Below are 72,089 nucleotides of genomic sequence, written 5' to 3' on the forward strand. Positions count from 1 at the left end.
AGAGACATTTAATCAATTGCATTTGCCTGTATAATGACTTACAATTCAGCAGCTTATTAAACAAGTCTATTCCAGATGGGTCTTGCCAACAAAATTCATGTTAAAGTATCCTTATAAACAGTGATGAAATGAATGTGAGTGTAAGGTTGTGAGCCTATATAAGTTCTAATATACCAGGTCCTGGCCCACTTAGCCCAGGGAATGTTTACATTGACTGACAACAGTTCTTAGTGGTTTCAGACCGGTGTCTTTCCTGTGTACACCTACTTGGGTGTAATTCCCACTGAACACAGTGGGGCCCATTTTTGCATAAGCAGGCACAGGATTATGCTGTACAGGATTCACTCCTGTACCTAATCCACATGTCTAAAGCCTGCATTCCAGAGGCCTCAGTGAACTGGGGGGGATTTAATGAACCAGCAGCATTCCATTGCACCACATTGCCCTATTCCACTTAACATACTCTTATTCAGGTGGGAATAGTCTCTCTGTGGGTGAGGTTATTCCTTGATAGGATGATCCCAGCATGCATATGCAACTCTGAGTACAAATTAACTATGCCTATAGGACTGATGGAGATTAGAGAAGCTTTGGAAACAATTTTTTTAATGTCCTCAGATCCAGAGTTTGGAAAAGTCATTTTGTGGACAAAAATAACAGTCGATGGCTTTATTGTTAGTGAAAAAATAAATGAAATCTATGAGAATATACATAATAAATATCACAATCTGTGCAAGTAAACAAACAAGCATGTTATATATTTCATTTATCTTTTGCCATATATCTTGGAGAGCCAGCATGGCATAGCGGTTTGAGAGTTGGACTATGACTCTGGAGACCAGGGTTCAGTTTCTCACTCAGCCATGAAACCCACCAGCTGTGCAAGTCATATGGTCTCAGCCTTGGCGACAGCCAATGGCAAACCTCCTCTGAACAAATCTTGGCAAGAAAACCCCATGACAGGGTCACATTAGAGTTGCCATAAGTTGGAGATGACTTGAAAGCACACAACAAAAACAATAGCTTTTGGCTTTGTTACGTGGCTAGGCTGTGTGCCATTTTTCACACTGTATGTTTAGTGTGATATTCTATTTAATTCTTTATATATTTTAATTTCTCTATTTTTCACATTTGCTATAAATATATTTTTGGTTTGTCAGTATTTGCTATTTATTAGCTATATATTAGCATCGTTTTGTGTTTCTTTGTTCATTTTGGGCCCTTTGTTGTTGGTTGTTTTCCTGTTAGTGGAACAGTGAATCAATTCTAAATGTCTAGAATGATGTTTTAGAGTACAAAGACCAGCATTCCTGACCACTGACCATGTTGGTTGGGGCAGATGGTGAATGGAGTACAAAGTATCTGGAGCACATTGGATTGAAGAAGGCTGCCCAAAAAGATGCCAGCAGAAATCTGTGAAAGACAATATCTGTGAAAGACAATATTTTGGACCTTCAGAGGGGATTCATTCTTCATACTGATGAAAATGGAGAGCAAGTAAGCATTCTCCAAAATACGTTTCATATTGCAAAAATCAATTTGTTGTTTAGCTTCCATTTGAGCTCTGTGTTTAATGCACTGACCAGCTATTTAGATTGTGCTGGAGAGGCAGGACAGACCATAATGAGGCTGAAGCTGAATTCATTATTCTCTATACTAAGCTAGAGATAATTAAGGTGAGCTAAAGTTTGTTTAGAAAATGCTGAGGTGTTAGCCAGAGTACAAATTGACACTGTCTCTTAGCTGTGTTGACTCTACATTGCTAGTAGAAAGCACTTACTGTGGAACTAATGTAAACAGATGAGTTAAGTATACACTAGAAGTTGATATACAGTACATGGTGAAAAGAGCCATTTAACCACAATTTAGAGGCCAGCATGCTTATTTTTAAAAAGGCTGAATAAATTCACCTAATGGAAATGACTCCCAAAGTAGGATGTATCCATACAGTAAGACCATCTGTCTGTCCGTCTATCTATCGCTATCTATCTATCTATCTATCTATCTTTCTATCTGAAACCCCATGATAGTATCATCTTAGGGTTGCCATAAGTTGGAAATGACTTGAAGGCACATAGCAACAACATGACTCTCCAGACTGTGTTGCACTACAACTCCCATCTTTAGCATCCTTTCTGAGGCAGATGAGAGCTGGGCTCAACAACATAGGGGTGTTGTACCCACCCCAACTGCTCCCAACTAGAGGAGACCCAAAGAATCAATGTAATTTATGTTGGTGTTGACTTTCCTCTGAACAATTGATTAAATAGGTCTATCCTAGTTGGAATGAAAAATTGCATTTTTTGGACAATGTTTGGATTTAAGTTGCATGTCCACTACTCTGTTAAACTCTATGACAGTGAAACTAAGAATCCAGAATGGAAATGAAATTTTTCCTTTTGATATCTGGGTTCATGTTTTGCATCCAGGCAAATGTGCCCCTAAGTGTGTTTCTTTTCTGTCTTTTACTAGGAGGAATGCCAGCTATGAGCTTGTATGGCAGAAAATTAAGTCTTGCGGTTGGAGATCAGCTTATGAGAACAAAGCCCACCTCTTTAAAGCTGATACCAGCAACTTTGCAATGTATGAAATGAAAATCTTCCCCCAAACCTTTAAGCAAGATTTAAATATCCTATGGTTCTAATATTTTACATGTGATTTATTGCATAATTTTTATAGTTTATGTTTATAATTTGTACTTTTTAAAAAAATAAACCGTTTTGTGGAAAAGGTGGTATAAAAATAGTGTAAGATATAAATAGTCCTGGATCACGAACATTGATCTGTCAAGCTCAATACTATCTACTCTGCATGTGAGGGACTTTCCAAGGTCTTCAGCTGAGGCTCTTTTCTGGTCCAGTGAACCTAATATTTTTTTTCATCCGAACACACCAGGGATTAAACCTAGCTGTAAAGAACCCAGGAATTACTGAATGCCTTGCCACAGATTTAAATCCTTCTCCTCCGTTACACACTTTATACGCCCTTTAATCTTTATCTTACCCATCATAATGGGAAGCACTGTGTTAATCAGCTAATATGTAGGACTGTTGTAATTAAAAATTAACCCATATGTATCAAGAGTTTAAAAAGAAGCAAACTTGCATTGAATGGTATTCTGACTCTAATTAAAACACCAATGTTTTTAGATTCAAGATAGCTTTATGGTCACAGTAGTATTAAGATTAAGAAATATTCACTTTTTAATTTTCTGACCCCAATGAAAATACCCTTCCCCCAAATGAGGCCAATCTACTGAAAACTATATTGTGCTACTTGTGCTTTTCAGATTCACTGAAAAACAATGTGGGACCTTTTCTTTTTTTGGTCCTGGTATGAATGGGTTAGGACAACAACAACAAAAAGACTCCAATGGCAAAAAGAAACAGATTTCTTAGGGCAATCTTTGTCCCAGAAGAAGTTAACTGTACAAGGCATGTAGCTGAAATTTGGGAGTATTGTTTACAACAATATCACAGAATGCCTATATTGCAAGTCACTCTAGATCTGTGTGCATTCAGCCACAATAAGTGACTATGGCCCACTAAAATATCTTGTCCTGGAACATGAGAATGAAAGCCTTTTAGATCAGGAGTTCCTGTGAGAGGAAAGATTTAAAGCAATCTGCTATTCTTAAGTGATTTGCCTCTGTGGTCTGGGAAAGGACTTTGAGTTTACAAAATGAGTCAGTGCATGTTGTACTAATATGTCACATGGTGAACTGTACTTGGATAGAAGGACAGATGAGGAAAGGCGGGATTCTACATGGTGGGGTAAAGTCTGAGAAGCACATCCTACCTGTGAAATGAAAATGAGATATTTAAAACAAGTATACAGATATCCCTCCCTCACAGAATCTGAACTTTGCACAAGTTAACACTATAGGAGCAGAGCCTCTGAAATGTGTGTGTGTGTGTGTGTGTGTGTGTCAGGTCCAAGAACCCTCTGCTGGCTAGAGGATTCTGGGATTTATAATAATAATAAAAAGAATTTGTCTAAATTCTGTCCAAAAACTATCATGCCTGCAGCCATTTCCATATCACTAATCTCCCATATAAAACCCATGGAGAGGCCCCCTGATTCTTGTCTTTAAAGATTTGTATCTTTGCCACAGAAAGTCAGCATGGTGTGGTGGTTTGAGTATTGGGCTAAGACTCTGGAGACCCAGGGTTTCAATCCCACTTAGCCATGGAAACCCACTGGGTGACCTTGGGCATATCACACTCTCTCAGCCTCAGAGGAAAGCAAGGGCCGAACAAATCTTGCCAAGAAAACCTGTGATATGCTTGCCTTGGGGTCTCCATAAGTCAGAAACAACAATAATCTGATGAATAACACAAAGAGATGTTGGATCCAACACTGTGTTTCCAAAGCAAGGATTCTCACCATGAAATGGTGTGGAGCAACAGAACACATTGTATTATAGTTTGCACTTTCAACAGACTCAAGCAGTAAAACATTACTCTAACAGTTCTGTCCAATCATGGTGGCCACATGATTACAGAGTAGTTTCTGACAACGTTGGCTCTTCCGCTTAGTAATGGAGATGAGCACTGCCCCCTATGGTTGCACACAACTTGACGACCTTGTCAACGGGGAATACGTTTACCTTTACTAACAGTCAGGCAGCAGGCACAGGGTTGCTTAACTTGCTTGTCTGAGTATACAGGTACTTTCATTCCCCTAACTCAGGCCTGCTTGGGACCAAAATTAAAATAGGCTAAACTTATTCAGGCCACAGACAGGTTTAATTAAATATTAATTGATTAATAATATTAATTAATTAATAATACTAATTAATATTATTATTTTCCCAGAGAGAGAGACCCTTCTGGTTGGCTGCTCCTACCCTCTGGGACACTGGCCCCCTCTCTCCTTGCCTTTCAGCGGCAAATGAAAATGTTTTTATTTAGGCAAGCTTTAGCTTATATGGCGTGTGGGTGCATGTGTGCTATGTTTTAACTTTCATATGGTTTTTATGTTAACTTATATTGTTTTATATAGATGATTTTAATTATTGATTGAGTCAATCAAGAAAGCCACAGCCCCGAGTTTGCAAGACCTGAGCAGGACTGTGGATGACATGGTATGTTGGAAGTCTCTCATTCATAAGGTTGCCATAAGTCAAAATTGACTTGATGACAAACATCAACAACAAACCCATATCTCTTTGATCTTTCTCACTGATGAGAAACCACCTATGGCTCATGGTGTTGCCTCTTGGGGACCTTTCCCTTTCTCTTGTGGTTCTTCTTTCTCTTTGTCCATGTCACGCCCATCCATCTCCTTTAAAAGACATGGAAGTTGTGGGGACTTCTACTTATCCCACCACTATGGAACCAAATGTGGGGAGCTTCTAGATACCCCCGTAGTTCCTGTGTGAGATTTACTTGTCTTATCCCACTGACACCCTTGAATAACTGCTGCTACCACATACACTATGTGTCTGTGCTCAAACATAATCCTTATGTAGCATTCCCAAAGGTATATGTGTATCCAAAAATAATGTATTAACCAGAAGTTTGACATAAAGTTTTAAGATTCCTTATTTAAATCCCAATTGACTCTACTAACTCTTTCCCTGTTTCTTCAGCAGTTGATCTTCAGCTTTGCCTCCCCTACAATTTAAATAATTTAAAAGACCTCAATAATAAATATTTTATGTTGCAAACATGAAGAAACTTTCTGCATTGGGGCTAATGTGATCTTTGGCCCTCCAGGTGTTTAGAACCAGAACGTTTTCTGGCCACGGCTTCTGAGGGTTGAAGTAAACAAACAAACAAACAAACAAACAACCCTAGAAGACCAGAAATTCCCCAGTCTTGCTCTTGTAGTTAACAAACCTTAATCAAAACACAGGAAAAGACAGGAAAACTGGGATTCCACCTTTCTGAGAAGCCACTGTAGAAAGCAGAGCATAGAGTTAATCTCAATCAAGTTAAATTATCTTTAAAAAAAGAAAGAAAAAGACCAGGGACAGACACAGAATAAAACTGAAAAACACCAATCTAGTTTGCTATTGACCCAAGAAAGGATTGCTATTTTGTTTCTGACAGTAAATGCATCAGTAGGTGTCTGTGGAAATAAGGCCCAGTCACATGTTCTTTTTCTGCGCTTCAGCAAGTGTTACCTTAAGGTGAATTTTTACAACTGGCCATATGAACAGATTTATAATACCTTTGCTGACAGGCCTCTTGCAGCCTGCGCCTCCTCTCACTTGCCATAATTTCACTGCAAATGAGTTATTCAGTCGCTGAGGGGGACTCTGGTTTGCCGCTTCAGTTATAGCATACACCGTATGGCCATCACCTGGAAAGTCATGGAATACAGACAGCAATACAGAAAGCTTGAGAATGGCATGAAGGCAACACAGTAAAATCCTTGATAGAGGGCCACGGCCAGCAGCCCACAGCATGCTCTGGCAACTGCCCAGGGCCTCAGCATTGATGCTCCCTTGTCCTCTTAATTCCTCTAGTAAATTTCCCACAATGCCCTGCAGAGTCACCACACAGATGTAGATGGCAGCTCTCAGCCCCAAATGGCACCCATCCGGCCCATTTGTACTCACTCTCTTAAGCTTTGCTTTAGAGTCAAAAGTGACAAAAATTGGAGGGCACCCAATAGAATTCATGGCAGAGTTGGGGGGGATCTGACATGTCTCCAAGCGCTCAATGGATGGATCTTTCATTTTGGAAAAACCCTAATAAATTTCAGCCTAGACGTATTTCAGTGGTCTTCTTCAGGGGCGATTGGAAATTGAACTGTGGACATTTCTGAAGCTGAGAATCTCATTCCATTTGCTGGCAGGAAAGTCCACCCCTGATCCACCCATAAAACAGTGTGGCCTAGCGGTGTGAATGCTGGACTACAGCTTCCAAGTTTTATTCTCTCAGCTTCAGGGGAAGCAACGGAAAACCTCTTTTGAACAAATCTTCCCAAGAAAACCCCATGATAGGTTTTCCATAAGCTAGAAAAGGCTTGAAGGCATGCAACAACAAACAACCACCCACCCTACACACTATACACATTTCCCTAGGAATAAGCCTCAATGAGAGAGCCAACATGGCACAGCAGGCTGAGTCTTGGACTATTACTCTTGAGACCAGGGTTCGATTCCTCCGCTCAGCCATGGAAACCCAATGCGAATACCACACACACTCAGCCCCAGAAAAGCTTGTGGTAAGTCCCTCTTAGGATCACGGAGTTTATCACACAGGGTTTTTCCTGTGCAGAAATGGGATTTAAAACAGGGAAATCCTGCAAAAGTGGGACCATTTTCACACGACGTCGTGGGCATTGAACATTAATATGAAAATAAAGCATGCAGAAACTGCACAAAATCGGCTGCTTTTTACCGTCAGGATTCTCCCGAAAGTAATAAAATGGCCGATTTTGTCCACTTTGTGTGCGGTTTATTTTTGCATTAATGCTCAATGCCCACAATGTCATTTTTCTGGATTTAAATCCCGTTTTTGCATGGGATTTAAGCCCTTAACCTCCTGAGTGCTAAGTAAGTCAGAAACTACTGGAAGGCACACAACAACAACAACAACAACAACTACTACTACTACTACTACTACTCTCTCTGGTGATTATGGGACTTAATTCTGAGGAGAGCTGTATAGGCTTGCACTGCAGATTATGGCACTTTGTGAGGTTAGGAGATTGTCTTTCAAATTTGATGAACGCAAATTCCCTCTGCGTGTATTTTCCCTCCAAAAAGGAGGCAGTGGACACCCTGCTTGTGTCAGTTGTCTGGAAGGCAGAGAAGAAGGTCTCCTTTCTTAACCCTTGGGCCAGATAAGCTGAGAAAGAGCAGGAGGAAAACAAAGGCCAGATTCCTGCAACCTCCTCAGTCTTTGTATGTGTCCCCACAGTTGGGAAAGTACTTTTGGGGGGGGGGCACAACTCCTACAACCCGTCCTTTGCTGACCATGGGCTTCTGGGAGTTTTTGTGTGTGTGTGTGTGTTTTTAAACAAATGCAGACATACACATTTCCAGTTCTGGTGCCATGAAAGGGATAACTCCCAGGCCATTTCATCTTCTGGCGGAAAGGAAATACTTCTTGTTTGGTTGTGTTGTCTTCCATGGACTCCAACTTTGGCATGTGACATAAACAACTATTCATATTGGCTTGTGTGTTTTTGTTGTTTGGCCTCCATGGACTACAACTCTGGCGTGTGACTAAATAACTATTAACATTAGCCTGTTGTTGTTGTTGTTGTTGTGGGCCTTCCATTCCTTTCCGATTATATGGTGACCCTATTCTGGGGTTCTGGCAGTTTCTTGAGAGGGAGTTTGGAGAGGACATAGTAATGGGTAGGAGGAAGTGGAAAGGTGGTAAGTGTGGTGTGTGAGAGACTGAACATTGGGAGGACAGTTATGGGTAATGGTGAGAGAGAGAAGAGAGTATATCTGCTTTCTAGTTTCTCCGTAGATGAAATACATCTGGCTCATGTGGGAAGAGCCCCTTTGACGATGGTGGTGCAAGTTTCCTCTCCATGTCTTCCCCCAACTCCAACATATAATCCCATGGCGGAAGAAGGGGCAACGAAAGGCTTTGTTTTCTCGCCTGAGCTGCAGGTTTTGAGGCAGGAAAAGGGAGAACTTTGGCTGCTCCAAAGAGAACTTGAAACAATAATAGAACTCTTAGATATAGCCGTGTTAGTCTCTAGAATCAGTATGTAGAGAGATCTTGATTGAGTGGCCACAATCCTCCTCCTGTGCTTCGGCTATTGTTAATATTAACATTATTATTTAGTACATAGATCTTGTAGCCCCTTTGAGACTCTCTGGGAGAAAGAAATGGGCAGCAGGAGCTTCCCTGCCTGGCTTCAGTCACTTCCTCAGATGGATTAGAAAGCTCAGGATGCCCTTTCTTTCCCTCAGTCAGTCTCAAAGGGCTACAAGACCTCTCTACATAATAACAGTAACAATCCCAAATGCATCTGAGGAAGTAGACTGAAGCATAAGAAAGCTCGTGGTGCCCATTTCTTTTAGTCAGTCAGTCTCAAAGGTGCTGCAAGATCTCTGTATGCACTTAATAATAATGTTAATATTAAATAATATTAACCTACCATACCCACTCACCCCCCCCCCCCCAAAAAAGCGGGTTTCTTATCTTCCCGGCCTTTAAAAAGAGGGAGGGGTGCAGGTGAGCAGCAGGTCCTCCTTTTCCCGGACGTGTCCTCCATTCCAACCTTTTCCGTCCAGGAGGAATTCCCCAAAGGTCCCCTGTTTTGAGCCTCACTAAAAAAGAAGCAGGAGTTTACACTTCTGGGAGTGTTTGGAGCTTTCCTTTGGCCAGGTCCTCTTTTTTCCGGGAAGGTCCTCCATTTCTGGTCAGCTTGAAAGAAAGAGGGCCCTTCGGAGGTCCTTGGGGGAGGGCTTTCTGCTTCCCTCGTCCTCTTTCCCTTCCCAGGTGGGGATCATGGCTCCTGGACGGCGGGGAGAGGCAGGCGGCGCCCCCTTCCCCTGGGAAGGGACTGGGGCTGTGGGTGGTCAGCCCCTGCCTGCCTCCCCCTTTGCTCTTCCATCCCAGGCAAAGAGAAAGGGAGCAGGGGACCCAGGAGGAGAAGAAAGAGTGAAGGAGAAGAAGGGAAGAGGAGAAGAGAGAAGAGAGGTCTGGAAGAGAAGAAATCTGAAGGAGGAGGAAGAGGAAGAGGAAGAAGGGCTGAAAGAGGAAGAGGACCTGAAGGAGGAGGAGAAGAAGAAGAAGAAGAAGGGCCGAGAGGAGCGGAGGAGGAGGGCGGTTTCTCCGAGGAGAGAGGAGAGAGAGCGGGTCCAGGCCCGATGAAGCCTTGGGCTTGTCCGGGTCTCGGCAAGAAGCAGCACTATCTCCATCTCTCTCTCTCTTTTTCTTTCTTTCTTTCTTTCTTTCGGCGAGAAAGTTCTTTCTTTGGCCGTTGACCTCTCTCTCTCCTCTCTCTCTCTCTCCTCCTCTGTCCCGGGCTTTCCGCAGAGCCCCCGCTGCCTCCTCCTTCCTTCCTTCCTTCTTGCGAGCCCCTCGAGGCGGGCATCCCTCGCCGGCCCTTCTCTCTCAGGGGCGATGCTGGGTCGGTCGGGGCTGTCGCGGCGCTGCTGGCGGTGCTGTTCCCGGCGCGGGAGGCGTCGGGGGGGCGTCGTGCGAGGCGGTGCGGATCCCGCTGTGCCAGTCTCTGCCCTGGAACATGACCAAGATGCCCAACCACCTGCACCACAGCACCCAGGCCAACGCCATCCTGGCCATGGAGCAGTTCGAGGGCCTGCTGGGCGTCCAGTGCAGCGCCGACCTGCTCTTCTTCCTCTGCGCCATGTACGCCCCCATCTGCACCCTCGACTTCCAGCACGAGCCCATCAAGCCCTGCCGCGCCGTCTGCCAGAGGGCCCGCGCGGGGTGCGAGCCCGTCCTCCGCAAGTACGGCCACGCCTGGCCCCCCAGCCTCGCCTGCGAGGAGCTGCCCCTCTACGACCGCGGCGTCTGCATCTCCCCCGAGGCCATCGTCTCCGCCGGAGAGGAGGGCGCCGGTGAGTCAGACCCGGCCGGGAGACCCCCAGCCCCTTCGCCCAGGCACTCACCCAGAGCCTCCAGTGGCTCCCCTGGCCCCCCCCCCTTCGGCCAAGCTCCCCCTTTCCAAACAGTGACCCAATGGCTCCCTTGACCTCCCTTCTCCCAACTATGGACCCAATGGCTTTCCTAACCCCTCTTCTGCCAAGCAGGGACCCAGGGCCTCCTGGCCTCCCCTCCCCTTTGGCCCCACTGAAGCCCTCCAATGCTCCTTTCATCATCCTTATCTTCAGCCCCCATTGTCCCCCTCCATACTCCCACTATAAGCCTGTCATTGTCTCCTGCCTCCTCCTACGCCCCACATAATTAGCTCTATATGGCCCAACTGTAAGTCCTGTATGCAGAGGGATCTTGACAGGTAGAAGTTAATAGCATGAGCTTTCCTGGACTTGAGCCTATTTCCTCAAATGCATCCTTGGGATTCACTGAAAGATAGAGGTTGGTAGCATGAGCTTTTGTAGACTTGAGCCTACTTACTAAGATGCATGAGGACGTAGGCACAAGTCTACACAAGCTCATGGTAGCAACATCTTTCAGTCAGTCTCAAAAGTGCTACAAGAGCCCTTTGCAAACTGACAGACTTACAGTTTAGGAGATCTGTTTGCATGTTGTCACTGAAAGCTGTCAGCTTCTCCCCTCCCCTCCTACACCCCACAAAATTAGCTTAGATTTCCCAAACTATGTCAGTATGCAAACAGATCTTCTAAAGTGTAACTCTGTCAGTATGCAAAGGGATCTCATTGCACCTTTGAGACTAGCTGAAAGGAAGAAGTTGGTAGCATGAGCTTTCCTAGACTTGAGCCTACTTCCTCAGATGCACACAGTCGGCTGAAGTCCACAAAAGGTCATGCTACCAATTCCTTTCTTTCAGTTAACTCTCATAGGTGCTACAAGATCCCTTTGCATACGAGAAAGATGGTTCACAGCCAACAGTGTCCCCATATACTTGAGGAAGTAGGCTCAAGTCTACGAAAGCTCATGCTACCAACCTCTTTCTTTCAGTAAATCTCAAAGATGCAGCAAGATCTCTTTGCGTACTGATTTTCCAGAGGAACACAGTTATGTCTTTGAATTTTACCATCATATAAGCCTGTCAGTTTCACCTGCCCCCTCCTTTCATTAGTTGTTGTGTGCCTTCAAGTCATTTCTGACTTATAGTGACCCTAAGGTGGCCCTATCATAGGCTTTTCTTGGCAAGTTTCTTCAGAGGAGGTTTGAGGCTGAGGCTGAGAGAGTGTGACATGCCTAAGGTCACCCAGTGGGTTTCATGGCCAAACAGAGAATCAAACCCTGGTCTCCAGAGTTTCAGTCCAACACTCAAACCAGTACGCCACACCCCACATAATAAGCTCTACATCTCCCAAACTCCAACTATAAGGCTATCATTTCCCCCTGCTCCCTTCTACACCCTTATAATTCCCTCTAGATCTCCCAAACACCAACTATGTCTGTCAATTTCTCATGCCCACTCCCACACCTCACATATTCTGCCCTAGGCCCCCATGCCCCATCTTTCAGTCTGTCAGATTCTCCCCCCCTCCACATTATTTACTTGGGGTCCCCCAAACCCTAACTATACGTCTGTCCGTTTCTCCTGCCCCATCTTCCCACCCTATTTTGAGTGTTCCTTGCCCTCCTTTTCTAATTAGCCATCATCACTTTGTTGGATTCCTCATTAGTCACGTTTCCATCATTTCCCAGTCTGCATTGTTGTGGCAACCCCAACTCCATATCTCTGCCAGACCTTGGCTCCATGGGCTGCTTCAAATTGTTCCCTTCCATTTTTCATCCCAGCAAACTTAGCTAAAAAAAAAAAGTCAGGACAGGTCCTATTATGAGGCGAAGTGAGGTGACTGCCTCAGAGTAGCAAATCTTGGACTGATGGTGTGTGGTATTTCGCCTCTGTTGGAGGACAGAGCTGTCTTGTGTATCACATGGGAATTTATGGGCAGTCCAAACTGAACGCCTTTCCTCAAATACTGCTGTGGAAAATACTAGTGGGTTATTTAACTGCCAGTTCAGTTGTCTTCTGTGAGAGGGGGAACCATGTTGACTACTCAGATAGAGAAATGTCATAGTTCATCCCTAGTGCCACATTATTTCTACAGGGTAGATGCATCCCTAGTGCCACTTCATCCATCAGTATTGACACCAAAGACAGTCAGAAGAATAAAAATAAATAAAAACAAAACCTGTTCAAGCACATCATTAGTTTTTGAAATCCAGTTAGGCAAGATCTGTATTATAGAGATAGGGGAACATGTGGCCCTTTAAATCTGGTTGCATCACAGCTCCCATCATTCTTCACTATTGGCTCTGTTGTCTAGGACTGATGGGAGATGCAGTTCAATGACATCTGGAGAGGCTCAGATGGTTCCCCTGCTGTCATGGTTGGTATTCATTGATCTTAACATCTTCTGAAGATGTTTAGCCAAATTTTAACGTCATTTACATCCATGACCACAGTTTTATAAACAGGATTCCATAAACCAAGAGTGGGGAATCTTGGTCTGCCTAGATATGTCAGATTACAGCTCTCCTGGCTCTACACAGTTGGCTGGAAAGGGGACTGGTGGGAATTGCAGTCCAAAACAATTAATTGTTGCAATACAATTATGCATTCCACAAAGAAGCCCTTCCTTTGTGTTTGTCCTGAGTTTTCTGCCAGTCCATTTCATTAGATGCATAATTACATTGGTTTAGTAATATGTGAGCAGGAGGGAAGGGAAAAATATTTTTCTAGTTTTACCATACTGTTTATATAATTAATATATTATTATATATATTGATATAATTGATGTAAATATAATATGAACAGTATAATTTCCAAATCTAGAGGGCAGAGAGAAAAGGCAGCAGGTGTGGCACCAACTATGTCCAGTTTGTTACTCAATCTCCTCATTTCTGACTAGCAGTGTTGGGGTTAAGTGAGTAAGACACTACCTACCTAAACAATGGGGCCACTCTGAGCCCTTCTACAAAAGGAAGGTGTTCTAAGCCCTACATCATTTTGGTTATTTGGTTATGCACTTTTTCTGACTGTCCTTATCAAGTCTGCGTCCTAGAAAAGAGTGGATGGACCTGTACAGAACACCTAACCATCTTCTTGATCATAATAAAATGTGGTTCACTTTTGGATTTTACTAGTCCCAATGCCCATTTCCTAACAAATGTGATTGTGTATGTAAAGAGATCTTGTAGCACCTTGAAGACGCACTGTAGATTTCCCAGACTTTAGGTCTGTCATTATGCAAACTGGCAGTATGCAAACAGACCTTCTAAACTATAAGTCTGTCTGTATGCAAAAGGATCTCATAGCACCTTTGAGACTTACTGAAAGAAAGAAGTTGGCAGTACAAGCTTTCATAGACTTAAGTTTATTTCCTCAGATGCATTTGGGGGAGTGAAAGCCAAGGACAGACCTATAGATGCCATTAGTATGTGAGAATGCCCATTTAAATTCAAAATCCTTTGTGTTTTAACAATGGTCATTGGTGAACAAAGGCAGTGGAAACTAGCCTGTAGGTGAGGAGAATACATGAGTGTGGGAAACTTGAGTCTCATGTGATGAACAGGTCAAGGGCTCCCCCATGAGGATGGAGGTTAAATAGTACTGAAATGTGTGTAGATAGTACTGAAATGTGTGTAGTATGCCAGGAAACCATTGCTGATGGACTGTAATCTGTGGATGAATTCCAATTCTGCTGTTTCCCTTTCCAATCTTCCTTTGTAATTCATTTGTTCAAGGACCGCTGTTCTGAAGTCTGAAATGCAATGTCCAGGGAGACTGAAATGTTCTATCACTGGTTTTTATGTATTTCCATATATGTGTGTGTGTGTGTGTGTGTGTGTGTGTGTGTGATTTATGTCCATTTGTATCTGAACTGACCTGTTTGCCCAACGTAGAGTGCTAAAGGGCATTGTTATTATAGTATGATATAAATCACATTGGAAGATGAGCACATGAAAGTCCCCCTAATATTGCGGGTGATGACATTTCCTAAATAAATGTGTGGGCAGAGTTGGCATCTTGGTTTATGGTAAGGCTTTGTACCAGTGTCCACATCTGTGTTGTGTATCTTGTAGATAAGTAGCTGTTTGCGGTTTGAAGGCTGTCTGTAGGTGACTAAAGGTCTGCTACCAAGAATCCTTGAAAGGGTGGTATTATTGTCCAGAATATGCTACAAGATCTCTCTATATACTTATTCTATAGACTAACACAGCTATATCTTTGAATTCTACCAATATATGATTGTGTTGTATGCAATACAGTATTGTTACATTATACTGTATGTAGTTTATTCATATTCTTTGCCTTTTCAAATCCCTTTGTAAACTCTGTGGAGGTCAAGAAGCCATTGGTGATCTAAGCTCAGAGACTGATATATAGTGCTTGTGACTCAAAAGAGAATTGACTCCAAAGGTGCATTTTCATAACCAATTATTAACCTACCATTTAGAGGTCTGATCTAGTTATTAATGTGCAAATGTGTGGGGCGGGGTGGGGGGGGGAAATCAAACTTCCCCGTCAACTTTTCTGAGGGAAAAAAAACAGTTTGATGAGAAGCCAATATAAAACTGGCAACAGGTTAAATTTTTTAGGGACATAGTTATGCACTAACTTCCTTTACTGCTTCCCAGCTTCCATCTGTCCCCTTGAACCCTGTTTTTAGAAAAAAGAAAAGGGAATAAAGAACTTTGAGGTGTGATATGCACAAATTTCATGTAACATATAGTTTGATCCCTTACTTTAGGACTAAAAAATCATAAGGTTTTCTTCCCTTTCTTTAGTACTCCCCTGGCCAGCAACATGAATTCTCTTCCCAGTGTAATGTATTTTGGGTTGAGGGGAGGATGAGGAAGAATGTAGCCTTATTGCTGTGGATATTACATTTCTAAAAATACTAGAGGAAAATGATCACAGTAGAACTCTAGAGAAAGAGCTAATTCTTTTAAAAAAAGAAACTAAGGTGCTTTACAGACCGTCCAAAAAGGGTGGTCTGCCAGAGCTGTCATTTGCTGCGCGGAGGAGCCCCAGTGGCCAAACTGCGCGACTCCTCCATACAACAAAAAGAAGCCGAAAAAAGCAGCTTCTTTTGGCGGCGCGTTTATGACGCAGCAAGGCGCCAATGGTGCAGTTGTGGCATCATAAGTGAGCTGCGACGTGCAGACGCTAAGCGTCCGCGACGTCAAGATGGTGCCCATGTGTATAGGGTGCCACCATTTTGTACGTGCTCGGCATGTACTAGGGTTAGGGTACCCGGAAGGGACACCCTTTCGTAACCCTAGTACGTGCCGAGCACATACTTTCCGCCAGTGTGGAACGGGCCTAAGAAACCAAAGAGAGGATATATATATATATATATATATATATATACATACATACTGTATAGTTAAAGTATTGGTTCATTGCTGCCCATGGGGAGAGATAGCTGATATTTGAAGGGAGGGAAGCATGTGTTGTTATTCAGGGATAATGAATCTTATTGACATTAAATTTGGTCCCCATCAAATGAATGCAACTTCTTTCAGTGAGACCTAATGTAATACAGATTATTGGACTGGGACTGGAGAGATGCAGGTTCAAATCTCCACTTGCCCTTGTAATTCATTCGGTGACTCTGAGCAGGTCACATTCTCTCATTCTCACTACCTCATACGGGTCATTATCACACGCCGAAAACTTCCAGTCTATTCCAAAGTCATCCTGGAGTCAATCATGGGAATTCACATTAATGCGTGAGAGATTATCACACGCAATCACTGTCATTGCAGAGTCGTTCTGAGGCTGATCCAAAGTGAACCCTGAAATAGTTAAATTCGGTGAACTATTGAATTCACAAATCCTTCTCCCAGGCTGATTCGCATTCAGTTCGAAGTTGTGTTGGTGTGGAATGCATGTTTGCTTCAGTCCTGGTATTCCCCCCAACCTAGAAAGAAACTACAATTCCCATGAAGCTTCACTGCAATCTTGCTTCTATTTTGCTTCTGGTAGTCCTTCCACTTTTAGTGCTGGCGAAGGGGAAAAGCAGATGTTTCCACTGGTATGGGCGGAGAGCTAGTGGAAAATGTACATGTGCTCATTTTAATGTGAACAGAGCAGTGTATGGTTTGTGTCTCCCACTCCCACCCACCCCAAGATCTGCAAATGAGGGTTTCCTTTAGGTAATCATATTCTGATCTCCCTGGGCACGTTGCTCAGCTGATGTGATGGGGAGGGAGGTGTCTTATTTTGCTAATACATGTCATGTTTTCAATATATATATGTATGTATGTATGTATGTATGTAGGAGCGATGTATACATGTACACACGCACGCACGTACACACACACATATATATATACATGTACATATGCATATACATACTCATACATATACATGCATATACATACAGATATAAATATGTATATATACACGTACACGTATATGTATATATATGTCCGCATATATATACATATGCACGCCCATGCCCATGGCACACCCATGGGGGAAGTAATGGATATATATATATATATAAGTATGCATACATATATACATTGTTGTATATACATGTGCTTGGAGCATATAGTGGCATACCTGCTGACACTTTTCCTGGTGGCACATCAGTGCATATAGATTGATGCGCGCACACACACACACATGCTTAGGTTCGTCCATCTATATGTGCAGATATACATGTATAAAGTGCACTAATAATGTGCGTAGACCAAGTGCCTGCGCCCACTGATATATATATATATATATATATATATATATATATATATATATATGCGCGCCCACATCTATATTTCACGTGGAGCCTGCATTCACATGAAACAGGACACAGGAAACAGGGGAAGTGGCTCCTTTCTTCACCCCAGAAGTATTAAAGTTCACAATGCATTTAGAGCCCCACTGGGCATGCGCAAGGATCCCAATTCGAATTAGAGAATCCACATGGTATGTGCTGTTGTGATAATTTATTTTGCACTCGCTCTGTTTTGCATTGTTGCTCTTCACGTGTGGTAATTAATCACGTAATATGGCTTCTTTTCGAATTGGCCCTGCTTGGCATTTCCTTCGGAATGGAGGCACATATCACACATATGATAACGGCCATACGGTCGCAGCGTAGATGAAAAAAAGAGAGAGAAGACCCATGTACACTCTCTAGACTTCCTTGGAAGAAAGTGAGGACATGGGGAATTTAAATGCAATCAGCATGACTCACTAGATGTCAACATCAGGTGTAGTTTTCCCTTCCCTGTGGATTTGTTAGTCTTGCAGGCTGAGGATGATGGCATCTGGGAAGGCTATTCTAATTGACTCTTTCCAATAAACTGGTAGGTAAGGTTCTTGGTAGTGGTGACTCTTTGATTACACTGGCCATCTGGGGAGTGTCTTCTCCTAAGATGCCAGAAAAGTGACACCAGAAGCATTTGTAAACACTTCAATCAAAGATCAAATTATGAGTCGCAACTATTTTATATATCTGCAGTGAAATCTGCATCTGCATTTCTCTTGAACTTTCACCACTGATGTAGATCACGCCATTCCACACTGCTATCATGTTCATAGATGCTGGGGCCAGTTTGTTCCTCAGTGGCCCAACTTATGGTTATGAGCCACTCTGTACTTAGCTAGGCTAGTCTGTTCATTTGAGAATCCTTGTTAAATTCAGATATGTAAACACATGAAGAAACAACTCACAGAATGTTAAGTTCTTAACAGAGGGAGTGCTAGGTTTTTATGAGGTATATGGTTGTATGTTGTGTTGTGTTTTTAAATTGCTGTCTTCTGCTCTGACTGGTGTACAACCACTAGAAAAACAGTATCGAAGTGTCTGTATCCACCCCCCCTTTTTTTTTAAAGGGAGATAAAAGAGGATTGTATAGATCAGACCTTAGAAAACATGCGATCAGCAGAATCTGGTTGCTGTTGTGGTTGTTGATAATGATAAATTTCTAAGTTCTGATATAGAGTGTTTAAAAAGGAGAATGTAGATCTGTATTTACTGTTTCACAATATTTACTCTTTGCAGCTATTTTCTCTCACCCTCATTATGGTAGTTCTTTCTCTGCTCTGTCTGTGACTGTATGTCACTTGTTTCCATGCAAGTTTGTTTTTGCGTAGTTCATATTGATGCCCTGAACTGTTGGCTCTTCAGCCATTTGAAATGTCAGTCATTGCTCTTCAGATGAAACTTTTCATTGTTTCTAGCCCAGCTTAAGCTGCCTCCCTCCTCAGGCTAATTCCAGCTTCTGGATCCCTTCTTCCTTGTGTTTTGACATCTGCTCTTCAAGTTCCAGCCATTTCAAACCTCATTCCTTGTGTTGGTCTATAGTGTGAGTGCAGACTTGTTGTTGCAGCTGCGTTGGGGCTGATACCTGCTGGGAAGATTTCAGCGCAAGTGGTTTTGAGTGCCCAAGCCAGAGAGAGAGGGTTTGTGAATGTATCATATTGAAGTGTTTGCAAATGCCTTCCCTCTGTTCATGCAGAGATGCTTTCCAAAGTGGCCTTAAAGAACAGATCCACACTGAAGCCAGGCTTGGCAGATCTGCAGCCATTTAAAAGCAGTTGCATTCAAAAGAGAAATAGTTTCAGTCAAATTGCCCCAAAGTTACCTATTACCAAGGACCACAAGCAGCACAATAGTTTCATTGAATGATTCCAGTGTGGAATCTATGAACGCTTTCTTTCACTGAATCAGAACATGATGACATTCTAAATTTTGATTTTTTTTTAAAAAGAAAGAAAATGAATAACTCAATCTACTATATTAAAGCCATCTCTCCCCTCTCTCTGTCTCTCCACCCCCCGTCCACCACCCCAAGCCCAAGAATACAAATACACCTTCTAAAAGTAGAACAACACATTCCTATTCTTGTTACTTAAACAGTTTGAAAGCCGAATATAGTGCCTGGAGCTGAGAATGTTGTCCTTGTGTTGAGCTTAAAGAAATAGGAAGATGACCCATGTGCCCTGAAAGTTCATAGTATACTGAAATTTCTTAATGTGTCTTGGGTTATATCTGGGATACTCACAAGTGTGAAAAGTTGCCCCAACATCAACAAGTTAAGGCAGCAGCTAGGCTCAGTAGGTATGCTCAATGTGGGTTGGGTAGATGACATCATGTTCATCCCTGTTAAACAACAACAATAATAATCAAGTTCAACCCTGTGAGCTCTTACTCTACTATACCATTGGCCACAGCTTAAGTGCATGGCTGGCATGCAAACAGTCCTTGGTATTTCCATGGTGAATTAGAAAAGCCCCTTTTTCCTGAAAGCATTGATGGTGAGCAAAGTGGGCCATTGGTCTGACTCAGTGGTATAAGGTAGCTTCCAATGTTTCTGTGCAGGCCAGAGTTTGGCAACCTGTGGCCTTCAAAACGTTGTTAGACTGTAACTCCATCATCCCTCACCATTGACTCTGCTGGCTAGAACCGATGAACCCTATCTGTAGGGCTACAAGTGGCTCATCTTTGGGTCACTGAGGGTAGTTCTGTAGCATGCTCTTATCACCTGCTATTCCCATCCAACTGCTAGGCATCCTTAGGAAGGATGACAAACTGCAAAGGAAAAGGTCAGCTTAGGTCCTTATTTGGGAGACAGGAACTGCTGGAACCTTCAGGTTTCATACTTGATGATTCAAAGGCAAATTTTTGATTATAGCTCCTAGCAACAAGCGTGCTGGCTCCAAATTTGTGAAAACTGTTGTGCAGAAAGGTAACTTTTCCAGGCTTTGGTGCAGGGTTAGCAAAAAAATTGCATAGAGAGTTAAGGCCCCATGAGCATACCTTCCCTGGTCTCCCAAGTTTAACTTAGGAAGACTGCAGGAGATAGAGCTGTACAAGAGGTGTACTGACACCAAAAAGCTAGCCAGTGCATGAGCCAAGAAAAGGAGCCAGAGGTCTCTTTGGTGCAGAACCATCAGACCACTTTTTTTTAAAAGCCACAAATAGCTAACTGACATGGATTCATAATATAGAAGGTTATATTTTTAGTCAGCCAGATTTCAGTGCAAACGACTTATTTGTTGTTAAAGCGTTTGGCCCAGAATCAGCCCTTAGAGTTTGCTTCTTTTGCATTTTAGTGTTGGACATTTGTTCCAGTGTATCTATCTGTGGTGCTGGCATGGTGCCTCCTCCTCCATCATCATCATCATCATCATCATCATCATCATCACCACTGCTGCTGGTGGTATCTTACTGTTGTGGTTTGCTGTCCTATTTATCAGATTTATGGTATCTGATTACCTAGCTAAAAAAGGAAACATAGAAAAAATGATACCATGCTATGTTTAGCTCCCTGATAGCCATTCTTTACATTGTGGGGAAACTCTTTTTCTCTGGCATTTTCTTTTTGAAAACACAACATGAACTACTGTTATAGTCAGAATGGGGAAATTTTATTGGATTCAATGGTCTCAGTAAAACAAATGGTCAAAAGAAATGCACCTTGCCTTCAGAATTTGCACATTTCTAATACTTACAGGGAGTTGGGAGGAATAAAATCCAAAGTAGTCTGTACTGTGTAAAAGGGAAACAGCTTAAAAACTGACTAAGCCCACATACAACCATAGTGGAAGAATAGATAAAATAGTGAAAGGCCGCCTCACCAAGTCTTTCAATCCAATATGAAGATGGGAAGAAAATGCACATGGGATTTAGAAAAATAAATTGAAAGAGAGTTTTTCATGTAGGTAATGGTCTGACATAAAATCTGCTTACTTATTTTTCAGATTTGTGCATAGTAATTTTGGTAAACCTGCAGGGGTCCCTAGTTTACTCAGAGCTATACAATGCACATATCTATGATACTGACAAATGTCGGGAGCAAGGAACATGGTGGCCCTTCATATTTTAATGAAGTTCTTCTCCCTTCATTCCCCCAGGTTGATTGGGACTGTTGAAGTTCAGTGACATCTGTGGAGTGGAGGGGGAAGGTCCTCCATTTTTGACATAGAGGATGACCAGCATTGTAGGAGAGAGTGCTGCTGAGCCATTTAAAGAGCCAAATGTTCTTTAATTGCTGTGTAAAAGACAGCATTTTGACATGTGTAACTTGTGAGCATAGTTTTATCACCAAACCAATGGTTTCCCTGTTAAGTACTTATAGGCTGCACCCACAATACAAAAACAATCCGGTTTGACTTCACTTTAATTGCTGCACCTCAACACTATGAAATTCTGGGATTTGTAGTTTGTTGTGGCACCAGAGCTTTCTGACAGAGAAGGCTAAAAGTCTCACAAAACTACAGTTCCCAGAATTCCATTGCATTGAGCTATGGCAGTTACAATGGTGTCAAACTGGATTATTTCTGCAGTGTGGATGCAGTCACAGAGCACTTTCCCCCCAAGTGTTCAAGTACTTCCTGTTAGTACTGTTGTCAGCTAAATAAAGAATGCTGAGCTGATGTTTTCTATTCTACCAATTTTTCAGAATTAAAATTAAGAGGTGAAAGTTATAACCCTGCCCTTTCTTTCCTTGTTGCTTTTTCTTTTTAAAGCGTAATACTTTAAGACTAGCACATTTTACAGGCTCATTCATCATGTAAACGTACAGTTCTGTATTTATTTGGCTTATCCCAGTTCAGAACACCATTTTTAATCCATAAATTGATGTAAACTCTTTGTGATATTGAAGAGATTTAATAAAGCATTACCATCCATTATTAGAAGTGGTGACAATACTTTCTCTTAATGTCTTGCCATTCCTCCAAAGAACTGAATGTAGTGTAGAAAGTGTCTAACTTTGTTTTATTATCACAACAATCCCATGTAGTAGGTTAGAGTAAGGTGTAGTGATTGGTCCATGTTTACCTAGTGAGATTTGTGGTTGAGTGGTAATCCTCAGCTGGCTCTCCCTGTAACACATGCAACGTAATTATTGCACCATGTTGTCTCTCTTAGAGTAATACTTCAGAATCAAAGCAGCCTCAAGAAAAATAAAAAGTGTTCCTTTGATTCATAGCTCTGTACAAATACAATGCATCTACTCAAAATGAAACCATGGTGATGGGAGTGATGCCATTTGGGGGAGCTCAGAGGATCAGACTTAGACCATGGAAGGGCTGAATTCAGTCCCAGGCCTCCTACGTTATCTTGATGTGTAAAATGTAGCAAAGTACCTATGCATTCAACAGGATGTAATCCCAACTACATGTGGTTAAGAGCAGTTCCAGATTTTGAAACGCGCTTGGGTCCTCTACCAGAGCATGTGCTTCAGCAGGTGCTCAGTTGGTGGCTTGATGCCAAATCTGTATAATTTGCAGCCTTATTCTTTTTTAGTAATAACTCCCATTAAACATACTGGGTTTAATTCTAAAGAAAGTTTCATGAGGTTGATCTAAAGCTTCCAACCCTACTTCATATACATTCAGTAATCCCTATAGCAGTTCCTATAAGTTGGACAAGCATTTGTATCTTGGTACTGAAAGCCACTGCTCTGTGAGCTCATGGTTAAATCAGCACCCTCCAAGCCTGCTATTATTGACCAAAATAAGCTTGACCTAGATTTCTGGGCTAGTTTAGTTTGGCTCAGCTTTTTTCTCACTTTTTAAAATAATTACATTACGTCTTTCTTATTGCCTGAGAAGTCCAATTTTCTACCTGCCAGGGGCAACACAAGAAGCACCACTGTCTGAAGCAGGAGGACATGGGTCACACTCTCCTCCCCATTTCCTCCCCATCTCCTCATTCTCCCTGTTACCACCTTCCCTGTACTCTGCTTCCACACCCTTGTGGGTGAGATGACCAGAGAAATAGTGTGTGCTGTGGTGGCATAGGTGCTCTCCAAGCCTACCTCACCCACTGTGCCTCACTTTGAGGAAGAAAATCCCTCCATGCAAAGCTCTTGGACCTAATGACCTCTTCAGAGAGATCATCCATCCATCTATAACCTCACTCTGATGGGTACTTGGAGCAAAGATCAGGCCATCTGGCTGCTCCAGAGAACTGTGTTGGCTGCTTTCCTTCTGCATCATTTGCCACACAAGGAGAATGGCTGGCAAGACCTTCTGGAGGGACACCAAATGTGTGGCCACTCTTAGAGTCACACTGTTTGGTCTCCTGTAGCAGCATTTGCCTCAGGAGATTCTCTGGAATAGCTAGTGAATCTGATGCCTTTGTGTAAGGAGTTCTCAAGAGTGTGTCAGTTAGATGGGGCACAAGCTGATGGACAGAGGGGCCGGATGGTCCTGCTGACAATGTCTCTCTCTGTGGGTGCAATCTGTCCCTCAAGCTTGAGGTTCATCCTGCTGCATGGGTGGGCTGGCCCTGGTACTGGAGACAGCAGCATGATTATTTGTCCATATGAACAACAGCCTTTTCTTTAAGAGCCACAAAATTGGCATTTCCTCCCACCCACCCTCCTTCCTTATTTTTATTTTTAACTATGTAAAGTATATTCATAGCAACTAGCATAAGGAAAACAATTACATGATTGAGAAGCTGTGAAGGAAAAATGACATGCTAAATTAATTTCTTTTTTATTCCACTAAAATGAATGAAGAAACCCTTGAGGACAGGAGAGCATAATGAAATGGAGGTATGGAAAAGCTCTTATGTTTCTTTGTAATTACTTGCACCTCTTCCCTATCACAAAAGCCAGTTTTGACCATGAGGCATCCATATACTGTTGCTGGTAGCCTGGCATGTCCCTACAATAAGATCATTATTGATTGCTGTACGTGCAGCAAGGATTTAATTCTTCAGTAGTTTCGTCTCCAAAAGAGGCAACAAGTAATTTTAGAAATTTTGTTCCAGCAGTGAGAAAGCCGTTGAAAACTGCACATTTTTCAAAACTATTGGCAATTTGAAATTTATTCTATAGAAAATCTGCACATTAGGTTTTTGTGCACAAAGCAGCATTTTTTGGGTAGGAAACACAATTTTTTGTGCTGAAAGTAATGTTTCTGCACAGAAATATTTCCCACATAGAAAATTCTGTTTTTTATTCCAAAAAATTGTACTGTGTGAATATTGCATAGAATAAATCCTGGACTCCAAAGTTTCTCATCAGTCCAGGATTCTCCCCATCAGAGTTTTTCAACTCTTGAGAAACATGTTTTTGAGAATTCTTTTGAATATTTTCTAATATTCATTCTGTCCTTAATGTGCACTGCAACCTTATGCATATGTACTCAAAAGTTATTCCCATTATGTTCAGTGGAGTGTAGTCCCAGTCAGTTGTGTATGGTATTACAGCCTAGAGACTCTCAGAGTGCATCTACACTGTAGAAATGATACAGTTTGACACCATTTTGAGTGCTGTAGCTCCATCCTATGTATTTCTGAGGTTTGTAGTTTTACAAGCTTTTTTGCTTTCTCTGCCAAAAGTGCTGGTGCCTTACAAAACTACAAATCCCAAGATTCTGTAGAATGGAGCCATGACAGTTAAAGTAGTGTCAGACTACATTATTTCTATACCATAGACACACCCTTAACCGTATCCTTAACCCATCATTATCCTTTGACATCATGCACTGAATGTACCAAACCCAAAGGATAAACCAGAGATTGGGAAGCGCACTAGAGATACATTTATACCACAAGAGTGATTTAGGTCTGGGACAGATGGGTCAAAAGCGGTGTGCTGCTGCTGATACTAGGGTTCCAGAGTGTGCAGCATCTGCACGTTCTGGAACCCTAACATGTGATGGCAGCGGCATCATGCTGGCGTCCCATCCACAGGGGCACTGCCATGATGACGTAAGCGATGCACACTGTACAGATGTCGCTGTACGTTGCTTACGTCAGGAGTGTGCCAATGGTTTTCCGGGTTCTTTTTGGGGCGGAGGGATGTCGCACAGTTTGGCTTCTGCGGCGTTCCTCCGGGAGAAAACCGGACGGCTCCAGCCCGTCCTGACAGGGAGGTATGTACCGGGTCTTAGTGAGGTACAAAAAGATCCTCAACAGAGTCTCTGTTTGTGTGTGCATGCTCTCAAGTTAAAACACTAAAAAAAGGGGTGCAGAGGTTTGGTATGTAATGCTAAACCACAGTTTATTGTTACATGGATATTTTCTAGGTTTATGCTTCCCTTTTCTTCTCTTTTTCTTCTTTAATGTGTAGATGATTGGGAAGGATTTGCTTCCATTTCCAGTTTACACAACTTCTAGTATAGTCTGAACTGGAAAAAGGGGATTATTTGGAAATTATAGTTTGTCTGAAGAAGCCCACTTCAAACCATGGTGTGTAATCTTGTGTGGCGCCTTTTTTTTTTTTAAATAAACCATTGATAAAAACAAATTGCAGTTTTTGGTTTGAACAAAATTAAATACTGTACTGTCAATAGTCCATAGAGGGTACTTTTCCAGTTGGTCAAATGCTCAGGGTCTGCAATGTTCTTGTTTTTAATTGAACAGAGAATTAATTTTTCAAATAATATTATAGTCTCTTTTTTCTCTGTTTCTCCTGTTTGTCTTAGTCTTTCTCTCAAGACCTTCTACAATTGCCAAGTACAGTCATCCCTTCCGATTCATGGGGGACCTCCTCCGCACATTGGGAAAACTGCAAATATTGGAGCCCCATTGTTTTTAATGGTCACGCACATGCCATGGGTGTACATGCTATTTTGTCCCTCCTGGCTTCCCATCCGCTGCAGAAATTCAAAACCGTGAACTCCCATTCAGAGGTACAACTGTACATACAAGTGGCCTATTTCTGAGTAAAAAATTGAGCTTTTGGTGGCTGCTTCTACTTGCAAGGAAACTGTGTCTTGAAACAAAAAACCAAACAAGCAAAAAGGAGGAGAGAAGAGAGGAGAAAGGGGTTTTGAAGCAAACAAAGTAACTTCCCCTTCCAAAAAGACAACTGAAACCTAAAAAGCGGCCTAAAAATTGCTGGGTCAGGATGGTGTTTAAAAAATGCTGCAATTAGAGGAATATACCTCACAATTTAATTTTGGTGCATCTGAGGAAGTAGGCCAAAGCTTACTGAAGAATTAATGCAGTTTGACATCACTTTAACTGCCATGTCTCAGTACTATAGAATTCTGGGATTTGTAGCTTTCTAAGATCTTTAGTCTTCTCTGACAGAGAACTCTAGTGCCACAACAAACAACAAATCCCAGGATTCCATAGAATGGAATCTAGTCTATGAAAGCTTATGGAACATCTTTCACTCAGGCTCAGGTGCTACAAGATCAATTTGCATAATTTTTGTTAGTGTTCGAGGAGCATCCCTATCAGAACATGAGGTGCAGTTTGGCCCTAACATCCTGAGGCTGAGCACACTTACTTGTATTAGTTCCCTCGCATCTTCCTCTTGGTGTGTGGGGAGCCACCTACATAGAAAGGAGGTGAAGAGGAACAGGCAGTGAAGGAGAATGGAAGAAGTGTAGAAAGAAACAGAGAAGGAGGAGCTGCCATGGGCAGGTGGAGGCTGCTGCAGGTTTGTGGAGGGCACTCATTCACCACTTCTTTTTTGCTTCCCCTGACTTCTTCTCTTTCTTGGGCCTCCTTTTCCTTGCATTTGCAGGGAGTGCCAAGCCGTGGCAATAAGCAGAATGTGAAGAATCTTTTCTGTTGCAGCTGTTTTGTTTTGTTTTTGGAGGCAGACAAGGTAGAAAGGGATGGATGGGCTGAAGCAGCTGTGTCACTCACAATGAGCAGGGAAGCCAAGAATCTTAGGTTTATTTATTTAGGTGGTCCAGCAGGATGAGCAGGGAAGAACAAAACAGTATTGCTGGTGTTACCAGTGAGTGGAGAAGCAGAGAAGCTTTTGGCTTTGCTGTTTTTTTTGTTTCTGAAGCAGGCAGGAAAGTTCAGGGTGAAGAGGTATTATCGTCCTTGAGTGCTGAACAGGGAAATAGAAAAAAGATGGAAAGAACAAGAAGGGAATTTTTATGGCAGGGTGTTTTGGATTTTTGTCCTCCAGAGGTTTGGGGTCGGCTGGGGGCCTGCGTGTCACCCAAGATCTGTACTGTCCCCACCTCTGGTTAAAATGAAAATAGAGCCTCATGTTTTCCTTGTGGCTGAACTAGAGAGGAATGTAAAACAGACTTGTTTATGGAACAGTAAATCAGTAGTGTAGCTATGGGAGAAATCAGATCAGTACACCTCTAAATAATAATAATTTGGCCCTCCAATTACATTTTTGTTCACTCTCCAAATTTCTAGTACAGTGGTGCCTCGGGTTACGAAATTAATTCGTTCCGCGGCTAATTTCGTAACCCGAAAAACCTTCGTAACCCGAATTGCCATAGGCGCTAATGGGGAAAAAAGCCGCGCGCGGCTCCATTTAAACAGTGCCGGCGTTTTTTCGTAACCCGAAAAAACGTTCATAACCCGAAACAATAAATCCCTATGGGATTTTTTCGTATCCCGAAAAATTCGTAAGCTGGGTAATTCGTATCCCGAGGTACCACTGTATTGTAGAAGGCGAGAAAATGAAAATTGTTCACAGAACTAGAGCTTTCAATATTTGCTGTGTTTATATTCCCTTGGTAATTTTGCTTGCCCCTTGTCTTTGCATGCCAAAACTCTATGTCTAAATACTCAATGGAAGTTTTATGCTTAATCCTTGCTGAAATCTTTAGATATAAGGTGGAATTTGTTGTTGTTGTTGTGCGCCTTCAAATTGTTTACGACTTATGGTGAGCCTAAGGCAAACCTATTACAAGATTTTCTTGGCAAGATTTGTTCAGAGGAGGTTTGCCATTGCCTTCCCCTGAGGCTGAGAGCATGTCACGTGTTGAAGATCACCCACTGAGTTTCATGGCTGAGCGGGCAATCAAACCCTGGTCTCCAGCATCGTTGTCCACCACTACGCCATGCTGGATCTCATACGGCAGGATATGAATAGATGAACAACAAACAAATAGCTAGAGAAAACTGCAATGCTAGAAATTTGGGGAGTGAAGGAAAATTTCGGGGGGGGGGAAGAGAATTTTAATTGGACAGCCAGTGCCCTCATTTATATTCCTCCCCTAACAGTACTTTGGCAGAAAATAAGGGATTAGCATGATATGCATAATAATTTGAAGAGTTAGTCTCCCCCTTGGCAAGCTTCACTAAATAGCTGTCTAGGTAAAGAAATAAATGTTTGCTTTAGTGACTTTGGAAGAACAAGCAAAATGCATTACTGCAGGTACTAACAAGAACCCATATAAATATTACAAGTAGAGTATGTTCCTTTTGTGTAACAGTAGAGCTGGAACTGGTTTCATTCAACTAGTGCAAGTTTTTTTAAAAGTGCAATTTTGCAAAAGATGATGGATGCAATTTTCAGAAATTCTCTTTTCACCACAAAGCTGCCTTATGTCCCCTAAAGCTGCTCTGGAGTATAGGACAGAGGTGTGTGGGGAATGTTGAAGAGGTCTTGGGAGGAGGAAGTCACTGGAAATTCCTCCATCCCCATTTTGAGGGCAGGTACATTCCATTGGCTAAGGAAACCTAGTTAGATTCCTCCATGGGTATGCACAAACCACAGATATTGTTGGAATTCCAAAGCCTGTCTACACTGTCTTTGTCTGTAGACAGGCTCAGTCTCTGTCTACAGTCTATTTTTGGCAATAATCAGGGTAAATCATATCTGGTGATGGCTGTGTCTTTTGTCTCTTAATGTGGGGGGTAGAAGTAGGATACCCACCACAGTTGTAACAGAGATATATGTGTTCATCTCCCAGCACAGGAAATCAGCATTTAGTTCCAGCATCCAAGCACAAAGAACAACCTAATAAATAATAGGACAGGTCCTCAGTTGACCCAGGCTCCCATGTGTGCAGATGGTGCTTGTGGCTGGATTCAGGAAGTGGTGACCCAGACCATAAAAAGGTGTTTGGAAAAACTTTCTAAGAACCATTACTGAAATAAAGAAAATAAGATGCGGAGAGCATTACAATGTTGAGATTCATTTCATGCTAATGTAGTTTAGTGGTTAACTAATTTAGAGCTCACTTAGTACTAGTGTAATTTAGTGGGCTCTATACATATTTGTTTTTAAAGTTAATTTTTTGATAGCATTGCTTCTCAGTCAAGAAAACCTTTAGAGCAGTTTATTTGCAAAATAAAAAACCTGCAAATTAGCATTGTAAACAGATATATCACAAAAGGAAAAAGGGATGGGAAGAAAGGAGTTGCCTCAACTTGCCAACTCATCTCCTGCAACCTCCTAGAATGATTGCCTGTAATGATAGTGGAACAGGGTTTAGAAGAGTGATTTTTGGTTTACAATCCTCAAATTCCACAGACCATCATAATGAAATTTACTGCCCCTTCATGACATTGAAGATTTTATTTATTAAAGTTCATAGAATCATAGAGTTGGAAGAAACCACAAGGACCATCCAGTCCAACCCCTTTCCATGGAGAAAGGCATAATCAAAGCACTCCGAACAGATGGCTATCCATCCCCTGATAACCTCCACAGTAGGAGCCTCCACCACTCTTAAAGGCAGAGTGTTCCACTGCTGAACAGCTCTTACCGTCAGGAGGTTCTTCTTAATGTTTAAGTGGAATCACTTCTCCTGTAGCTGGAATCCATTGCTCCACATTCTAGTCTCTAGAACACGGAGCTGCAGAAAACAAGCTTGCTCCCTCTTCAATATGACATCCCTTCAAACATTTAAACATGCCTATCATGTCAACCCCGAACCTTCTCTTCTCCGCTCCCTAACCTGCTCCTCATAAGGCATGGTTTCCAGACTTTGCGCCATTTTGGTCACCTTCCTCTGGACATGCTCCAGCTTGTCCACATGCTCTTGAGCAACAGACTGCTAGCAAACACACAGTCACACATACACACTCAGCCCAAACTATCAGCCTTAACCTAACGGGCACAAGGTCATCAAAACCTACAACCTTGACCTAACAAATGCTCCCAAAAGACTCAGGGCTCAGTTTCTGTCTTATCTTTCTCTGATGTCTTGAATTCAAGGTGGCCTACATGTAATAAAATTGTTTTTCTGTACCTTTAAGTCAATTCTGGCTTTTGCCAACACATAGAATTTTCTACACAAGATTTCTTCAGAGGAAATTTACCACTGCCTTCCTCTGAGGCTGATAGTGACATGCCTAAGGTCATCCAGTGGGGATTGCATGGCTGAGCAGAGACTTTAACCTGTTCTCCCAGAGTTCTAGGGTCATTCACAATACATAATTATAAACACTATTATTCCACTTTAATTACCACGTTTCCTTACATTGAAATCCTTGGGATTTGAAGTTTAGGAAGTTTATGTAGAATTCTCAGCCAAAGAACTCCTCTAGTACCTCACCAAACTGCAAATCCCAGGATTGCACAAGATACAGCTTTTGCAATGATAATGGATTCATAATGTTACAATTGTTTTGTGTGGAAGTGCTCTGATCTCAACACTTAAAAGCACTACACTGTGCTGGCTCTCATAATAAGGTAGTTTTGTTGTTAACTGCTGTCAAATCATCTTCGACATAAAGTTTCTTTTTAATGTAGGTTTTTAAAAAAATGTTTTTAATTGTACTGTTTTTTAATGCTGTGAAGCCACTCCGAGTCCCAATCCTGGAAAAAGAGTGGGATACAAATAAATAAAATAAATAAAAAAATAAGGTAGCCTTATGAATGAGACACCTCCAAGTCACCCCACCATTAACAATCCTGCTCAGGTCTTATAGACTCAGGGTCACAGCTTCCTTAAATGTGTCTCTCCTTCTGGAATGTGGTCTTCCTCATTTATTATTATTATTATTAACCTTTATTTATGAAGCGCTGTAAATTTACACAGCGCTGTACATGCAATCTTTTTAGTTAGACGGTTCCCTGCCCTCGGGCTTACAATCTAAAAAGACAGGACACAGAAGGAGAAGGGAGTGGTGGAGGAAAGGGTAAGAGGTCCAGCAGTTCCTCTCTACCTCCGAGGCCTGGACCAAGGCAGATGGACTGGAGGGAGGGCTTAGCTTCAAAATGGAAGGTTAATCTTCATCCAGGGAAAATACATACTTTCAAGTAGGATAATACATATACAATACATAGCAATACAGGAAATGATTTGATAAACAGGCAACAAAAGAACATCAATAGCAAGCGACAATTATGCAATGCCTGGGAAGGCTTCTCTGAACAGGATGGTTTTCAACTCCGTTTTGAAGCTGGTTAAAGAAGTGATGGCTCTTGCTTGTGGGGGAAGAAGGTTCCAGGAGTGAGGGGCAGCAAGTGAAAAGGGGCGAATCTGGGATGGGGCAGAGGAAATCCTGGGCTGAGACAGGAACCCTTGACTACCAGAACGGATACCAAGCAGTATTGTCTTTTCTAGTGAGTTCTTCTTATGATAATGCCAAAGTATGACAGTCTCAGTTGAGTTATTTCCCATTCACATTCTAAAATTGTGGGTTTATCTTCGAATGGTTCTCCCTTGAATAAATCAGTGAGCCTGTGCTGTCCTGGCCCTGGTGCTTATCTGAGTTGGTCCCTAGGTCAGCGCAGGAATGAGCAGATGTTTACACACTGTCTCCACACCAACTTGGGACCTGCCACCAGCTCGTGCTCCTTACCTTGCCATGCCATTGCTCTTAGTCAGAAGCCCCCCATGGCCACATCTGATGCAGAAATGGGGTGCCAAGCTGCACCCACATGGCCAGATATTCCATTTCTCCCTCAGAGGCAGCAACGGGGGGCTTCTGAGTGAGAGTGATAGCGTGACATGGTATGCATCTAAGGGCTGTTGGATCAACTGGGATTTGCATGGGGTTTCCAGCAACTCTCTGGCAAACCAGAGCCAAATTACCCCAGGATAATGGCTGTTTACTCCAGGATTGGAAAGGATCCACCGAATCTTCATATGGTCTGGCAGGATCAGGCTCAATCCTGCCTCTTGGGTTTTGGCCTGCATCATCTTAATAAGATGGTATGAAGCCAGGGGGAACATAGGCCTTTTGGCCTCTGCAGACAACTCCTAAATCACCTTTGTATTTATTTTGATGATGCAGCGTGTTTCCCTGCTGGTTGTAGAACATCCACACTTTTGTTTTAATGTCCCTTTGATTTCTTTCTTGTGTAAGAAGCTTCCTTTTCTACCTTTTTCATTGTCATCTTGTGTTTCTCCACATTGATTACTATAGTAGTTGTCACTGCACACAAGCTACTGAACAGTTGTTTTCAGGGTTCTGATCTTATTTCTGTTCCCTTTTACTTTTGCTTCTCATCTGTCCTTAACTACCTAAAAAGTTTCATTTTCATCCATTGAGACTTCTCTTTCTTTTTGGCTTCAGATAGTGTCTTTTTGCATTTTCTGACAGTGGCCCAAAACAGACAGGCCAAATGATGCACTTTCCGGCCATGTTCTGAGCATAGTGTTTAGATGATGCATGCCCCAAATGCAGCCGGAAACCGTGCCAATGCCCTGTCTTTTTGGCAGGCTGGTTCAGGACTGTGGCAATGACCAGACTGGGGCTGGGCATGTGCGGTAGCTGTGGCCCCGGTGCGAACGGTGCCACACCAGTCCCACCATGGTCCTTTTGGCCCATCTGTTTCAGGTCATAGTTGATAAATAGTACTAATACAGAAAATGAGTGAAACCTTTAAAAATATGAAAACACAAAGCAAAAGCAAATGAAAAATACAGCACCCATCCCAACACACAGCTTTCTGCTACAACTGATAGCAGTTGTCAAAGGTTGAAGGGCATTCATTTATTCTCTAGAACAGGGGTTCCCAACCTGTGCTCCCAGGAGCCCTTAGGGCTTCGTGTGCACTTCCCAAGTGGTCCATGGCTGCTCCAGGAAAATGAAAAAAATAAAAACTATATGAAATCAAAGAATAAGGATATATACTTCTCTATACTCCTAAACACCATTAACTTGTAAGACATGGGGTAGGCCTCCTAGGGGCTCCACCATAGAAATAAGAGCTCTACGAGTCAAAAGGTTGGAAACCCCTGCTCTAGAAGCTCCTAGTATTGAAGATATATCTCTGCCTCTTTGGTAGTAGGAACCTGGCCAGCCTGTGCAACAAATTCAGTGAAAAGGTGTACTGCACAAAGACAAGCATTCATCAGTGTGCATTGCTCTTTCCTACACATTTGACTCTTCTTTGAATGCCAGCCTCAGTCATGAAAGATGTGTAGCAGGGCAAAGAGACTTCCTTCTGTCTGCTAAGTGAACTTTTTCTAAGGTTCACGGTCATTGTCCGGATTCTCTTTGGCTTTAATAGGATATATGAGTGACTCTGACAGATTGCACGTGCCTAAACACCATAAAACAATGACTGTATTGAGACTCTGGAATATGTTCAACGGGTGTACTTCCTGAGCAGAACAGAAATACTTGGCAAGAAATGTGGAACTTGAAATTGTATCTTCTGCCCTTTTGTATCACTCTATCTCAAAGAAGAATATTTGTGGCATGTTGAGATTTTTTAGACTGTAAATTTAATTATTTCACCAGTATACTGATCAATCTTTACTTGAACTGGTGGGCATTTTATTGTGAGGCCACATTTTAATGAAGGAATATATGCAATTTTAAAGGCTGTTTTGACTCCTGTGTGTTACTGTCATACAAGGTAGGTGAGCTCTGGGAGTCCAGGCAACAATTTTCATCCCCTCACACACAAAATGGGAAGTGATTGGAAGATATAACTTTCAGTTTTGTAAAACCCCTTTTTGAGGGGTTTTGAAGAAACAACAAGGAACTTTGTTTTTAAGGGGAATCACTGCTCCAGGAGGCTTTCAATTCTCATTTCAACCTCAATCTTTTCAGTGGGATGGCATTTTTTTTCAGGATGGGGGAGACTCTGGGAGGGCCATAGGGATAACAAAAATTGGTCTTGGAGCCACATCATTCCCACTCATGATGAAATGAGTAATTAAATAGAAAATGGTATTTCCTTCTACTCATGTGGTATATTTTGCTTATTCAACCATCAACATTATCTTATATAGCATTTCACTGTCTCACAAAAGGCCCCTACATTGGGGTTTTGTTTATGAAAATGTATTTACAGTTAATTGAGTAAATATTCAGATAAATGGAAGTTAGATAACAGCCCTTGTCCTTTTGTACTGTTACATGAGTTTTTGTTGTTGTTACTAAGAGCAAGAGCTCACATGTGGTAGTTCCTACACAAAAAGAATTCATTTCTTGCCAAAAGGGTGGAGCATGGACTACTTGAATGAGGTTTGCTTGTATACATGTAAGCCTTCATTTGCACAATTCTTTATCTATTACAAGAGGTGAGAATTGTAAGGCCCTCCAGTTGTGTTGTTGGAGTCTACTCCCATCATCCCTAACCATCTTTGCCAGTGATGAGGAATGCTGGGAGCTGCAATCTAACAGCATCTGGAAGGCTGTATGATTCCCACCCATATCTGTTGAGTGGCTATGTGGGTGAGCTTCACACATCCACAAAGCTTATACCATTTCTCCAGCAGCCCAATAGGTATGGAGAAAGAGGGAGGGAGAGAAAGTGATGCCAGAGATGTGGGTTGACTGTTAGCTTTGGCCCTATTTACCACCTACTCTACCTTTTAGGGGACTCAATATGAAAAAAAAATATGATCAGCTGGTGCTGTAAATACAGATCTTGGAATATTTACTTTTTACACTATAATTCCCACAGTCTCCCAGCCAGAATGGACAGCAGCCACAATGGATAGAGAGTTCTAGGAACCGTAACTTAATAAATTAACTGTTTGAAATTCTGATTTTTCTAAGGTAGACAATTTTTTTAAAAAAAATGTAGAATTGCTTCTGCATTTTAATACTGTGCCCACTGTGCTATCAAAGACAGTGGCTATAAAATTGCCATGCCTTTACGTCACCCTCCTTTCCCCCAATAATGTAGTTTTAGTTATTCTCTAATATTTAATGAATTAAAATTTAAGCATTTTAATATGGCTGTGTTACATAATCCATTATTAAAAATACTAACACTTCTTTACATATTTAACCATTCATGCCAGATTTCCCTATGGATTCTAATAATGGCAACTGTAGAGGAAGCAGCACTGGTGAGTACATATTCATCTGATAAATTCATCCTCTTCTTCCTCCTCTTTCTCTGTTAAGACAATATCTTAACAAGGCAAAAGTAATATGATGCCAGTTTATTTTGTTTTGTTTTATGTATGAAGGGAAAAACTTGCCCTGGGAACAGGGACGTAGACAGGATTTTAGGAAGGGGGGGTCCAGACTAAGTGCCACCATTATAATGGGGCTTGGGTGCAGAGGCGCAGCAGCACACACCATTCATTTTTCTAATGGAAGTGGGGGTCTGGACCCCAAGATCCCCCCCTTGGCTACGTCCCTGCTGGGAACAAGAGATATATAGCAATGTAAAAGAGCAGCATTGTAAGCAGGGCCATTAGGCTAAGGGAGTTGTCTGATCTTGAGTGTCATGACGGCAGAATTTTGCTGATTATGCGACTCATTAAGTGTCTGCTACAAAGGAGAGGAAAGGGTGCTTGTGCATTTTTTAAAACCTCAGGTGCAAAAACGATATATTGGTCTTTGATATGACACATTTTGATTTGCGTGTGGGAGGGCTGGTGGTGGGAGATGTTTCTGTTCCACCTTAAATGGCAAAATGTCTTCCGTGGGGAGCAACTAAACTTTAGGCATATTATATGGAAGTGAAACATACTCCCTTCACCCAGACATTGGGAAAGCTGCTTTTGGACTGCATTTCCCACCATCCTCCATTCAGTATGATCATCAGTGTTGCCATTTTCCTGGGAATTCCCCAATTTCTGGGTAATAAAAAGCCTTTCCGGGGAATTTTCGGGTATCAAAAATTTGTGGGGAATTTCCGGGAAATTAAAACTTTCGGTTGGGGAATTAAAAGCCTTTCCGTTTATAAGGAATTGTTTCACTTCCCGCCCCCCCCCCCAATGGCCCAAAAGCCCCTCCCCCCCCCCCCATGGCCAACCAGGAAGTCCTCCCCCAAAATGTCTGACCCAGAAGTCCCCTCCCCCATTTGCCTTCCCATAGTGCTTTGGGGTCCCTTGACTCAGATGTCCCTCCCCTGATCCAGATCTCCAGGGAATTTGGAGGCATTTCGGGGATTTTCAGGGGGGTTTCCTTCAAGGGTGATTGGCAACACTGATGGTCATTGGCTAGGCTGGATGAGAGATTCTGAGAGACGCCCAAAAAATCAGTCTATTAGGACTGGGGAAAGTGTGACCTAGAACTGTTTTATGGCCACCAAAACCTGATTCGCAAAAGCTGTTTTAACTATCTGTAGTGTTAAAACTGTTCTAAGGAGTTATTTATTTTGTTTTTAGATGTTCTGGTAATTTCAAAGGGAAGCCCACATTATCATAGGAAGCTCCAGAACTAGTCTGAAACAGTTCAGTTCAGTTAGGCTTTCAGCTTGTCTGAAACCTGTGTGCTTCGCTACTGTTCAATAGCATAACAGTGCACAATGCCTTTCCATGCACGTATGTGTGTTTGTGCCCACAAGTTGCCTGTTGACTTATGGTGACCCCATTAATTTCATGGGGTTTCCTTAGGGAAGCAATACACAGAAGTGTTTTTGCTAATTCCTTCCTTTGAAATATAGCCTACAGCATCTGGTATTTGTTGGTCATCTCCCATCCAAGTACTATTCCTGCGTAGCCTTCAAAATCAGATAGGATCTGGTACCTTTTCATTCATACTGCTGCTTTTATCACTAAACTATCTTCTTAGCCCACCTCTCCAAAGGATTATATTGCAGGAAAAAATAAATCTACACAACCAGGTCAGAGTACAACTTCTCCAGTCAAAACATGTCTCAAGTGCTAGAAAAAGGGGTGTTTTGGCTTCACTCAGGCCTACAGAAGCAAGATCAACAAGCTGTCCTATCTGGGATCCTTCATTCTTAAGACAGAAATGAAGGGTGGCTGAGCATCCTGCTAATTGCTTCAAAAATAAGCTGAGCTTTTTAATGTTCAGATTGCAATCTTAAGAAGCTTCCAAGCCCCCCCCCCCCCAAAAAAAATCATAATATTCAGGAGACCTTAAAATCCTGATTTTTAGCCACCACTCCCTGCCTAGATCTCCATTAATCAAGTTCAATAAGCATGATCCCCCCCCTTTTTGAGCAGAATGGATCTTTCCCAGGGGTCTCAAAAAGAACATTTGAGGTTAGATGCAATCCATAGGGATAATTTTCCCTACCCCTGTTGTTGCTTCAAAATGTTGTGCTGTGATTTAAGGAAGCCCAGATTGAATCTTACATCTTTCCTGACCAAAAAAAATATTGTTTTATGAAAGTCTCTGCTCTGCATCTGCAAAATGTGCATAATAATATTTATCTGCTGTATAGGAAACTGTATTGTGAAGCACCTTCTACACAGTACTTTAAAGCAAAATGTTTTCTTCTAGATGCTGTTCGCAGCTCCCATCATCCCTTACCATTGACTGTACAGGGTAGGCTTGTTGGAAGTTAAAGTCCAACATCTGAAGAGCCATATGTTCTTAATACCTGGAGCTAAAAATTCATCATCACCATCATCTTTAAAATCTTATATAACTGTTCAAAGGATTTTGTTAGGATAGCATTCAAAGAAAAAATATTGAACTGAGCTTTTCTAAAGTGTAGTGTGAATGCTCTACTAGTAATGAATAATGTCTGTTCATAATACAGTATCTAATCACATAAAGCCTTACCCCTGGCAACTGGCAAAAACTTATGTATAAACATTACCCCTCTCTTCTTGGCTGGAAATGACACTTTTGTCTGTTTCACAAGATGAGCTTTGTTTTGTTTTTGAAGTTGCTTAGAAGATTCTCCAGATTTCTGTTTTCATTTTAAAAAATTACACTGCTGTATTTTGACAGGTGTAAGTACTTACACTGCATGGTAGGATAATATACTTAAGTTTCTTTTGCTGGCATCTTGTATTGCAGTTATGTATTTGTCACCTAAAGCTATGGTTCCATAACAGCTGTGTATTCAGATAAGCTACATATTTATTATTATGGCACTAGTGTCACCATCATAAATGTTCCCCTGAAACCCACCTTAAACTCCAGGGAGCCATTTTGAGTGATGAAGGTCTGCAACATGGTCAAATTGGGTACTTCAGGATGACATGGCTAGCTCCCTCCTGCCCCTGAGCCGCAGTGCAGTGAGGAGATGCTGGAAGGGGGCTGGCTGTTCATCTAGAAGTGCCCCACTCAACTGCACCCTGTCTCCATTACTTGGAGTGGCTCCCTGGAGTTTAAGATCGGTTTCTTATGTAGTTACAAATGCAATGCAGGATCTCTGCCAATATCAGCAAAATGGTGCATATTTTTTTCACACATGCTGTGTATTTACAGTTTTCTCCCCCCCCCCCCCCCCCCCAGCTGCAAAAACCTCATTAAGAACATGAAGTGAGGTGAGGGAGGGAGAAGGAGGGGAGGGAGAGATGCCAACAGCAGAGAGCAAGAAGCAAGGGCAAGGTGCATGGTAAGAGCAACATGTTTAGTAAGGAAGGGAGTAGTAGAGAAGGGAGATTGAGTGGTGTGAGTGACAGAGCACAACTCTGTGGTCAACCTCTGGCAGAGTTACACTTGAGGACCTAGCGATTCCTAGAGATAACATATCAAAACATTAAATAATCAAATCCACAAAAGTCGAAGCTGCAAATGTGGAGGGTCAACTGTATAGACTTCCTCCTTTCTTTGTCTGTTTTGCGTATCTGTTTTCGGCTTCTTCTCCTATCCACAGGTGTAGGCCATATCTGTGATCAATAAGCTGAGTGGAAGAAATTTTCCAACTTGGCAACCTGTTGAAATAGCAGCACTTGCTAGAGAGTGAACTTTCTGTAAATGGAGTTTAAGAGGTAGATTTGCTGTATTCTAACTCCTTTTATCATTTTTAAGTATTTTTTCAATATTGTCAAGTATTTAGTTCTATTTCATTGATCACATTTTAAATGTTTTTAATTATATTGTAATTATTTCAATTTGTAATCTAGTTTGAGTCCCAATTTGGGAAATGATGGGGTATAAATAGGGTTAATAATAGCTTAATAGTTTGAATTACTTTAAATAGTTATATAGAAGAGGGCATTTTGGCTTGTTTAGTTTGTCCTACAGGAGTAAGAGAAATTTACCCACTCAGACTTTGATTTCTGCATAACTATTAAATGTACTGTTATCTTCTGTATTGCTACTCCCTTGATACTGTGCACTGGCCATAACATAGCACAGTGATGGCAAACTTTTTAGAGGCCAGGTGCCCAAACTCAAAGGTGTTCCGGCACCAAAGGGTGGAACTTCTGGGGAGATGGGACTTCTGAAGGGTGGGACTTCTGCCTTCACTGCACTGGGGCTCGGGGACAGGAGGGACTTCCCCAAAGACAGCTAAAGGCCTGGGGGTGAGTGGGTGTTGAAGAGGAACAGACACACGCCTATTCCTCTTCTTCACCCATCCTCCCATCTTTCTGCATGCCCTCTAAAATGGCTTCGCGTGCCAGAGAGGTTCGCCACCATGGACCTAGCAAGACTGAGTCTTCAACTATGAATTGATTTTAATCAGGATATTGTATATAGTTTAAAGGAAATCAGGCAGTTCAGTTAGTAGCTCTATTCTGATCTTAAAGTAAACCTGAATTGTGGAGAATTCTGGCTTCTTGTGAATAAGAAAGTGTCCTGGTGCCTGCTGCTTTGTCACTCCCACATGTCTCCTTTTGCCAACAAACCAAGAATACTCCCTTTAAGATATTTGGCTGATCCTCCTTTTAATAAGCCAGGAACAAATTTTGGCTTGTGATTCTGGCTTAGTGAGGGAAGAAAACCAGAGATTCTGTTTCAGGTGTTGGGGGGGGGGGAATTATAGAGTTTTTTAAATTACTCCCAATGATGGAAGGAACCACATGGTGTGAACTGAGTAGCAGGCCTTCAACAACTAGAATTCTCTGCCTGTCTGGATTATCTAGATGCACAAACATGCCTGTGACTTACATTTCTTTGTTGTTTCTTTGCTCTAATGCAAGGAATTCCTTTTTTTTAGAGCGCTGTAAATGCAAGCCTATAAAAGCTACCCAGAAGACTTATCTTCGGAACAATTACAACTATGGTACGTGAGATTTCCTGGTAGCTGCCAGCCTTTAAAGGAGAAAAGAAGCATGGGGAGTGTGAGTGATATGTGCCAGAAACTCATTAGAAAAGACAATAATGCTAGGAAAGGTGGAGGGAAGTAGAAACAGAGGAAGACCGTATGGTCAAAAGTTATCATTTATCTTTTTTAAAAATCATTTTCCCAGGGACCCACCCATTTTGTCATCACAACCTCTATAAAGGGTTTGACTATCTTAAGGTCACCAAGTGAGTTTCATGGCTCATTGGGGCTAGAAGATGTCTCCCAAATTCCTATCCTACACACTAATCACTGTGTCTCACTGGCTTTCTGGCAGTAATCAAGACCAAACAGGGCTGATAAATTTGAAATACAAATTGGATAGATAAAAATATAATGGTTTTACAAAAATGATATTTACTATCACATTTTTACAAAATTAAACATAATAATAACAATAACAATAATTTTAAGAAAAGCAAGGTCTTGTTAAGTAATAATGATTATGATGGTGATAATAGCAGTGATAATAATGCCAGCTAGACTGATAATGTATTAGCAAGATACTTAATTTCTGAAAACTGTTTTTGTTCACAGTGAGAAGTAAAAGATCTCAAATAAAAACAACCAGGATGTTTTATTGTAATGGCTTTCTCTGTTATTTTTCTATAGTCATTCGGGCTAAAGTGAAGGAAGTGAAGACCAAATGTCACGACGTCACTGCAGTAGTTGAAGTAAAGGAGATTCTGAAATCTTCCTTGGTGAACATTCCCAGAGACACTGTTAACCTGTACACAAACTCTGGTTGCCTGTGCCCACCTCTCAATGCAAATGAAGAATACATTATCATGGGTTATGAAGATGAAGAACGCTCCAGGTAAACGTTCCCTTTCTCCTTTTCTCCTGTTGGCTCTGATTAGAAACTATGAAGAGAAGAGAAGAGAAACTTGTCAGAATTTATTTTGGACAAAATGCTTTGGATTATAAGTCTTTTTACTATGCCACTATATGGACAGCTTATATATGAATAACAAAGGAGGTAGAAAATGAACAGCAGCAACAAAAAAATCTTAAACCCCCCCATGCAAAAAAATGAGGACTTGCTAAATGCTTTATAGTGTAAACGGGGTATAAGTAACTTCCCAGAAGCTGACAAAGGCTATTGTGTTTTCTAAGACTGTGCTGGGATGGTGGTGATCATGCAGTTTGCAGACTCCATTGGCCCTTACAGATTTGTGGTCTTTCCACGAACCTGCTGCCACTTCCCCAACCCATTATTCCCTTTCCCTTTTTTGGTAATTAAAACTCCATTTCCCCCCAAACGATCACTCTGGGGTGCATGGGCATTTGATGCTACAGGCACACCACAGGCTATGTATTACTCATTCCTGAAATAGATAGACAGGCAGACAGACAACACACACACACATGTCTGCATGATATAACACATGCTGTTATTTCCATAAACATTAGATTACTCTTGGTTGAAGGCTCCATAGCTGAGAAATGGAAAGATCGTCTTGGTAAAAAAGTGAAGGTAAGAATAAGTTTCATTAATTTGTTCAATCATATTTGATCTTGGTTATAGTCTGATTTATTTGTCCTGTCACTAAATCTGTCCCATCAATAAATGTGCTTTTATACTCAGAGGTAAGTCAAATTGAATGCAATGGGATTTACTGCGAAGTGAGCAAAGATATAATCCATCAACACACTGGAATGATTCCCTGAGCAAATTTGGTTTTCCTTTTTACTGTAACCTCACAACATCTTGTGCCAGCATGTTGTAGTGGTTTGAGCATTTGACTATGACTCTAGAGACCAGGGTTTCAATCCCTGCTGAGCCATGCAAATCCACTTAGTGATCCTGGCCAAGTCACATGCTCTCAGGCCGTTATCATACGTGAGATATGTGCCCCCATCCCGAAGGAAATGCCAAGCAGGGCCAATTCGAAAATTCTCCGTCTTAGGAGGAAGCAAATTACATGATTAATTACACGTGAAGAGCAACACTGTGGTCGTTCCAAATGCAAAGCGGAGCAAGTGCAAAATAAATTATCACAAAAGTACATACCATGCGGATTCTCCAATTTGAATTGGGATCCTTCTGCATGCCCAGTAGGGCTCTGAACGCATCATGAACTTTAAGGCTTCCAGGGTGAAGAAGGTAGCCACTTCTCCTGTTTCCTGTTTCGCATGAAATATAGAAAATAAAGTCCAGAAAGTGTTGTTGAATAAAAAACAATTAAATGATTATTCTATCCATATTCTAACAAATATTTTAATTACAATACCTCCCAAAATATTTGCCATAAAATGCTGTGAATAAATGACAAAGTTATCAAGATAATCAAACATCTTAGTAATTCACTGAAATTCCACAATGTACTGCTCTCGGTTTAGAGGGACATTATTCACACAATAGAGTCTCGTATTCTTCCTGCCTCATCAGGCTTCTCAGCTTAAAAAGTTGCCTCCTGTTTATGCCCACCCCCATCATGCTCTCTAGAGGAAAACTGCAGAGTTACTTAATGAATCACTATGCTTTATACCACATTTAACTATCAGCTACCTATGTGCATTCATGGGCAGTTTCTTCTTTCTTCCTCCTCCTCAGTTTAAATGTATATATTTTCCCCAAGATTTGGACTAGGCAGCTTGCAAATAAAAAATAATTACAATATAGTTAAAATATGAACACAGCCAGAATTAAAATAAAATGAAAACTCTTAAAAGTATTAAAAATTGAAAACATGCACTTTAAAAAGAATAAAAAAGGAGTTTTAAAAAAATACAGTTTAAAACAATACAGCACCCTCTTAAAGGCCTTTCCTAAAAATCATTCAGGTCTGAAAGCCTGTCAGAATTTTTTTTTTAAAAAATAGTCAGAATATCATATGTCTCCCTGTCAGAAAATGATCATTGTGTATTATTTTAGAGCTGGCAAAACATTGGTTGCTTTTTTTTAAAAAAATGCACAATTGGTTGGCTATGCCACTGCAACACATAGGAGGTGGGATCTGTGTCAGTGCCACTAAACTGGGTTAGGCAGTTGCCTAAGGTGGTGATGTGCCAGAAGCAGTGAATTAAAGTCTCTCTTGGTGTCCTGGAAAGCTGCCTATGCCGGCTCTCCCCAACACCCCAGGAAGATTCTGGCAGTGCCAGAAGAAAAAGGTAGCAGCAGCTCTGCCCACACCCCAAGAAAGAGGTGGATGGCCCAACCATGGCACCCTTGCCCTCCCACAACATCAAAGGCATTAAGAAAACCTGCAGTAGAGTTTGGGTCTGGTGTATTGGGGCATGGGGATCTCACAGCGGTGTCCTTCACCTCTGTCTTAGGTGGAAGCACCACATTCTTTCTTCTCCTCTTGGAAAGGAGAATGCACACCTCAGCTGTTTCCTCTTCCTGTGGCATAGTAAGAGGCATAAACAATACCATCAACTCTGTTTCTTCCTCTTGTCCTCTCCTACTTTGGAGGGTAGATGTGGTAACCACCTTCTTCAAAACATGTATGGCTTTTTTTTGTGGTCATTTAAACTGATCAGCAATTTGCTTTATTTCATAGTGGGAATGCACCCATACTCTGCCTCCCCCCCCCCCATGAAACCCCAGGCTCTAGGTGCCTTATGCAGGAGATTGTGTGTGCTCTCTGGGCTGTTTAACACAAACTCCCCCTGACCCGTGCTTCTGCCAAGTTTGCTGCTACCCTGCTACATTTTGGCAGTTTAGCAGCAAAAAACAAGTGCACTTTTTACTTGTAGTAGGTGTATGCCTTGTTTTCAAGTAAAGATGTACAACAGGTCCATGGCCCACTTTTCTGAGTCGCGAATCCCTGGAGGTTGTATGAACTGCCCAAAATGCTCAAACCCCCATGCCCAGATACAAACAAAAATTCACTTTGGGATTTTAAAAACAACAACAACAACAAGTGTGTGTGTGTGTGTGTGTGCGCGCGCGCACATACATGCCTTCTGATCACCGGTTGAATTAGGGCAACCCATGAATTTCAGAGGATTTTCTTAGGTAAGGAATACTCAAAGGTGGTTTTGCCAGTTGCTTCCTCCAGCACCTAGTATTGCTTGGCAGTTTCTCACCTAAGTACTAAACACAGCTGACCCTGCTTAGCTTCTAAGATCAGACAGGATCTGGTGCCTTCAAGGTAGTAAGGCTGTAATGCAAATGTGTGCACACACACAGTGAAACAGGGGAACTATAACTTAAAAGGTGGATTGATACTCCTGGAGATTTACCAAAGAGGCAACTGGCCTCCCCCTTCTTTTTCTCCCAGAAAAAAGTGGGATGTCTGGAAGGGATCAAAAGCTACAAAAACATCCTGGGGGTGGGCATACTTTGCCCCCTCCTGTTTCAAGTGAAGAGTGGAAGTATTTTGCCACTACCACCATACTTCCAAAATATGGTGGTGTGATGGTGGCAGGGTGTTTGTGCCCTCTGGGGAATTTGCATGTTGCCCACTGTGTCCTAGTAGGAAAGGCGTTGATGTCATAAGTAGATAGAAACTAAATATATAATTGCCCTGAAAGGAATTGTCTGGAACATTATTCAGTGCTTTTGTTTTGTTTTCTTCTTTCCTGAGACAAGACAGCAGACAGTTCACTTCTTTGTTCCAGTTTATAGTCTACAGAGAGATAACCTTTCTTTTTGCAGTGTTTTTGTCACCTCCTTTTAAGCCAAACTGTCTGGGAGTCTTAACATATTACTCATATTTACTGGCTTCTTGCATGCTCAAGCAAACTGTATTTTATATTTAATAACACATTCCCATAAACCTCATTCTAAATGTGGATCTCCCAAATTCCAGTCCAACATTCTGTACTATTGAATAATACTGGCTGTAAATGCAGTCTGCCTAGTATTGTTTGCTTTCATTAACATCCCACTTTTCCTCAAGATGGTAAACATAATTCTCCTCCTCATTTTGTCCTCATGTCAACCCTGAAGTATATCTTTATGGCAGAAAGGGGAATTTGAACCCAGGTCTGCCTAGTCCTAGCACAACACTTTAACCACTCCACTGTCTATCTCTTTTGGATCTTCAGTAAAGTACACTAAGGCCCCATTCCCACTGGCTTATAACGCGGATCAGGATGTGAATCATGGGTGCATCGTTTCCATTTGAGCGCGCATTCAACCCACATTGCTCCGATATCGTTCCCATTGGAATTTGAATCTGAATTGAATTATCCTGAAAAACCTGAATTATAGGTCGATAAACCGGTTTTAAAAACCAGTGGCTTTTTAGTGAGTTTTCCTGTGCCTCCATAGTCTGATTCGGGGCAAATGAATGGGAACGAAAGGGTGTCTGATTCGGGAACCTGGGGATGGGAGGAGCAGCGCTCAAGGGGCTGGCCTGGAGGTGTCACCCTCTTTCTTCTCTTTCTGCATCGCTGGCGCCATTTTCTTCTGTTTGCATAGTCTTTCCTCCAGTAGATTGGGAAGCAGGGTAAGGCGATTGCACTACGTTGAGCTCCAAACACAGTAAACACATTACTCCCCCTGCAACCTCCCCTCTGCTCCACATTCATAGACCGATGTGTGAGGAGAGCCATTGAACACCATTTTAAACTATATTTTTTCTTTTTTCTTCTTTTCTTTTTTCACCTCTGCCTGAATGCCTGAGCACCAGATGAGCTTTGCAGTACATGCCTGCTTGATCGCTCCCCAGACAGCCCAGGGAGCAGTGGGGGAGGCAAAGGAATTTGGGGTGATTAGAGGCTCCTCTTCTCTCATTCCCAAAGGGAGTCTGGGGAAACACAGAAGAGCCTGGATGCCAAGGGATTTGAGGGGAATAGAGGCTCCTCTTCTCTCTTTCCTAGAGGGAGTCTGGGGAGACACAGAAGAGCCTCGGATGCAAGGGGTTTAGGACAAATAGAGGCTGCTTCTCTCTTCCAGAGGGAGTCTGGGCAGACACAGAAGAGCCTCAGATGCAAAGGGATTTGAGGGGAATAGAGGCTCCTTCTTCCTTTCTCAGAGGGGAAAAGCGCCTAAGCGACTGATTGACTGTGACGACAAGTGCTTAAGCACTTGACTGACAGCTGATTTTAAAAAAGGGGGGTTCCGGAAGGGCAATGGGAACGGGGAGCAAAATAACCCGCTTCAAATTACCACAGGGAAAATACCAATGGGAACGAAAACAGGGGTAAAAAAAAACTGGGTCTGTTTGCACCCGTTTTTAATGGGAATGATTGGTCAGATTCGATTACGACTCGGGGAAAAAATCCGAGTCAGAATCGCAGCAAAATAAACTGCTTTTTTTGCCCAGTGGGAATGGGGCCTAAGTGTCCACCTTCCCTTTAGAATTGATCCAACAGGTCAGAGGTTCATTTCTCCCCTCCCAACAATTCATAGCCAGCTCTTTTTTTCTCCGATCCCACCCTCTTTGTTCCTTAATCCATGGAGTCTCTCTCTCCAACAAGAGAGATTAGATTGTCAAGACCTCAAGCAAGCAGCCAGTGCATCATTTGAAATCACATATATATCTATCCTTTGAGGCAAACTATTTATATATTCAATAAAGTGGGCTTATGAGTCCATGGAAAGTCATGCCACGATATATTTGTTTACCATTTGAAATGAAGACCAATGTGGCTATATCTCCAATGCTAATAATGCTACAATATTGTAGAAGCAGAGAATAAAAACTCATTGTTATTGTCCTGAGATACCTGGTGGAATTATAGCATTTTTCCAAAAGTCTCCATATACACAAACAAAGCCAGCCGAGCCATGAAAGAGATGGGAATATTTTGCAGCAAACTGCAGAAAGCAAAGTATTGCTTTCTAATCCCAGGCTAGTACCTTTGTTAACATATCCTGTCGTGTTACTCATCTACTGATTTTATATGTGCCAGCTCTCCCTTCCTCAGTTGTGACCACTTGTGATACTCACTCTTAGCTCAAGCTGTTTTACTGTCCTCTGTGCAAGAACATAGAACCACCACTACAGTTGTTGTATGCCTTCAAGCCATTTCTGACTTATGGCAACCCTAAGGTGGCCCTGTCACTACAGTGCTGCATTCTCTGAAGATGTCAGCCACAGATGCTGGCGAAACATCAGGAAGAAAATTTTCTAGAACATGGCCATATAGCCTGAAAAACCCACAAAAAACCATGGATGCCGGCTATGAAAGCCTTTGACTTCACAGTCCTGCAAGCTTATAACTAAAGGGGAGAGCCATGCTTATGTAATTAGGCACAGAACAGGGGTTTCTGTTTCCAAGCAGGGGAAAGTGTCGGATTTTGGTAACTCCCACAGTGCCTGCTCCTAAAATTCAGTGTCATTTCCTCAGGAGCCTGTGCTTACTGTAAACTGTGGCCAATCTTTTCCCAAGGTATAGATTACATATAGCAGTGTGTAAAATGATGCATGTAGACTGGTGTGTGAACAGCATTGTGAACATATGGCAAGCGGGGCCTGGGGCCAGCAAACAGAACCCAGTCCCCCCCCCCCCCTTTTTTTTTTTACACATCTGTTTCTCCACAGAACAAACTACTGAACTGGGTGCTGGGAGAGAGTGTTTTTTTCCAGATTGACATCTTTGTCTTGTCTTGGCCATAAGCTTCGAAGAGTGTCAAACTGCGGTTTGGATTACATTCTTGGGCTGCTCTCCTGCTCAGCTGATACATTCATATCCTTTAACTGCTTTTTTCATTCTACTTCCCCCATACCCCATGGATCCACAGATAGCTTCACTTAAGCTTTATTTTTAAAAGCAATAATGCTAAGTGCAAGCCAGTTCAGTCTTTAGTCAAGACATCCCAGATTAAAAGTAATGAATAAATATTATTTGTTACACACTCTTTAATAACTTGTTAACATTAAACCAAACACTTCTTATCACAAACATAATGTGTTATGTTGTTGTTGTGTGCATTCAGAACGTTTCTGACTTATGGCGATCCTATTACAGGTTTTTCTTGACAAGTTTCTTCAGAGGGGGGTTGCCACTGCCAGCCTCTGAGGCTGAGAGTATGTGATTTGCCTAAAGTCATCCAGTAGATTTTCATAACTGAGCTGGGATTTGAACCCTGGTCTCCAGAGTCATAGTCCAACACTCAAACAACTGCACCAGTCTGGCTAAATGGGTTATAGGTAATGTTTATATTTGTTAACACACTATTTCAAAACTCAGGGGTCCTATGGAAGTCTTGATGGATTATGTCAATGTTTCACATCTGGTTATAAGAGCATAACTAGATACTTCACTGATGCTCCCACTCTTAGCTAACCACTACATGATCATGGAGTAGGGACTTTAGCAGATAGAAGGTGAATTCTAGAGGGGAATTTTGGTTGTTGTGACTGGGCAGTAGAAAATGCTGAGTTCTGCAGGTACCAAAAAATGTGCAATAACCTAAATTGGACTTATACCATCATATGTCATCAATAGGATGCCAGTAAGGTGTTTGCTCAAGTTTCCAGAGAACCCAATCAAGTTGGACTATGGTACGTCTGATGCCCTATAGTCTGTCACTGTGGAGAAATCTACCTACTGTATATACTCATGTTCAGAAAACCGACCCCAAAAACTGGGTTGACTTATCAAAAGAAGAACCATCCCCTTTTCTGAGTAAAATGACAAAAGGCACAAGCTTTGTTTGTCTCAGAAGAACCTAAAAAAACCCACTGACTCCTGCTTTACTCTCTCTGCTGAAGTGCCACTTCTAATCTTTTCACTGCCTGGCCGGGAGGATCATGGCAGCCCCAGCTCTTTGGTGCCTTCCCTCCAAGGACTGCCGAGAGAGTATAAGAGGTTGGTGTTTCGTTTAGGCTCTCCCAGGACAGGATAAGTTCTTGTTTTTCCCCACTCTACTAATAGAAGGGGTTGGTTCCTTTTTTGCTAAGAGTTAATACTGTATTATAATTTTTGCCTTTACATCCATTTTGACATTCACATATTTTCTGGTTGTCTTCCCCACACATTGCATAGCTACCATTCACCGTAGGTCCCTCCTCATTCATACAGCCTTTAGGGTGAGCAAAAAGCTATCCTGCCAGAATTTTTATAGTTCTTTGGCATCATTTTCTTTTGCTTCATCCTTTACATCCTTTGTTCATGCCCCTCAGTTTGCCTTCGACTTATTCAGGGTCATATCAAAATCCATAATTTGGGGCCCCAAACCTGCCCTTTAGGTCAGTTTATACAGAAGTATATACAGTATTCCTTTTCTTCCTGTCTGTTACAATCTGGAGACAGAACTCTTAAACCCCAGACCAGGAGTAGAAGCAAGGGTTTAGATAACTATACTTGTGATGTGATGGGTCTTCCACTTGTCCTGTAGCTGTTCCAACATGAAACTGAATTCTCTTGGACTGGGATGCCACAACTGCTTTTTGCAAAGCATCCCTTCTAATTACAGATGAGGTAACAAAGTGGTTGAGGTGTTCAAATCTATCTTAGCCTACAGTTCTTTCATACAGAAATCAATTTTATAGCATTTCAGCATAGACTGTTAATTGTTTTTCTTTTATAAAAGAGTGGGGAGAAGTCAGAGAGAAACTGTACACTTTGTTTTGTTATTGTTTCTGGGGGGGGAGTGCCTTTCAAGTTGCCATGGTATTAAATTGTCTCTTTTTCTTCAAAAATAAAATTAAAAATTAATCTTACAGCGCTGGGATCAGAAACTCCGTCATCCGGGCAAAGGCAGAAATGAACCTGGACAAAGCGATTCTGCTCAGAAATCTGGACGAACCACCAATCCACGGCAAAGGCGCAACTAGAAGAAAAATGGCACGTGTCAGAAAAAGACAAGAAAAGAAACCAAGTAAAATAATCCATGGACTTGTGTAAATTAAAGACTTGCCTTGATGGAGCAGCAAAGAAGAAATTGCACTATTGCGTGTTGCATTCTATTGTTTACTATGAGATCCTGTTGTAGCCAGTATTAGTTTTAGTTCTCCCTTTGTGTTTCCTGGTCCCTTGTTATTTGCAGGAATAGCAGCACTCAGAAAAATTGTATATTATGCTCACAGATGTTGGTTGGTTTACTGGCATATAGGATGCAGTTAGCCAATGCCATGGTAATGGTTATTGAGTGTTACTCCAGTACAGAAATCTGTGTGCCCTTGCATACAGATTTCTGGCCTATGCAGGCTGCCCTTTCAGAGTGGCATGATACAAATGCCCATATCCATGTCTATGCATAAATAATTGGTGGACCAGGAAAGAGGTTTGTGAAAGTAGCGACTTGTTGCAAAGGTAGTGACTAGTTACAGATGGGCTGGTCAGATTATTACCTCCCTAAATTAAAGTTAGTCCAAGATGAGATTAAGTTTTTCTGACCCTCCTACCAAGTGCAACGCTTAGAAATCCTTGACATCCTTGCTGACAATATTTCAACAAAGCCTCCATGCATACATCCCAATATGTGTCTTCCCCAAGTATGTGTTTCAGTAGCCTGCATACAATCAGGGAATCAGGTGCATGATTTGGATTTAGGGAGAACAGGAAAGATGGGCAGGGAGGTGCTCTTTTGTTGCCCTACAATATAATCTATATTTGGAGATTTTTAAAAAATGTAATCTGAATTGCCCCACTGTTGCAGGAAATGGTGAACTCAAGTGTGCCTTCAGAATTTGCTTCCCCCCTTCAACCTATGAAAAATGCAAAGGCACAGTATACTGTACACACATATTAAGAAATACAGGGGGAATGTGGGGGGGGGGGGGGGGGGGAATGGGGGAGAAAATAAGCTTTTTGTAAGTCACCATGACTATTTCAAAAAGTGAGGCAAAGTAAGTTGGAAATAGCATACTGGTGCAGCCATTTCTGCATTTTGTCCTTGAAATGTGCAGGATGGAGATTTCATTGCCCTTCAAGTGCACTCTCCCCTCCCTCCTCCCTCCCTGCTGACTGCCTTGCACCCCCTATTAAAATCTTTGTTGGCAGTATGGAAAAAGGATTATACAAAGAGATTATACCAAGAGCTCAGTGCCTATCAGAGTAGGCCTGTTAAATGTCGATTCCTCTTCAATAAACCACTTGTATTAAGTTCTAGCTTTAAAACATTAACCATGGTAAATACCACACAGTGGACTCGTTTCTGAATGCCTTAATCCTTGTGGGAAAGGTCTGTATGGAATTGTCAAGACTTGCCAGAAGTTATGTTGTACTTGCTCTCTGATAACATTTTCCCTTCCCCACTTCTTTTGTTGTGATGGAGGAGGAGACGGTCTTCCCCAGGCCTCCTTCTCCGCATGGGCCTGCACTTTGTCATTTCATTGATGTCATTTGGATTGTATTTCAGTGCCTCCATTCAAGTTTGATGGTCAGTATTGGGGGAGGTATAATGAAAGAAATGCCCGCTGCTCAGAAAGTTACAGCCATACTCTATGCAACGTGCCTCATAAAAGAACTGCAACAGTAAACAGAGACTTTATCTTGATTTTTTTTTGCAACAAATGTACATTTTTATAGCCTATGATATGTATTTCTATTCAACATATGCAAGCAGGTCATCTCAGTACTCACAGAACAGTACCATTAGTTGGAAGCTGTAATTCAGCCTTCTTTTTTTGTTTTTTTAAAGTACAGAAATATCAATAGAATACTGAACTAAAAATAAAGCAACTATTTTAGCAGAAAATAAAACATTTATATTACAAATTGTCTTGGCATTCTTACTAACAGCTGTGGCGGTTTCCATCAGAAATGAAGTTACAGCTTTGAGATTGTTGTTAACTGCTGCCTTCTATCTTACCAAGCATTTTTTAAAATGACTTATGTCTTCCTATGATATGTCCAAAGTATGACAGTTTCGGTTTAGTTATCTTGCCTTCTAGGAATTTGTTCAGGTTTGATTTTTCTCTTGGACCCATCTGTCTGTATCTGTAGAACTCTTATCCAGCACCACTTTTAAAATGAGTTGCTTTTCTTCGTGTAAACAATCTTCACTGTCCAGCTTTCACACTCTCTCTGGCTTTGCTTCGCAAACCAAGATTCAGGAAGAACTCATCTCGCGCTTTGTACAAGCGCGTTGGTGACTAAAAAGGCCAATCGGGGACAAACAGGTCTGGTTGCAGAAAGCACAGTGGAAAGTCTCCTTGGGTGATGTTTCCAGGTTGTGGTTCTTTCTGTGTTGTCGTTTCTCTTCGAGACTTGTTCGGCGTGAGCTTTCAAAAAAGGCTGCAGCATTGTGGATAGTGTATCTCCATGCCTCCCGATGCGAGGCCAGGGCAGACCAGCTTTCACAACCATATATAGAAATGGGAAATATGACAGGATGGACAATTCCAACTTTAGTATTCAGTGATATATCTTTACACTTTAGGACCTCACCTAGTTCTTTCATAGCTCCCCTTCCAAGTCCTAGCCTTCTGATTTCTTGACTGCAGTCTCCATTTTGATTAATGACTGAGCCAAAGTATGGAAAATCTTTACAGCCCATGGATTCTGCATAATGAAAGCAACCATCCATGGCTTGAAAATATTTATTTAAAAATCCCCAAAACCAAACCTTGATCTTGCCACTTTATAAAAGGGACATCATTTACTATGCCATAGTATATAATAGGACATGAACATCCACAGATATTGATATCCATGGAGGGTTTTGGAACCAAATCCCACTGGATACCAAGGGTCGACTATATTTCAATGCCTTCATCATCTACTGTACTTTAAAAGTTATTTACAGGAGCAAAAACCATACTTTAAAACAGTGACAGAGGCCCGGGACAGACAGTCCAAAAGCAGTGTGCCACCGCCAATACTAGATTTCAGGAGCCCACAATAACCACACGCTCCCAAACCCTAGTGTGTAACCCTGCCGGCATGGCGGCGTCCTGTCCACACAGGTGCTGCCATGAGGTAAGCGAAGTGCTTCACGTCACGTCACCGGTGCACCAATGGTGCACTTGTGACATGTTCCTGGTGCCTTAAAAAGAACCCGTTTTTTCCAGATTCTTTTTACTGTGGAGGGCCACTGCACGGTTTGCCTGCTGTGGTGTCCCTCCGGAGTTAAAATGGATGCCTCCAGCCCACCCTTTCAGGGAGGTATGTACCATGCCAGAATCTCTACACGAAAAAGCCTTCCCTAAATGTGTTGTCCCATTCTGACCACATGCCATGTGACCAAGAAACAATCCAGATGCAGATGGGGATGGCATCCCTTGTTTAACAGATGAACACTGTGATGTGGCTGAGCAACATTGGAGTGTAGTCAAAATAGCAATAGCAAGTACATTTCTATACCGCTTATCAATGCACTTAAGCACTCTCTAAGTGGTTTATAATGTGTAAGCTAATTGCCCCCAACAATCTGGGTACGCATTTTAGCAACCTCAGAAGGATGCCAGGCTGAGTCGACCCTGAGCCCCTGGCTGGGACTGAACCCACAACCTTGTGGTTTGTGAGTGAGTGGCTGCAGTACAGGCATTTACTGAATCACCAGGGCTCTGTAATGGCAAAAGTATTAAAATGGAAGAACATAAGCCAGGAAAGGCTGCAGCAGTTTGCTTTGAATGTGTTAAGAAAAAAAATGAATCTACCCCCTGTTCATTGAGGGCAAACTATTTTTGCACTTTGATCTCATATTGCAGCAATTGAATGAAGCCAGGATTAAGGGGGAAGGTGTGGGGAAGAAAGAAAAACAGGAACTTTTTAAATGCAACTGGAGAGGTGGGATCACAAGAGGATTAATTGGGACTGTTTCTGCCAAATTGAGTACTGGGAGAGTATGGGAAGAGGGAACCACTTGGCAAAAAGGCAGAATTTGGATCTCCACCTCCTTGGGCATGCTCTTCTTTGTTTCTTTGTGTATCATACATTCAGACAGGGGAAAAAAAACAATGCTGCACTGGTAGGATATGGGGAGCCCAAAATCTGATTTAGCCCTATTGACTGTGATCCTTCAGGAAGACAATGGAGGCCAAAATGCAGATGTTAGCCCCAACTGAAGCAGACCTGTTCAGTCACTGGGATTTAATGTAACTCTTGACTAATCAAGTTCCCCCTGATTCAATGGGTCTCTTCGACATGGGCGTGAAAGTTGGAATTAGGCCTTGCATTAGCATATTTCTCCCAAAGATTTTATCATATCTGTCCTATTGTTCCATTGGCTGCTCTCAGTTCAGGGTTTCTTTCAGGCATGTCTATTTTACACCATAGACAGGTATAACAGTACATTTCTCATATAAGGACCTCCCCTCCCACAGTTCCCCTGACACCACTTAAAACTAGTGTGGCTTTAAAAATAAATAAGGAAAACCTTGTTACTAAATCACAAACAAAGACAGATGGGTTGAATCAGCTGACAAGAATGCATGTGACAGCCAACTTGGACCTTGCACATATAAATTGTGGAAATAGTTCTATTATTTTGTCCACACAGCAAACACAGAGGGACATGTGTGATTGGGTGCAGTGGGATGTATAGGAAGGCAGATTGAAACCATACCTTCCTCACATCTGGTTATCATTATTGCAGGGAGCAAACGTGCAACTACAGCCCCTATGGATAATTATCAGGATGTTGCTTTCATATAAAATACTAGAATTTCATATTATTGGATATCCCTGTGGGTAATATGACATGAAGACTATGCACTTTACCGTTATTGTCCCAAAGAATGCCCTTATTGTTTGGTCTGGAAGATCCATAGAAAAAGAGAAGAGCGTAAGGAGCTTCAGACTTCCAAGTATAATTTGGACTTTATCGCATGAGTCCCATTCTCACCACAATTGCATTAATGAAAGGAAACGCATACGTACTAGTTTGGGAACAGTCCTTATCGCATGTGAATTCAATCACGGGACTGGGGCTGTTGCAGCCATGGACAGTCCCACACTTTCTTTCCCAGATTGTTTCTTAACCTTGCCTCTGCTCTATTGCTTTATCCAGCATGCCTTCCAGTTTTTTATGTCTATTTTTCTTTTAACACAATTTAACAACTATGTCAATGTGATTTAGTGGGGGAGGGCGAGAAGAAAAGAAAAGAAAGCATAAAAAGAAGAAAATCAGCCCCTAGGGACTAGTGAGAGGGAGGGAGGCAAGGTAGAGAAGAAGAGACTGAGACCACTTGGTGTCCCAATCGCAGAACTACAGCTGGAGGCTTATCACCCAGGATGGCTAAGGCTTTGGCAGTTATTAAGGGGCTTTGCCCAACACTTAAAAGGTGAACCAGTGCTGTATGGGTTATATTAAATCTCCCCAAATACTCACATGTCCCTTCCCCCCGTAGATTCCTTCACTAGTTTTCAGTTTGGGCCAGGACTCCTTATAAGCTTTTGGTTCTAGTATTTAAGGCCCTGCACTTTAACCACATATTTGGCAGCTTGGCTGGCATGGTATGTACCATCTAGAAATTTAAGATTTGGAGACAAAGGATTACTAGCAGTTCCACCAACGTGTACTGCTCTGTCAAGGCTGCGAGTCTGTCAGGATCTGGCTCCACATTTGTGGAACAACCTTCCTTTGCACCACCAGCTGGAGAAGGATCTGATCCATTTTCGTAAAAGATTGAAGACCTTCTTCTTTGATTCACCAGATTACGTTGCTGAGCATGCCTAAAATGGCCAAGATGGGTAGTGACTGAGGAGGATTTTGTTTTTGTTTTTAGCCTATTTGTATATTATTTTAATATTTTAGCATTTCATAGTATCATTCTTTTTTATTGTATATATTTTGATGAACCACCCTTTGTTGGAAAGGGTGTTATAAACATTATTATTATTATTACTATAGCCACTAGTGAACTTCAGAGCAGCTACAGGTCAGCCACGATATCGTCTGACAAGGTCTGGCCATAGATGCTATTATCCTGCTTCAATTCAATTCCACTTTTCTACTTTTATGCAGATAATCTCCTTAGTCCTCCAATTTTTGCTTGGACCATTTGTATTGGAGGATGTAGGGGTGGGGACTAGAGAGAAGATTGGATAGGATACTTCTGTGCAGGGAGGTTGTAGCAAAAATATGTTCAGAGCTAGCTCTATGCTTGCGTGAGGTAGCCACCTCGGGATGACAGACGATGGCTGCAAAATACCAAGATGGTGTGCCACGTAGCTGGTTCTGTGCTCCCAAAGCTAGTCTGCTGATTTCAGACATTGCATAGGATGCTACCTCACTCTTTGTGTTAAAGATTCCTTTTTTTTTTTTAGCATGGTGGAATCTCCTTCTTTGGGGGTTTTTAAATAGAGGCTGGATGGCCATCATTCGGGAGTGCATTCCATGTATCTGTCTGTATGGTAGGGGACTGGACTGGATGGTCCTTGTGGTCTTTTCCAACTCTACGATCCTATGAATTATTCTCAGTTAAGCACAAGCTGGTTGACTTGTTTTACAGAGAATTAGGCACATCATTCAACGCAAAGGCACCTTCATGGTAAACAGATACCTTCTTTGTTCCTCCAAGCAAAGGTCAACATCAACCATAGGGATATCGAACATTTTCTTGCAGCTTCCCAGTTTTTGTAATCTGGGGATATCTCCTTGGCCATGCCTGGTACAATCAGTTTCTGTCTGCTGTAAAGTAGCTAATTAGTCCCAAATGCCTTCAGAATACTTTAGAAACCTTATGCGTAGGAGAGAAAAATGAGTGCTAATAATGAGGATTACTCTGAGCTTGGAAGTCATTATACATACCAGTCTCTTAAAGCCACAGCATCTGGATCTGAAATATGTTTGGAGTATATCTTAAGTCATTTTGAGGGCAGGCTTAAAGAAAAACAATAGAAACAGTGTTTCTCTTGTTGATTTTAAGCAGGTGTAAGGTAGACGAGGGGCTGATAAACCTCAGACTTACAGGATCTACTTTGTTTTTTCTTTCATTAGAATCCCAAGATCTACCATCCGGAGCTCAGTGCTAAAGACATACACATAGAATTCAATAATTCTAGGCATTTATGTTGCATACCAAAATTTAACAGAGTTGTTCTGTATGGAAACATACTTCTGGTTAACTCTAGAAGTTTTCTTTTTAGCAGTATAGTGTAGGGCAGGAGTGGGGAGTGGTCTGCCTCTGCTCCTTTCAAATAGTTTATTACTGTTATTGTTGTTGTTGCTTTTATTATTATTTCTTACATTCCACCTTTCTTCCAACATAGCGACTCAAAGAGGCTAACAGCAAATATTAAAAACAATACAATTTAAAAACAATGCTAGACCAGTACATACCCTTTAAACCTTGGCAGTAGCTCATCCTTAGATAAGAATTTCACCCACTTTGTTACAAGACTAGAGAAAACATTGTGCATTTCTTCTTTAGGAAGGAAGCCTGGAAGGCCTTCTTCTTAATAAGGTTTGCGATGGGAACTGAGGGTGCATCCACACTGCAGAAATAATGCAGTTTGACACCACTTTAACTGCCATGGGCCCATCCTACAGAAACCTGGGCTCGGTAGTTTTGTGAGGCATCAGCACTCTTTGGCAGAGTAGGCTAAAGACCTTGTGAAACTACAAATCCCAGGATTCCTACAGCACTTAAAAGTGGTGTCAAGCTATATTCTTTCTATTGTGCAGATGCACCTTCATGACGGAAGCTGAGATTTGAGCTGGGGATCTATATCAGCTTCTCAGAGGTTAGGGCCATCCTGAGCCTATTCAGTTATTATGTTTCTTGGAGGTTGCTCTTTGTTCCAGCCAGTTTTAATAAACTGCCATTGGTGAAGACATCTGTATGTAGGACAATGCTTCCACACTTTCAAAAGCTACAATGCCAAGGGTCTGGATGCTGGGAATGGCCTCTGTGAGCCATGGGGTGAGCAACATCAGCTTGTACTTACTTGACATTCTCAAGAAAGCACCTTTCTCTCAGGTTCATTCCTCCATATCTAATGTGGGGATAGATATGGGTTGTTGCAGTAATCTGTTTTGTTGAATTAATGTGTGAGTTTTTAAAGCACAAGATAACTACGTCTCTTGCACAGCCTACCCATCTTGGATGGGCCTGCATCCTTTGACCTATAAAGCGCTATATGGCTTAGGTCCACGATATTTGGCAGACTGTATCTCCCGGTATGAATAGGCCCATGCAACTGCATAGACGAGACATCTCCAAGAATCCCTGTCCTCCACTGCCCTGCTCAGATCCTGCAAGCCCCTGTTCATAACTCCCCTGGTTGAGTCTATCCATCTGGCTTGTGGTCCTCCTCTCTTTCTTCTACTCTCTACCTTTCCTAGCATTATTGTTTTTTCCCCCTATGATCCATGCCTTCTCATTATGTGGCCAATTGTATTAGTCTCAACTTGATCATCTTCACTTCCAAGAAGAGCTCTGGTCATTTGTTTGTCTTCTTGGCTGTCCATGGTATCCTAAGTACTCTTCTCAAGCACATTTCAAATGAGTTGATTTTCTTTCTGTCTGCTTCCTTCACTGTCCAGCTCTCACATCTGTACATGGTAATTGGGAATACAATGGCCTGAACGATTCTGACTTTAGTGGTCAGTTGTATGTCTTTGCTCTTCAGTATCTTTTGCAGTTTATTCATAGCTGCCCTTCCCATTCCCAGTCTTCTTATTTCTTGACTGCAGTCTACATTCTGATCAGTGTTTGATCCTAGATATAGGAATTCTTTAACTATTTCACTTTCCGCATTGTCTAGACTGAATTTGTGTATTTCTTCAATGGTCATTACCAAAATAAGATATCAGTAAATATTATATAATATTCAAAGGCACTGCAGTGTTTGTATTACACACTCTGAAGTGAAAAAACCTTTTTTCAATATTGTATTGTTTTTTAATATATTTTTGGATGCTGAATAAAAAAAACCACACAATACAAATGTTGTACCAAACACACAGGCTTTAACAATTTCAATATTTTTATCAATTCAGTTATTACTAAGTTTTTATTAAGTTCAGCTGCTGGTGTTCCTGTGCAATTTCTTTCAGTACTTTTGAACTGATTTTTGTGTTTCATATCAGCAAATTAAAGTATTTTGATTGTCTTTTAGAAGACTTTAACCCTTTGCAGAATAATTTGCATTTTGTTTCATTCAGACATAGAAACATCAAAGCAAGTTATGAAAAAAACTGCCCATGATGGGGCCAATCTGAGGTCATTTTTGGATTTAGAAATTCTAATAAAACCAACACACCTTTAAAAAAATGACCCTCAATGTTGCAGGCCTGTAAATTAAGATAAACAGAAACTGCCATTTGCAGAAACTTGAGAGAATGATGATTGTAGCAGAAGTTTGTTGCGTTTGAGTAAATAGACTGAGTCTATGAAAGTTTATGCTACATCTTTCTCTCCCTGTCTCAAAGGTGCTACAAGATGCCTTTGTACAATCATTATACAACTAGAAAATACCAAAATTAGTCATACTTAACTTATTGTCTGAACACATGCAGGGGTAACAGTGTTGACCATTTAACAAATCCAAACAAAAATCCATCACTGATGGATTTTTGTTTGGATTGATTGTCTGAAGGTCAGGGTCCAAATCCCTACTTAACCACAGAACTCCACTGGGTGAACTTGGGAAAGTCACACTCTGTCAGCCTCAGAGGGCAGCAATCACAAGCCCCTTCTGAAGAAACTTGCCAAGAAAACTCCACGGCCTTAGGGTCGCCTTAAGCTGGAAACGACTAGAAGCCACACAACATCTATACAATCACTACTACAGCACTGCACCTAGGTGTTCCTATTCTTATGCTTCTGAATTATATTTTTCCAGGTTCCCAGGAAAGGTAGGATCTGCTCATCTTATGAAAATGCATCTGAGTCTGTTCTCCACTCTGTAAGTTATGATTGTAAATGGAGTATTTCATTTAGAAAATAGAAATAGAGACAGAGGAGGAGGAGGAGGAGGAATCAGGCACAAGCAAAAACTCCACTCTGGTGGCTGATTAAGATCTTGTCCCAGGCTGAGCCAGCAAAGCAGCTGCTGAGGCTCAGGATAACATGAAGTGCTACCAGCTGAGTCTCATTACTAGGCCTCCCAAAGGTAACTTAAAACCATGCCGAAATCATATAATTTTTTTTTTTTTGGGGGGGGGGGAGGTTTTAAAATTGATCTAACATGGCATGAGTAGAATTTAGTGACTGCAACAGCATTTAAGAGATCGGTTTACATTGCAATGAAACAAACTGATTAAGTTCAGCGTGTGTCCAATTGTTCGTCTTGTGCTTGGAATGCAAAAATTTTATTCTGTGCGAAAAGGATCCCCCCCTGCCTCTGGATTGTATACATTTCTGCATTATTGTGCTATGGTAAATTGTCATTTATTTTATTTTATTTGCATTTTAATAGGACTTCAGGAATTGGTTAACTGTAATGCAATGTTTGCTCGTTCTATATTGCAAAGAGGTTATTTCATATAGCCCCGTTTGGGTTGTTTTTAGCTATACACAGATATACACGGATTTTTTTATACACGGATTCATGCATCCACAGTTTGAAAATGTTCCAAAAAAGTATAAATTTCAAAGATCAAACCTTGATTTTCCATTTTTTAAAAAAGGGACACCATTTTGCTATGTCATTATATTTAATGGGACTTGAGCATCCACAGATTTTGTTATTCACAGTGGATCTTGGAACCAAACCCCAGCGTTTAACAAGGGTCCATTATAATGATTACTTCTATTTTTTGGGGGGGGGGAATGACATGGAAACCTAATGAACATGATAGCATGCGAGATGGAAGGGTTAATGCTTCCTTTTTTCCATGGTGCCATTTCCTCAACAAAACCCACCTTCTTGAAAGTGCCATTTGCCTTAGGAGGGGAATTAAAAATGACTCTCAAACTGCTGTTTTACAAGTTTCTGCGTTTTGGGATGATGCCAAGTAGCTGTTCAGCTGTGTGTATATTTTCTTAAACACTCACTTGCACACACTTGCGAGGAAAATCCCAAACAAAAAGCGAAACAGACTGCTTCACATTTGATCAAAACACCAGATGTTGAGCTATGGCTGTGCTCTGTCTAATGGGTGTCAAAAACCCTTTGGCAACCATGTTACCAGTTGTCTGTTCGGACTTTGCTCCTGCAGTGCTGGTGTGTGGAGAAGAACAACACAGTGTTACAGAGTCAAGGCTGGCCCTGTTGTTCTCTCCCCTGGGGCAAAGCAGCACACGATACCCCCTGTCCAAATCATGACATATAGTTCCCAAAACCAAATATGCTATTTTGACCCTCGAGGCAAAAAGTCTGACAAATATCTTTCACCTGAAAGCACTCTTTGCATCCCAGTTATGCCTTTTGGTTTATCAAAATACAGTCGACCCTTCTTATACACAGATTTCTTATACTGTACATGGATTCAAGCATCCACGGTTTGAAAATGTTCAAAAAAAGTATAAATTTCAAAGGGACTTGAGCATCCACAAATTTTGTTATCCACGGGGGATCTTGGAACCAAACCCCAGTGTATAACAAGGGTCCACTGTATAGTATTGAGAAGGTGAGTTGAAATCATCCAGGGCAGAAAAATAATAAAAATATCCGTTGAGTTTTCTCTTACTATTTGCAGGGAATTAACCAATTTCTGACCGTATTGTATCATTCTAACTTAACAGTGTTCGAACACTTACAAAACACGGTATAAAATGTGTGTGCATCTCATTGTTTTGCTTCAAAGCATTATACCCAAAAACTCCCAAAGTATTATTTGAAACACTTTTTACTTCACTGATAGATTACACTGGAATACAGGTTTTATTGATAGTGTGGGCATACATGTGCTAATATGCTGTGTTCAACTTAAAGTTGCTAATTGACACTAGTGGCCCAAGTCACCGTGAACAGTCTGGCCTAGATCAGTTGTACGTACATTAGATAGCAACATCTCCTGATAACCCTTAAAAACCCATCTTAAAAGCATTGCAGACCTCCAATAAGACCATTTCTGTGTTTTTGGGCATCAGTATGAGTGAGGGTACTCATTCCTGGATTTTGTTTCCAATAAACTGTGCCCCGAGACAGCAAACTGTAGCTTCTTGACAAGTTAGACTCTAGAAAAAGGGTCCATTTTGTCTCAAGCGATTTTTGCTTTAAGTTATTCCTTTTCCTTATTGCTTTTACCCAACAAGGGTGATATAAAAATAAAAGTTTGTTTAAAAATTACAGAATGTTTTTGGACAAATCATGTTTATTTCCAGGGTGGTAAAACTGCCTTAGTCTGTTGCAGCAAAACAATGTTTTGTGATACCTTAACAGTTAATAAATTTTATTTGACATAACATTAAAATCCATCAAAGGTATGGTGTAATGTTACCAATGGTAGATTATTATACACAAACCTGAATGGATGGAAGTGATGGGAGACTGGAAACAGTGGTCTCAGGGAGACTGAAATACAGAAAGATACAATAGTGCTAATAAACTAAAGGTGGATATAGATAAATAGTAGTTGTGTGATAACTGACATTCTTGCACTGATTAGCAAATGCCTTGTGATAAAATATTCCTTGTAGCTAGAAAATGCATATTTCAAGGACAATTCTATCCTAGACTTTTCCATGACTTAAGTTTCCTGTGTAGTGGATTTTTAAAAAATGAACGTTCAGTCATGGGGGGAAAAGCTTGACTGGAAGTTAGTTTTTTCTTTTAATGACTCAAAATACCTCTGTGTTTAAAATAGTGTTGAACTAAGACTCTGGAGAGCAGGATATGAATCTCCCACTCGGCCATGCAAACCCAGGGGTGACTTGGGTAAGTCACACTCTCTTTGCCTCAGAAGGAAGCAAAGGCAGACTTGAAAAAAATCTTGCCAAGAAAACCTGTGAGGGGGTCAGCATAAGTTGGAAATGACTTGAAAGTACACAACAATTTTCTGTCTATTTGCTGTCAGAGATTTTACTATTCAGAAACAAGTTTCCTCCTAAATGGCTGTTAATGCACTAAAGCTAAAACCTTGATTTAAAACAGAAAGCCACAGATGTTTAGATAAAATCATGCTTCTCAGAATCTGGAAATATTAAAAATTGAGTTTATTATGAACTTTGGTTTACAACTAGAACAATCATGGAGTGAAACAAGAACTTTTGCTGGTGATAGCTTTGAATCAGCAAACTTGCCACAAGCTTCTAAGATCTGAACATAGTTTCATCTTTCCAAAAGCATCGTTCAGGTCACTTTTTTGCAACAAAAGAGTGTTTTCTGCCTGTCTCACAAATTTTGTTTTTAAGGGAGCAGAAACCCATAACATAAACCAGTGTCTGTTATTAGACATTTAAATATTTTAACTTACATTCTACAGGGTACCATACCCAAGCAGTTATAGATGTACAGTATTTGATTTAAGAAGACTCAAGGATGATGCCATCTTAGACTGTGCTTCTTCTCACTTCCCCCTTAGCATACTAAGGGTTGGAACAGACCAACAAAATATGCCGGCCTCCCAGCACATTGGGGGTGTGGCGTACACACGATGGATGCCCCCAAGCCGACAGGAAGCTGCCATGAAGCCCCCTGGCAGTTTACAAGATAGCAGCTTTTCAGGGCTCTGGCAGGACAGCGTTTAGAAGTTGCAGGAATGGTGAAAAACTGCAGCAGCAGCAAGGGTGCCCTTTTTTCTTTTTGTGTCAGAAAAAGCTGGATCGGGGCCGTGGCATGCAGTTGCCGCGGCCCCGATCCAGCGCTCTAAGGGGTGGCATCAAGCCGCCCTATACAGCCATCTGTTTTGGCCCTAAGTCTTGCAATGTCACATGATTCTGAAGATAGTTTCCCAAGTGTAAATGTAAAAAACAAAGTTATATTACTAATTTCCTCTCCATATTGACTTCCAACATTTTATATGAGGACCGGGAAATGTGTGGGCCTCCGAATGTTGTACTTTAACTCTCTATCAGCCCTGGCCAACAGAGCCAAAAGTGAGGGATGATGGCCAGCAACATTTGTAGGGCCAGATTTTCCTCATCCCTGTTTTATACAAGGAAGACTTTTTAAAAATCTTACATTACGAGGTGCCTCATATGACCCACATGAATTCTGATTTCAGTGAAGTTTTGACAGGATCTCATAAATATGTTACTAAATATTGAATCAGAGTAATTTAGACTTTACCTAATACTGTTTTTGGGGGTACTAACTGCTTCCTTTAGACTGGAGCTTACAAAATCTAAATAGAACTTGAATGGAGGCACAGCATCATGAAAACTGGGGAAAAAAATATACTGGACAGAACCATATATTTGTGAATAATGCATAGTTCAAGTAGGAAACATTAGAAACTGATTCAGCATAAATTTTTGTAATACTTCCCCACTCCACCACAAATGTGTGGTATAATTCAACCTATTTGAGTGTTCTTTTAATATTTAATACCATAATGTACTAAGGAAAGAGTACTAAATATTCTTAAAGTCATTAATATCAGAAGATAATCTAACTACCTGTGATCACTAGGCCTAATTGTGATGGGGTAATAAAGATTGGCGGGTTACAAACCGCCAAAAAATACGTATTGAATACGTATTAGGGTTAGGAAGGGGCGGTGCTTCCGCACCCCCCTAACCCTAATATGTAGTCAATGCGTACAAGATGGCGGCGCCCTTTCTACATGGGCGCCGCCATCTTTGCGTATCGGACGCACAGCGTCCAGACGCGTCGCGCCGCTGCTGACGTAGCGAGCGCGCCCCTGGCGCCTCGCTACATCGCAAACGCGACGCAAAAAGAAGCTCCATTTTGGAGCTTCTTTTTTCGGTCCGCGCGGGAGTCGGGCCGTCTGAAGGCTCCGGCTCCCCCGCGGACCTTCTGGCGGCGGCGCCAGACCGCTGCAAAGCGGCGGTCTGTACCCCGCCATTATGATGTAAAATGTAAGTATCTATGACCTTACCCTTGAAAATCTGGTAATTTAATAATAGAAGCATATTCACAGTTGAGCTGCCTCTGTGTAACACGTAAACCTCAAGGATAATAGAAATGTGGTTAAAGATTGCCCGATCTTTGCATATGCAGAGTTATTCAGATGCCCATCAAGCCTGTCTCTACAAATACATGCAAGGTATGGATAGAATCTACCCTTTTGCAAAGGTGATGTATTACTAATGGCCAACAGGAACCTGATAGTCCATTTTTAGTGAGAACGTTATTCTTCCAAATTTCCAGTGTGAGAAATTAATGTCAGGACAGCAACTACAGTACAGATATTAATACAGACAAATGATTTGAAATGTTGGCAAGTGTTAATTCAACACTGTCAAAAATATACACTGTATTTCTGCACATCAAGGACACTACACTTCCAACACTGATGCCAGATTGACAGTCTAATGAGGAAAACCTAAAAAAAAAAATCCTCCAGTGACCACTACATTCAGAAGGCACTTGAAATGCTGCACAAAAAGAGCAGCATTTACATTTTACAATTCTGCTCTGAAGACAGAAGAGGCTGGTAGGAAAATGGTTTAAATGTATGCCTCAAACCTAGACAGGAGTATCCTGCTTTGAAACCTACGGAACAAGTCCAAATTGATGTACTCTGAAGTCTGTGGAAAATCAACATTGTAATACATAGTTTTTGCATTTGTTTTTCAGCATACATCAGCTTTGATGCCAAAAAGTTTAGGTTTCATTTCTAATCAGGCTTACCAGTCCAACTGAGAGAAACTGGGAGTTAAGGGACCATTGAAATAGCCTTGCTGGTGTTGGCTTTCAGCTATTCCAACCAATAACAAACTAACTTGCTGCCACCTAGTGGATGCCACTGCTGCATCTCATAAAAAGAATCCAGTATCACCGTTTTCAGGCGCATGCAGGAGTTTCCCCAAAGGCTAAGCCAAAATCTGTACAAGGCAGATTAATATCTGAATAAAAGAACCAACACACAGGGAAGCCCCTCCCTCCCCCAAATCGACATATACTGAAACCATAAAAAAGATTTGAGTGTTCTTCCAAGTCATTGGAAGAATACTCAAATGCTACAGAAGCTGAACACATACTTTTCAGTTACTTAGTGAATCCTGGGCAAAAAGCTTACTGACTGCAATACAGAGGTAAAAGAGTTCTTCTGATCATTCTTTTACTTCTCATGGGAAGCAGAGATTGTTCTCGTCTAGCTTTCTAGCCTGCAGAGTAGTCTGTTCATGAATTGCTTCACAGGTGGAATTAGGTTTTCTTTTCAGCACAGGTTAAGACTGTTCTGTAGGGAGAAGGAGAGATTCAGAGGACTGAAGGAAAAGTCCTACAGATCCCCTACTGACCAAGTCTCAAGTCCCTAACCAGAGCATTAAATCCTCTTCAGGACAGAGGTAGCATATCACGATGACTGCCAGTCTCATTTGGATCATTCAGAGTAAGTTATGCAGCATCTTTGGGGATAATCAGTGTGTCCTTGAATCCCCCTGGCGTTTCTTTTTTCCTTCCTGAAGAACACAGTCCAATATTTTAACTGCTACAGCCTCGGTATGTTTGGAATTCAGTCCATGACTCAGAGTTCATCCTGATGGTCAAAATCAACCAAGGAGAGTGAGAGAGAAAAAGAAAGAACAATAGGTAAAATAAAATATACAAGAAAATGTTTCCTTCCTATTATCATGAAGCTTGGGAACACTAGATTCATTCAATGAAAAACGCCGAAGCAACATCCAATACATACACATTTGTTTTTCTGTGCCTTCAATTTGACTCTAACTTATAACAACTCTCTCCTAGGATTTTATTGTCATGCTTTCTTCAGAGGAGTTTTGCCACTGTCTTCTGGGCCGAGAGTGTGTAAATTGCCCAAGGTCACATAATTGGTTTCATAATTGGCCAAGCAGGGATTTGAATCCTGGAAGCATCGTACAGCCTGCTAGGCTTGTATCCTGTGGAGGCTTTGCCTTGGTGGAATGCTTTTACCCTTCCATAAACCAAGGTTCCTGATTTTCATCACCCCCCCTTCCCATGACAGCCCTCTATATTTCCTGTCTTGTGCTGGAGGGTCTCTAGTGAACCTTTTTGACGGGCAGGGAAGGCTGCAGCAGGTGCAGCAACTAGTATAGTGTTGCCTCCATTACAAGGTCATATGTGAAAAAAAGGCCCATATACTCAAATAGCTGAAGACAAATAAGGCAAACCATCTGTATTCATGGATCTCAAAACAACATTGCCCACCTTCTTTCTGGAAGATTTTTTCTTCTTTTTAATTTCTTCTACTTTCACCATCAGTTGTTCAGCTATGGCTTTCACATCGAGGCTATCTATGTGTTCCCCAAATTCATTTTTCTTTAAACAAAGAACAGAGCAAGAGAGGGAAGGTGTTACCACTTGTGGCCTAAACACTCATTTATGGGTTGAAGTAAAGAAATTGCCAATATAAGCATGAAAAAATATTGCCATTAAAACTTTGCAATCAAAGAAGAATTACCTCAACAAAACTTTTTTTTTTTGGATTTTTTAATGGGTAAGTTGTGAGGGAGGTAGTAAATCTGCTCCATGCATATTTTATTTTTACGACCACATTTGGTGTTACACATCTACAGCCACAGAAATCAGTTTATATACCCAAGCACCTTCTTAGGTGCCACACAGAAGTTACTCTGACAGTGATATGTTAAAGCATGATTCAAGCCTGTCTTGTAGGTTGTGGATTGCTTTCTTATGTAGGATAATGGCACATATCTAAATTGAGACCACCTTTAGCATGGTATTAAGTTGTAAGAAGTTGAAGGGACCTGTTCCTGGAACACAGTGTTAGAAGAATAACAGTATGTGGCCAATGAGTAGGATTTGCACTCACATTTCAGCAACTGTACGTAAGACTTTGAAAATTTTTGCAGTCATACTATTTTGTACCTTTTCATACTAAAACTATGATATGAAAACAGTGTGTGAATGTTACAGCCTTCTCATTAGCTAGGAAGCAGCCTAATTGCAAGCTATTATAAGGCTAGTCAACTGCAATGGGTTTGCGGGCCAATTTTCACCCATACAAACCTGCTGCAGTGATAAAAGTCAAGTATCCAACCAGGAAGTGACTAGTATTCACTTTTTGAGGTGTGTTTTGGGACAGTTTTTGAGGGGAAGGCTGTTGAGAGAGAGCTGGGAGTGTTCCAATACAAACTGTGATTCCTATAGGCTGTCAGGAGCAGCACTGACTGTTTTTGGCCCATTTGTGGCAAACCTTCCTCCTCATTTAATTTTCTGGAGCATGTAGGGGCTTGTGGGACACGTTTGCTGTTGTTGTTGTGTGCCTCCAAGTCATTACCAATTGATGATCACCCTAAAATGAACCCATCAGGGAGTTTTCTTGGCAAGATTTATTTAGATGCAGTTTGCTGTTGCTCTCCTCTGAGGATGAGAAAGTGTGACTTACCCATATGGGTTTCCATAGCTAAGCAGGGATTCAAAAACCTGGTCTCTTAGTCCAACACTCAGACCACTACACCATGCTGGTTCTGGGATGGGAATTTTAGCAGGACACCAAAAATTGCTGGGGGAGCCTTAGGCAGCCCTTACTTGCCCCTCCCCATCTACAAGCTCAGTATTGTATGAATTGACTGGCAGCTCCTCTGCAAGGTTTTTGAGAAGGTCCTTTTCAAGCCCTACCTGGTGATGCCCTGAGTTCAACCTGGAGGCTTCTGCATGCTCTATAGTACTCTAAAGCTGAGCTACAGCATCAGACATCTTAGCTTATATCATTCAATTTTGTTTTTACCTTTGTTCCATGATAAGGATAAAATTTAACCGTTGGATATGCCCTGATGCCAGCAGATTGACAAATATGAGCATGAGCTTGACAGTCAACTTTGCCAGCTTTCACTTTTCCTTTAACAGCCTTTAAAAGAAAGAGAGAAGGAAAAGGAAGCAAATGTTAAGACCTGATTGCTTATTCTGCCTTACCAGTAAAAATAAAATAGTACTCAAGACAGGTAACAGTGATACAGTAAACAAAACAAACAACAAAATAATTAAAATCAATCAGTGCAAAACAGTAAAGTATTGCTGGATTATTTAGTTTAATCTCAAAAACAATCCATTAGAAGCAGTCATTAATAAATGATAAAAAGGTCTTAAAAGGCTGGTTTCATGATAGACTAAATAACCTGACTGCAGAATTTTCTAAGTGCTGATGGGACAGGGCTTTCTAATGGGAAGTCCAATTCACCGATACAGCCATAATCCAGAAGAGCCAATGAACTGAATTCCTGGTTGCCATAAGATGTTCTGCTCCGGTCTTATTGTTTAGCCTTTGTATTTATCTCAAAATGCTTTTGGAAGTAGGGGTACCAAACATCCTTTATCATATAGGAGGCCCCTTATTTAAAGGCTAGAAGGCTTGCCCTGCATGAGCAATACACAGGATGCCAAAAATCCTGTATTTTCAGTTATCAGTTGAAATGTGTGGATACTGCCAGAGCCTTCTCTTTCCACTAAGTACAATTCCACTCCTTGTAATGGCTGCTGGCCACCATTACAAGATTTTCAGGGGTTTGGGGTTCCTATGAAAGCTGAGATTTCTGAGATTTTATAGAAGACTGTAACTCTTCACAGGAGTCCTTCCTCTCATGAAACCTGGATGTTAGCCATATGTAGGTCTGGCTCACATGTCCTGGCCTTGAATGTTCCATATCACTGTTTTGAAAAGCTGGCAATCTGTCTGAAAGGCATAATGTAAACTAGAAAAACTACATACATCCTATACATTTTTATTCTGGCCTAGTGTTTAGGTTAATTTGCACAACTGATATCTGTTCAACTGAATAAGCCTGCTAGTGCTGCAAAAATAATAACCTTTACCTTAGCTAGGATTTCAAATTCTGGTGCAAAATTTTGGCAAGGGCCACACCAAGGAGCAAAGAAGTCAATGACCCAGTGATCTTTTCCATTCAGAACTTTGTCACTGAAGCTCTGAGGTGTCAGGTCCAGAGATACCTGAGGTAAATACCTTAAAAAAAAGAAAAAGATAGAGGATCTTGATTTTTAGTTACATAAGCTGCTTCCAAAAAATATTCAGTAACTTGAGGTCAAAAGCATACAGTTTTCACTCTGAAACAGCAATTCAAACATTTTTTCTTTTAGGGGTCTAGGATAATTTATGTCCATTTAATTTTTTTCCTGACACTTCCAGGATCAAAAGCAATAAGATGATATTTCAACACCATGACTCATAACTGTTGTTCTTATTAGTCATTACTACTTCTGCTACCACTATTACTGTTTTTGTTGTTCTTATTACTTTCTTTATACCCTGTTTTCACCACCCCCAGAACTAAGACTCAATACAGTTTACAAATGAAAACATTTTCTAAAACATACACATGCGTAACATTAAATATAATTAAACTGTCAATAATGTTAGAAACAAATGAAAACATTACAAATGAATATACTAAGAAGCAGTTTAAAATCAGTGCGATTGAAAGCAGCACAGCTTTTCAGAAAGTTCTTCATTTCCTCAGGAAGTGAGTAGCTGCCTCAAATTATCTCTGCCAAGGTCCTTTAGCAAAAGTAAAAACCAAAACCTTGAACAGCTTGTGCCATTTGGGAATGCAACAACAGAGGTGCAAAATGTATTGTTTATAAAAACTGTGTACACCAATATAAGGACCTTTCCATTCACCACAAGGAGCTTTGACTGGCCAACATTTCTGTTATGCTTGGACGTGCTACATGCTTGCTGCTTGTAATGTGTGATCAGTCTCTCAATACATCACTGCTTTACCAAAATGTCTCAAGAACACATTAGCAGCAAAACAGTGTGACTATGTTTTAAACAACTTTCACTGTAACAACTCACCCTAGTGCCCATCTTCTCAGTGAATAGGCATCTCTGTGCCAGCCACTGTAGCTACTGTGGGAAGATATCAAAGCAAATATTAAAATATACTGTAAGAGACGACGTTTCAGATGAGATGCACAAATACTGTGTATTTTCCCTTCACTGGATTCACAGTGCCATGGTTTTCTCCCATGAAATATTCTCATGTTTGGGTGGATACTAGACTCCTCTCCTAGTTTCTGCTGAAAGAGCTTTGCTGAAAAATATATACATGGGACTTTTAATACTGGCATGAAATTTTCTACCTGTTTCTTATGTAGGAGTGATTCTAAGACATGTTGTGTCAAACGAAGCAACACACTGGTAACCAAAGTAAAATAATAGGGAATGATTCATATAGAATGCTCTTCTCTGAGAAGGCTATCTGTGGCCCCACTGTTATGATACCGGGTTAAGACACTTCTCTACTCCCAAGAATCCAGGGGGACTTAATGAGTCATTTTTAATTTTTTTTACAAACCCTAATAAATTATCCAGTTAATATGTTTGGAAGGTGAGGTGTTTTACTTTATAATTGTCTTTTTCTATATGTTATCTGTGATCCAACCCTACCCCATAATAATTTTAAACAGAGTGTGATTCAGTTACCGCAAGTCCAGACTAGCAAGCAAAACTTACCCTCCATCACCAAAACAGTATATGGACACAGCTAGTTTCTGACCAGATTATTCAATACAGGGTGAGTCTCCCTTATCTGAAATGCTTGAGACCAGAAGTGTTCTGGATTTTAAATTTTTTTAAATTCTGGAATATTTGCATATATATGAGATATCTTGGAGATGGAATCCAAGTCTAAACTTGAAATTAATTTATGTTTTATATACACATAGCCTGGAGGTAATTTATACATAATATTTTTGATAATCTTTTTGCGTGAAACAAAGTTTGTGTATGCTGAATCATCTGAAAGCAAAGGTGTCAGAGGC

The 72,089-nt window shown here is 41.4% G+C and overlaps 2 protein-coding genes across 2 annotated transcripts in view; one reads left to right on the forward strand and one right to left on the reverse strand.

Annotated features, from left to right (window-relative positions):
* The first annotated feature begins 8,479 nt into the window (after positions 1 to 8,479).
* Positions 8,480 to 51,156, forward strand: FRZB (frizzled related protein). Its single transcript, XM_042458336.1, has 8 exons — positions 8,480 to 8,664; positions 9,963 to 10,507; positions 35,407 to 35,454; positions 40,428 to 40,493; positions 41,166 to 41,370; positions 41,967 to 42,030; positions 48,903 to 48,958; positions 50,123 to 51,156. The coding sequence occupies exons 1-8, from the start codon at positions 8,480 to 8,482 to the stop codon at positions 50,301 to 50,303; spliced, it is 1,350 nt and encodes a 449-aa protein (XP_042314270.1). The 3' UTR covers positions 50,304 to 51,156.
* Positions 51,157 to 65,209: 14,053 nt separating this feature from the next.
* Positions 65,210 to 72,089, reverse strand: part of DNAJC10 (DnaJ heat shock protein family (Hsp40) member C10) — a 35,554-nt gene continuing 28,674 nt past the window's right edge. Inside the window, exons 20-24 of the mRNA XM_042446012.1 lie at positions 71,122 to 71,175; positions 70,122 to 70,269; positions 69,040 to 69,159; positions 67,497 to 67,607; positions 65,210 to 66,843 (exon numbers count right to left, since the gene is read on the reverse strand). Of these exons, the coding sequence (XP_042301946.1) occupies positions 66,832 to 66,843; positions 67,497 to 67,607; positions 69,040 to 69,159; positions 70,122 to 70,269; positions 71,122 to 71,175 (445 nt within the window). The 3' untranslated portion in view covers positions 65,210 to 66,831. The remainder of the gene's footprint in view (positions 66,844 to 67,496; positions 67,608 to 69,039; positions 69,160 to 70,121; positions 70,270 to 71,121; positions 71,176 to 72,089) is intronic.

The sequence above is a fragment of the Sceloporus undulatus genome, chromosome 1 (assembly GCF_019175285.1).
Source record: "Sceloporus undulatus isolate JIND9_A2432 ecotype Alabama chromosome 1, SceUnd_v1.1, whole genome shotgun sequence".
Taxonomy (NCBI): Eukaryota; Metazoa; Chordata; class Lepidosauria; order Squamata; family Phrynosomatidae; genus Sceloporus; species Sceloporus undulatus.

Bases quoted from the DNA above. Each gene is read 5' to 3' on its own strand.
- FRZB (XM_042458336.1), top strand. From the start codon at position 8,480: ATGGTGGTGCAAGTTTCCTCTCCATGTCTTCCCCCAACTCCAACATAT. The intron at 35,455-40,427 runs GTGAGTACATAT...CCTTTTTTTTAG, and splicing joins CTGTAGAGGAAGCAGCACTG to AGCGCTGTAAATGCAAGCCT. The intron at 42,031-48,902 runs GTAAGAATAAGT...TGTCATCAATAG, and splicing joins GTCTTGGTAAAAAAGTGAAG to GATGCCAGTAAGGTGTTTGC.